Raw genomic sequence first — 50,991 nt, 5'->3', positions numbered from 1 at the left:
GAGGACGCGGCGGATTCGCCGAACCTGAGCAATGTGCATGCGGCCGGAGGGCTCGAAACCGTCGTAGCAGATGGGGACGGGCTTCTTCTGCAGCAGGTTCATGAGCTCGTCCTCCTGGATGCACTCCTCGCCGATCCCCCGCAGCAACTCGAACCGATCCTGGAGGCTCATGGCCGCCATCCCCGCGGCGAGATTCTCCACGGCGGAGGAGGAGGAGGAGGAGGAGGAGGACGCCGAGGCGTCGGCGGAGCTCCCGGACGGCTGCGAGGGGTCCATGGCGGCGGCGATGGCGGCGGCGGGAGAAGGGTTTTGCGGCAGGCGGCGCGAGAGGAGGCGGCTGATAAGTAGGCCCCACCGAGCCGAGCCCCCGCGCGTTTCTCGCCGTCCGATCTCGTTTGTGTGGCTCAGATCGAGACCCCCCGTGCCACACAGATGAGTTGTCCTCTCTGACAAGTGGGCCCAAGGTTAGGACGTGGCCCACATGTCAATCGCCTAACCGTCGGCCCAAGCAAGTTTGGTTCAGCCTGTGGGCCGAGCCCATTTTTGTGCTCGCTAGGAAAGTCTAATACCTACGTGGGCTCTGAAGATCAATTGGGCTAGTTAGGTAGCTTCTTCGTATTCTTCTTTCTCTCTCTTTGCCATCGCCCCCACTACTGGCAGTGAAAACTATAAGAGACCCCACAAAGAACCCACTAAAACTTTTTACCATATGTAGATGGGAGGGAGGACTGTCACTCTATCTAGTTTGCTCAGACCCCACTACTATTTATTTCTGGATCCGCTACATTTCATACTTCATCCATCCTAAATTATTAACATAGGGACTGTTCACTTTAATGCTATTTCAAACCATATCATTTTGTAGTAAAGTTGTTAAAAATGTGCATATGTTTGGTTTCTTACCAAAATTTGGTAAATATACCATAAATTTGACAACTGCACAGTAATAATCAAAATTGGGTAGCATGTATGTTGGCAATAAAGTGAACACGTCCAAAATAGCTATATTGCCAACCTTACCAAAATTTTGGCATTGTTAAAATTTGGTAATGTTTATTTTGGCATCAAAGTAAATAGCCCCATGGTATCAGAATTAACACAATCTAATGCTACGTATCTAAAAGTGAGATTACATCTTTAAATTCATAGTACTTGTGTCAAATTCAGTATTGTGTTGTTGTAATTTGTGAATTGTGACGGATGGAATAATTACATTACTTTATAGATGGGCGAGTTCTCCATATGTTGAATAATGTTTTTTTTTCCTTTTCTTTTTTATATATGGTGTCGTTTGTGATGTTAGACTTGATCCGCGACCGTGTCCGCCACATATTTGGTTGAGTTTACCCGGCACTAGGTTTTTCTACTGATTGACGGCCTTTTCAACTGCTTGGTCTGAAAGTTTACCATTTTTGTCGGGAGAGGAAAAGAAAATTCAAAATTCAAAATTCAAAAGTCAAACTTGTACGTACACGACAGCTAGCTGATACTCCCTCCGTTTTCAATATTTGACGTTATTAATTTTTAAATAAAATACCTGACTATTCGTCTTATTAAGGTCCAGTATAAAAATATAATAAGGCATACTCAATATCTTCTTAATAATAGAACCATTAGAAAAAAATATATGGTTTGTTTATAAAATTCTCCGTGAAAGGGTAATCGTCACGTCCAAAATTCAACTTTAAAAACAAAGTTAGCGCATCGATGAGCGAGGTATATTTACGCCGAAATGGTAGACGCAATCACCGTCAATGCACTGACTCTGGACTGATCGGCCGCGGTGACAAAATTGGAGTCAGTCAAGTACTCAAGTTGCCGTCGGTGTACGTGAAACCGCGCCACGTAGACAGCCGCGTACGGGTTTATTGACTTCTTATTTTGATTTATAAGTGCTATATTTTTTTTCTTCCTTATCTTGACAAACTGAGCGATAGCATGTGTTTAGTTTATGCCGTATATAGACACATATTTGAAGTATTAAACGCAGACTAATAATAAAATAAATTACAGATTCCGCCTATAAACTGCGAGACGAATCCATTAAGTCTAATTAATCTATTATTAACAAATGTTTAATGTAGCACCATATTGTCAAATCATGGTGTAATTAGGCTTAAAAGATTCGTCTCACGATTTACATGCAAGCTGTGCAATTGGTTTTTTTCGTCCATATTTAATACTCCATACATATATCAAAACATTTGATGTGATAGAAAAGTTGGAAGTTTAAAGAAAAAATTTTGAATATAAACACGGTCACAATATGGAGATTGCAGAAAACTGAATAGTTTCAGGACAAAATCAGAGCCAATTTAGTCGACGGAGTGTAATGCGACAACCGGAAGCAATGATGCTAACAAATCAAAGGCACTTGCGAGTCTCGCACGAAATCAGAAGCGATTGGGACAGATAAGATAGATACTGATGAATACTTTCTTGAATTTTCTTCCGTTTCATCGGTCAGCAAGATTCCAACAGAGATGCAGCTATCAGAATGACAGCATCCGGCCGGTCTATATATGATCCCTCATAACTTATGAGATACTTTTATGAGATACTTCCTCCGTCCCGTAAAAAACGAATAGAACAATTACAAATTTATCACTATTTTAAATTATTACTGTAAAAATACCACTAAAATTGTATTCGAGTGGTATCCTTACAATATTGAAAAAACAGTGGCAAATTTGTAAATGCCCCAAAACAAATTTAGGATCAGATGTGACACATTATAGTACTATGAATCTAGACATATATGATATTAAGTTGGTTTTTTATGAGACGGAGGAAGTAAATTGCAAGTTTGCAACCTGCAAAATTAGTCGGTTTAACAGACACACGTGTGTGCGTTTGGTGAGACTGTACTCACAGAGAAAAGACACGACGAGTTGGGTTAAGTTAGCCATCAAACCAAACAACGCTGCCGTCATTAGGATTGACACATGCGATGGTAACTACACGGTTCTTCGGACTTATCAAGCATGCGTGTATTGAGACTCCAGACTCGCTTGATAAACTGCACAAGTTCAAATGATTTCAAACTGTAATATAAATTTGAGAATAGCAATGCTAGGTTTTCTGCTAGGCTATCATCTAAAAATAATAATGTTGAGAATTAAATTATCCCTGATAGTTCTGAGAAAACCAAAACGCTACAGGTTTCATTTTGTACATGAGTATACATCCCAATATCCCATGGTGGTAATTTGCTAGGTTATTATCTAAAAACAATAATTCAGAGAATTAAATTATCCCTGATAATCTGGCTCGTGGAGGTAATAAACTAATAATGGTTGTATTTCGTTTATATATATCAGAACAAGTGCAATCCATACTTTAGCAGCTCATCAACGAGATGAACTGATGGCTCCACGTGCCCAACATCTGGACCGTCCGATACGTCATACAACCCGCGAATCCGCGCGATCACGACCGTTCATTTTACCAACTTCAGACTACGGGCCTAAACTCCATGCACTCGACGACGAGGCCGCGCTTGGGATACCACCCGAGCACCTCGAAGCTCGCCACCACGTCCTCGCCGCCGGCGCCGGCGACCTCGTCGGCGGCCACCCGGCCGAGCTCCATCTCCGACCACCCGTCGCCGCGCCGCGCGGGGCGCCTGACCGGGACGCCGGCGCCGGCGAGGCCGACGCCCCTGAACTTGCGCGCCTCGGCGTCGTCGGGGCGGAGGCACACGGCGTGGCGCGCCACGACGCGCCCCGCCGCGGACACCGTCGTCTCCTGGTCCGGGAAGCTCAGCCCGCGGTGCCCCTCCGCCGCCGCCGCGGTGCCGAACACCAGGTACGCCGCGTACGGCGTCGCCGGTGTCAGCGCCGCCGCCGGCAGCCGCCCGTAGATGTCCAGGCACGTGCAGTCCACCAGCTGCGCCACCTCCTCAAACCTGAACAATTAAACCAAAACAATTGATTCAATTAATTTTCTTTCCTCAATAGCGGAATCAAATCGAACTTGTAAATTAAAATAATCCAAATCATGCAGCTCGTGGCAGCCATGGATGAGATTGCTTAATTAATCAAAACTACTACCTTTTCATATAGGCCTTGTTTAGATCCAAAAAATTTTGGCAAAAACATCACATTAAATATTTCGATTTATGCATAGGGCATTAAATCTAGGGAAAAAAACCAATTGCATAGTTTGTATGTAAATTGCGAGACGAATTTTTTGAGCCTAATTACGCCATGATTTGACAATGTGATGCTACATTAAATATTTGGTAATGACGGATTAATTAGGCTTAATAAATTTGTCTCGCAGATTACAGGCGGAATCTGTAATTTGTTTTGTTATTAGTCTACATTTGATACTTCAAATGTGTGTCCGTATATTTAAAAAACTTTACACCCAAAAAACTAAACACACCCATAATTAATATGCATGATGAACACTGAAATGGAGAAGCTAGCATTAATGAATCGATGTTGATCAGATGCGACTATATATGCCTGCCAAGAAAGGATCAACGGAAACTCCTGCTCAATGCCGTCATGAATGTTGACGAATCAGCTCATCTGGAATCACAGAATTTTATTTATATTGACACGTACTATTAATTTATTTGTGGATGCAACAATACACGCATGTATATATGCATCTTTCAGGAGACAGTGCCGGGGTGACGTCGCTGTCTGGTCGACTGTTCTTGATCAGAAACGTCTTGGAAGTTGATCGATATCGATCTTTGCTCAGCAATCTGATCATCACCTAAGATTTTTGAGTAGTGCTCAGCAACTTTTGTGACTGAATGTTCTGCGGATAATTAATTAATTACTTTCTACTTGACAGTGGCTGTAATTTCTACTGCTTTTCCACGGCTCGGTTGAAAAGGCTTACGACTAGGGAATTGTTGCGGTTAGTGCAGGACAGAGACAGATATGCTAAATAGAATAACACTACGCGGTTTAATCAATATTGTTTATCAAGTCGCCGTAGATAGTGAGATGCCACATGCACAACAAAAGTCTTGAGTTCGCAACTAATTCATGCCCGATCGATCAAGTTTTCAATTGTTTGGGTGTACGAATTCAGGAAATATATCTGACAGGAAGCAACTGCTTTGAACGACTTGTGCAGGCAACTCATTTTCCTACCCGAATTTGGGAGAATTAACTGAACTCAAATGTGTTTGCATATGGAGCGAAGATTCTATGACGATTGATTTTAAAATGAAACGCGAGATTAATCCATGACACAGATATCGAATCGAATTATAGGAAATTAAAGCTAAATATGTAAGGGACAAGAAGAGATGTATTATTATACCTGGAGAGAGGGTGAGGTGTCCATCTCCAGCTGAACTCGCCGTCCTCCCATGGCAAGCTCAGCTTCCTCGCCGGCAGCGCGAAGCACTTGGCCCCGCTCTCCTTCTCCAGCCACACCATCTGCAACCGCCATGAACAATTTGATTCGGTTCAATTCAATTTGGATGTGTATAATTGAATTTGCGATGCAGATCGACGACGAACTTGGCATGAACTAGTTTCTTGATCGATTAGCTAATTAAGCTACGCACCATGCTGCCGTCGTCGACGGGGACGGGCTTGTCGCAGAGCCCGAGGTAGACGCCCTTCTTCATCCTCTTGCCGCCGCTCGCCGCCGCCGTAGCCGGCGGCGGCGGCAGGGGCGCGATGGCGCGGTAGTCCGGCGGGAGGAAGCGGTCCCAGACGGCGTCCGACTCCGCCGCGGCGCGGAACGACGGCGACACGGCGGCCAGCCTGCAGGCGTCCCGCGGCGAGGTGAGCGCGATCACGTCCGCCAGGCACGCCTCCGGCAGGTCGCCCACCCGCGTCGTCGTACCCTCCTCCACCGCCTCGCCGCCGCCGCCGCCGCCGCTCGCCATGGAGAACGAAGCGATCGAAGCAAAGAGAAACAAAAAAAAAATCTATGGAGTTCGTGGCCTACCTGAGAAGCTAGCCGAGCTCGCGAGGCGAGTATATATATAGCTCGACGGCGGCGACACGTCATCGGGACACGTCGTGGTCGAGGGGCGGCGAGCGGTGGGGGGAGGGGTGCATCGGAGGCCGTGCAGATGGAGATCGACGGCCAGGAGGGTGGCCACGTTGACGAGCTCCTTTTGGTCAACGCCGGGGAAGAAAAGTCAACTCCTTGCCGGTTTTTTTCTTGTGCGTAAAAAACGGTCCACCGCCGGCGTGGGCGTGGCATGGGTGTGAGCCATATGGACTGAGCTCTGTCACGGCCCAAAAAATATTGCTTACGTACGAAGATCATCGGTGACGAATCCGGAATAAAAAGATTTAAAAAGTTTTGTATATTTTTATTTTTCTTAAAAATATAGGTAGTATGTAGAGCAAAAATTTATAAAAAAGGCCCTATACATTTTTTATTTATTTTTATTTTTTTAGAGATGGGTATTTTTTTTACCCGGACCATACATCCAATCAGATATATGCAGACTTTTTAAATTAGGAACTTAGCTTATTAAACATAGAACTTAGCCATCAAATAAGACAATCTAAAATTTGATCCTATAGAGATTTGAACTGCAACCACTAAGCTACATGTCCTTTCAATTACATATTTTATTTAATGATATAGTAGTGGGTAATATAAGCCGTTAACAATCTATATGTGTAGGTTTTATGCACAAGCGAAGATGTTGTAGGTAAACACCTATTGATCATGATCATTTCACATGTATTCTTTTTTTCTACGGATGATTAGAGAATTGGATGGTGGGGGTAGTGGTTAACTTTGCTATTGGTGATTTTGGTTTGATTACCTTCACAACATAGTACAATTAATGTAGCTAACATATATAGGACGGTTTCATGTGTGGCACGTGTATGGTAGATTAATATGGCTAACATGTGTTATAGTTAGCATCATGTTCTTGGCTGATGTACCATTTACATATAGTTGCTACGGATGATCTGTTTGTTTTCCGACGTGTTGCCTAGATATATGCATGTATGCCATGTGTGAGTGTCTGGCTGATGTGTAGTGACCGATGATGCACAACAACCAGAGTTGGTGGCCAGTAGTTCACAGTAAATGCACGGTAGTAACTCACAAGACTAGCACACCTAATTGAAGTCATGCCTTGGCGAGCATTAGCAACACGTCACTGTAATTGACTCTAACTTCCTAATAATACATATACGTATCTTTCAAGTTTAAACCAAATTAACCATCGGTATAATTGCTAAAATGCATACTCCTTCCATTAAAATGTGAAGGGATATTGTTGAACAAGTCTAAGGACAGATCGATATATGCTACGATTCATTTGACATCACTTACAAACTATGACCCTATTTCATAAAATCCTCCAAAAAAAAAACACTAATCTCACCACGAAAACGCAAAACTTAAACACACGGACTAACGAGCTACTCCTTTCTTCCCAAATTAAATTAACTAGTACGAAATACGATCATAATACTACGAATTTGAACATATCCAGAATAAGACACGACACGGCACGGTTGGACGAGAAATGTTTTCAAAGGTGTCCATGTCGCTATATACGTTGTCATGGAAGCTGGCTGGGTCGTACGGACGGGGCGCCGTGCAACCGCCGTCGCCGGCCGGCCGTGGTACGATATGATGCTCGTACTCTTTCCTCCTGACACCGATCGGACGAACAGAGGGACAAATCGTGCCGGGGGAGGGAGATGTGTTCGATCCTGTCAGCGTTGGGGTTCCTGTCGTCGTCGGTGTTGCCATCAGCAGACGAACCCCAGAACACCACGGTTTGCGAGCCCTGCAAGAAATCCAGATCGATTGGCTGACGAAGATTCCTCTTCCCTTTACACTTTCACACGCAGCAGCTGCGTGAGATTCCTTCCAGAGATTCATCATTCACTGGGCCAGCAAGCAATATATAAATGGCATCACCTGCATCCATCAATTTGGTCATGCCCTTTTCTTTTCTTTTTCTCTTCTCTTCTAGATTCTTTTAACTTTGATTTGCGCCATTGAATATGACACGCCAAGTTGAGAACAGAATAAGGTGGTGTTTAGATCCAAAGACTTAACTTTAGTATCTGTATTTAGACATTAATTTAAAGTATTAAATATAGACTGCTTACAAAACTAATTACATAAATGAAAACTAATTTGCGAGACAAATTTTTTAAGTCTAATTAATCTATAATTGGAGAATGTTTACTGTAATATCACATAGGCTAATTATGGATTAATTAGACTGAATAGATTCGTCTCGCGAATTAGTCCAAGCCTAATTAATCTATGATTAGCCTATGTGATGCTACAGTAAACATGCGCTAATTATGGATTAATTAGGCTTAAAAAATTATCACGTGAATTAGCTCTCATTTATGTAATTAGTTTTATAAGTAGTCTATATTTAATACTCCAAATTCATCCGATATGACAGGGACTAAAGTTTAGTCTCTGGATCCAAACATCACCAGTACAGATTAATACACCCTTTGTCCTTAAAAAAATCAACTATCTAAATAAATATTTGCTTAGATATTCACTCAGAAATTGATTTTTTTCTTGTCTTGTGAGTAACAGTGCACAGAATTTTAGAATCCGGTACCAACAGGTATAATCCCCTCAGAACTACGTTTTCTTTCAGGCCTTTCAATCAATCAATACGACCTCGTAAAGGTAGATTTTGCTAAACCCGAGCAGTTTCTTAAAAACTTGCTCCAGATATGAAACTGGGTATTTAGGTTCCCAATAAGATTGCTCGATAATAGATTGATTCATCCAAAGCCTGCCCTGCTCGTTTTTTGGAGAGAGAGAGTAGTTTGGAGAGAGCAGGAAGAAGAAGAAGCCTCAGCCTAGCTCGTTTTTTCACATCTCCAAAGCAAGAAATGTTCAGATCTTCAGACAGTTCTTCGGCCCGGTCAGTTCCTGAAACGAATTGTCAGCGTGATAAGTCCATCCGAGGCTGGAAACTGCGGTTGTCACTCGATCATAATCGAGTTGAGTTGGTAGTTTGGTACTGCATGAAATTTTGATATTGGATCATCGATTTTTTTTTTCTAAAAGAAGGGTCAGCATGATGCAACTATGCAAACAAGTGGATGAGCTAGTACTGTTCAATTGTTCCACATGTAACAGTGGGTGGATGGCAATGCTGCGACAAGTCTGGAAGGAACAAAGCCGAAATAATATTAACAAGAGTAATCTGTTGACATGAGGGGATTATTAATCAATTGATGAAAGAAACAACGATTATAAATGACAGGAGTTGGATGGTATACTTTGGTCTTATTTAGTGCAAAGGCATGAGATTGATGTGACTTCCTAATTGAGTTGGGCTATTAATCTGTTGGCTACTCAACAAGTTTGGTGGTGTGTACATCATGCCTTGAGTACTTGTAAATTTTTTAGGAGAATTTTGGCTTGGGTAAACCAAACCAGTAATAAAAACATGCGGGAATCGATAATTCTACATCAAAAAATTTAGAGTAAATTCCACTTGCTTTGGACCCTTCTTTAGCCAATGTTTTCATTCTAGATTGAGTAATCTTACTTTTGGGTCACTTTGAACCACCTTTAATTCTTATACCCATCTACATCCAACTTCTCATATGTGAAACAAGTAGTCTACATATAACTGCAGAAGTTTATTGACAAGTAGTAGTGAGGTCATCGTACTTGTTCATATGCTAGATAGAAGAGTTGGGTGATCCAAAGTGTAACAAGGATAACATTAACTTGTCCAAAGTAAAATCATTGGTTAAAGGTAGTACAGACAAAACATCCGTTATAAATAAACAGTCCAAAGTGAAATTTACTTGCCGGTAGGCCGGAAATGCGGTCCATCTAAATTACTACCTCCGTCCTAAAATAAGTGCAGCTGTGGATATCCGTGTTCAACGTTTGACCGTTCGTCTTATTTAAAAAATTTATGAAAAAAATAAAAATAATTAGTTATACATAAAATACTATTTATATTTTATCATATAATAACAATAAAAATATTAACCATAAAAAATTCAAATAAGACTAATGGTTAAATATTGGACACGAACAGTGCAAAACATCACTTATTTTAGAACGGAGAGAGTAATCCTTAGTTGGGCCGGAAGGAGATTGCAGCGGACGTGCGGCCTACAGCAGTACGGTGTGGCTGGTTTGTTCACTGACATGCGGGCCCGCCTATCGTGTGAGACCCACTTGTCTGTGGCTCATGCTTTGGTGAAAGCGCTTCACCGTCTCGCCGGAGCGCCGCCCGCCGCCGCGGGGAGGTAGACGGAAGTGGCACCAGAGCGCACGCCCCCGGATCCATCTCCATCTGCCGGTTAGGTATTTTCTGTTGCGCCTGTATTCTGTACTGCTTGCTTTGCTGCCTGACTGTGTTTGCATCCCCATGTTTGCAACCCATCTACCTCGTTTTTCACGCGCATACTTTTTAAACTATTAAACGATGTATTTTTTGCAAAAACAAAGTTTCTATATGAAAGTTGCTTAAAAAATCAAATTAATTCATTTTTTTAAAAAAACTAATACTTAATTAATCACGTGCTAATGAATCGTTCCGTTTTCTGTGTGGCGGGAGGGATTAGTTCCGAACACAGCCTCGTCGATCGGTGCTGCCATCAGCAACGAACCCCAGAACACTACGGTCTGCGAGCTGCAAGGAAGCTTGGTCGATTGGCTGACGAAGATTCCTCTTCCCTTTACACTTTCACACGCAGCAGCTGCCGAGAGCCCGAGAGATTCCTTCTAGAGATTCATTCATTCTCATTGGGCCAGCAAGCAATATGTAAATGCATCACCTGCAGCCATCAATTTGGTCATGTCCTTTTCTTTGATTTCCTTTTCTTCTATTCTTCTTATTAGTTTGATTTGTGCGGTTTAATCTGATAGGCCAAGTTGAGAACAGAATCAAGTACAGGTTAATTCGGAGAGAGAGAGAGGAGGAAGAAGAATCCTCACTTGATCAGTCTAGCTCGTTTTTGACATCTCCAAGCAAGAAATGTTCAGATGTACATTTCTTTGGTCCGGTCGTTAGCATAGTGCCGGAAACGAATTGAACTTGTCAGCGTGATCAAGTCAATCCAAGGCTGGCAGTTGAGTTGGTAGTGCATGAAATTTGGAGATTGGTTCGTCGATAGTGCATGAAATTTGGAGATTGGTTCGTCGATTTTTAAAGAAGGTCAGTATCATGCAACTATGCAAACAAGTTGAGCTAGGCTGATCAACTGTTCAACGTGTATATATCAAGTTGAGCTAAACATGAGGCATTGCTGCTACAAGTCTGGACGGAACAAGACGAATAAAATTGACAACAATAATTAATCAATCGAGGAAAGAAAACGAACATATAATTAAGTGACAGAAGTTGGATAGATGGTACTCTGGCATTGTTTAGTGCAAAGGCATGATTGATGTATACCTTATGACTTCCTAATTGAGTTGGGCTATATTTGTTTTCTATTCGAACAATTTGGTATACATCATGATTTGCAGTTCTTTGGCCTGATGAGTAAACCAAACCAGTATAATTTTTTTTTTACTTGCGGATAGGCATGGAAATGCGGCCCATCTAGAGTAACCCTTAGGCCTTGTTCAGTTACACAAGGATTTAATTCGAACCAATAATGATAAGTATAGTAAAAAATTTATGATAGATACAATAAGAGACTGAGATTTATTCCGGGCTGGGAACCAACTTAATCATGATAGGGACGATAAGAGACCGGAAATCAATCCATTAGTCAATAGGTGTGAAACTAATCCGGATATTTTATTGTACCTAATATAAGTAAATTGGTTCTCGACCCGGAATAAATCCCGGTCTCTTGTTATACCTGTTACTCCTGGCCCGAAACGAAACCTTGTGTAACCGAACAACCCTTAGTTGGACCGGAACGGAACTGTAGCAGACATGCGGCCCATTAATTTTAGTCGGTGTGGCTGGTTTGTTCACTGACATGTGGGCCCATCTATCATGTGGGACCCACCTGTCCGTGGTTCATGGCTCTGGTCTCTTGGTCCACTGGTGCCACTGCTGCTTGTGCCGCCGCCGCCACGTGCCGGTAGGGCTCCCCGCGGTTGCTCTCGCCGGAGCGCCGCCCGCCGCCGCGGGGAGGTAGACGGAAGTGGCACCGGAGCGCGCGCACCCTCAGCTCTAACCCTTTTTCTCCCGGGTCCATCTCCATCTGCTGGATAGGTTTTTTCTGTTGCTTCCTGTAGCCTGCACTACTTGCTTTGCTGCCTAGGTCTTGTAGTCTTCGTTAGTTTTTTTTTTCTTGTTTGGGTTGAATCAGGTGAATGAATTTCGCAGTTTCTGGTGGAAATGATTGCGAATTTCTGATGTCAATTTTGCGAGGTCTGGTTATTAGGATCTTTAATTTATTTTTGGGTGGGGGTTTGGGGGAGGTGTTGTAAACGTACCTGGTCCAATTTTTAGGGATCGGGTTAATATGTTCTGGAGTATTATGCTATCTGAATGTATGAGGGTTTTGAAATGAAGAGATGAGGGATGGGGTTTTTTGGAGCATTTTATTCCTTGAGAAAAGAATTGATGTGTGAGGGTTAGCCTGATTCTTACTAGTCTACCCTTCAGGGTGTTAGCCCCAAAGATTAGTACAGACTTGTGAGAAGGAGCGTTGTTCTAATGTCCATCAGAAGTGAAGTTTAGGAACTTGGTGTCTTTCTATGCTAAATATGAACCTTCTTTGTAAATGGTTGTAGAGACTGAGAAGGGTTATGGCATGTGAAAGGTAATGTCGAAAAGAGAAGTGATCATCTTACATTCTTACCTATCAAAATCAAGCACAGACAAGATGGCTCACATTGTTGGTCTGATTCGTGGAAAACCATGCATCTTTACTTTAGGTGCCATTAGTTCCCAAGATGTAATGGACTAAGGAATTAAATGATCCTGGTTTTGTCAAATTGCACATGGAATTCGATGGATTCTTCTACACAAAAAGATGATTACTTCATGGTTTTGTCCATTATGTCTATTATATTTGCTTAGCAAGAATTGCTACATCAGATTGAATAGCTATATTTTCCAAAGTTGTTTACATTTTCACTAACATGTATATTGCTGGTTTTGTGTGCAGGGGTATATCGTTCACCACATATTTGAGTGAATTGTCCATGAGACTGGGAGATAAGAATGTCTAACAAGCGTATGAGACCAACAGTACTAGAGGCCAGCACCTATGACTTTATCAGCAGCCTCCCTGATGAGTCACTGCAACATATCCTCTGTTTTATGACTACACGGGAGGCCATACAGACATGCGTGCTGTCCACTAGGTGGCGTCACATTTGGAAATCTGTACAGTGCCTCGAGATCAAAGCATCTGAATTCACCAGCAAGATGGGATTTGTGAATTTTATGGACAACTTGGTACTGCGCCGTGGTTGCGTGCCTCTAGATAGCCTTCGCATGTATACGCTATATCAACATGGTAGTGTTTCCCTGAACCATCACACCGCTAACATGTGGGTTGGCTATGCTTTGAGGAGAAATGTCCGTGAGCTTCACATCTGTGAGCATTATTCTGAGTATTTTGATCTAGACCATTCTTCCTTCATATTGTCCCATCTGAAAATACTGCGTCTTCGTAATGTTACCATCAGTGACCTCTTTATTTAGAAGCTTTTTTCTGGCTGTCCAGCATTGCAAGATCTTGTGATGATAGATTGTTGCGTGTATGCAACCAGATTTTCTTCCACCTCTTTGAAGAATTTAACCTTTATCTCACATAGCCCTGACAATGGTGATTCTGTTCACGATGATTATAAAGATCTTGTGATAGATACCCCGAGCCTTGTTTCACTCCACCTGGAGTGCCTTCCCTTTTTAGCTCCTTGCCTTGTGAATGTATCATCCGTGGCAAAAGCCTACATTCGCCTTGATGATATGTCCTTCCCATGTTTTGATACGAAATACAACATCCTCAGTGGTTTGTCAAATGTAACAAAATTGAAGTTGCTAAATGAAGAATACGATGTATGATCTGTGCTCTAGCTTTGCCATGATTTTCTTTTGTTTTTCATGATCTATAGCTGATGTCTCTAGTTCTCTATATGCCATTGCAGGATGAGGATGAGGATGAGGATGATTCTTTTCGTTCAAGGCAAAACGAGGTACTAAAAAGGGATCTCCGGAGGTGCCAATCATTCAATAACCTAAAAAAACTGTCTGTCGATGATTGGTATGTGGATGTTGACCTAAGCGCGCTGATTTACTTGCTTCGTTGCTCACCAATCATAGAGAAACTCACTCTGCATCTTGGAATGGTAAAGATATCTTACCTGACTGGAGTTTTTATTTGCTTCCTAATCACCATGCTGATATGTTTTCAGTTCTTGTCACCAGATTGAAGGTTTGGCTTGGGAACAGTGGATGAGTTACCCACAAGAAGAGACGCCAGACCTGTCGTTCAGTTGTGAGCGTCTTAAGAAGGTCAAAATCATCTGTGTGCAGGACGACAAAAGGGTGCCTGCTATAGTTAATGCTATACTTGCCAATGCGAACTCTCTGCCAGAAATTGTTATCAAACCGTACAAGCGTTTCGACTAGGTATGGCTGTTTTCACCTTACAGCACTGGTTTTCTATAGTCGTGAAGGCATTTACAGACACCATTTTAACTTGTAGGTAGGTTCGGCACTTGGGCTCGGGCAGATGTACGAGCATGGTCCTCTGATCAGTGATTAGATCCTCATGATCGGCAACCCATGTTCAGTTTGTAGTTTATATGTTAAAGATGAGAGTTGCTGTGGGTCATACTGCTCTGCCCAGTACCAAATCTTCCTGGAAATCCTTTTTACTACTGCTGTTCTTCCACTTGAAACTTTTATCCATCAGCATCATCATGGTACTTGTTATTTGTTTTGTGTTTGAAGACTGAAGTCTAAGCAAGTCATGTATCTTTTGACATTTTTCACCCCAAAATTAAACTTGGCCGTGGAGAGTGCTCTTTATATGTATATGTCGCAAAAACTGCAGTTAGAGTTAAGTCCAATTCTTTTTACATCATTGTTCAGTTTGATCTTGATTGTCTATAAATATATGTGAATCTAACAGGTCAAAGCATGTTTGGAGAAAGGAAGAAGTCTCGGCCTAGCTCAGCTCTAGCTCGTTCTTGACATCACAAATCCACAACTGTCCAGGACTCCAGGCAACCAAAGTTCTGACGTTCAGAGTTCAGACAGTACGTTCGCGATCGTTTGCACTGTGCCTGAACTGAACTTTGTCAGCATGATTAAGTCGATCATAATCGATCGAGTCGGCAATGCATGCTAATTCTGAGATTATTGGTTCATCGATTTTCAAAAGGGCAACACCATGCAACTATGCAAACAAGTTGAGCTAGACTGTTCACATGCATTAATTCATGGATGGCATTGCTGCTACAAGTCCGGATGGAAGACAAGTAATATTTAACGATAATAATCTGCTTACATCAGGGAAATCAATTAGGGAAAGGAACAAACTTAGAAATGACAGAAGGGGAATGACACTTTGGTCTTTGGCCTTATTTTGTGCAAAAGGCAAGATGTATATATACATTACGACCTCCTAAATCTGTTAGTCTGTTGTCTACTCAGCAAATTTACTGTACATTATTCCTTGATCTTTCCTTTATTTGTAATAACTTTTTAGGAGTAATTTCGCTTGAGTAAACCAGTAAAACCATGCAGCAATAAATAAGCTCGCGCCATTTAAAACCATGCGGGCCCATCTAAGTTGGGCCATAACGGAACTGTGGGCTCTATACGGGCCATATAGGTTGGGCCTGAAAAAAATTACGATTTCCGTACAAGGCCCATGATATGTTGGACTAGGGCGGGTTCGCGATGGACGTGCGGCCCATTCTAGCTGATTCGTTGCTTCATTCACTGACATGCGGGCCGGTTTCTCATGTGGGGTCCACCTGTCAGTGATTCATGCGCGCGTCCTTATCCAGAACTCGGTCAAAGCTTCAGTCTGGTGGTCACACTGCCCGCCTCACCGCTGCAGTTGCGCCGCGCCGCCACGTGGCGGTAGGGTTCCCGGCTGGTCCTCGCCGGAGCGCCGCCGAGGTAGGCGGAAGCGGCCGCCGGAGCGCACGCCTCCAGTCACCCTTGGTGCGTGCTACTTGTGCTTCTCATCCTTCTCATTCCGGCTCCATCGATCTACTGGAAGCTCGAACTCGAGTGGACATTTATTGTATGTCATCTAAGTGGTTATGAAAAATTTTTAAAAAAATTAACAAAATAGATCTATATGTAACATATGACTCCACAAACATGCAAGTTCAAATTCAACTTCTGCAAGTTGTAACAAAAATAACAAATTTAACTGTAAATATACGTATAGTATTTTGAGTTTTGTCAATTTTTTTAAAAAAATTTCATAACCATTTAGATGACATGCAATAAACGGGTGGACGTCCACTCGAGTTATTAGAATCCATCTCCAGGTTTTGTGTAGCAGAGCAGCTTCTTGGCATCCTAAGTTTTCTCCTCGTTAGGGTTGGTTGAGTGAATCAGGTGAAATACGTTTTTTGTATTTACTGGTGGTCACCAGCATCATCTTGGCTGAAAATGGATTAACAATGCTTTACTGCTGCATTCAAGATAGAACTTGTGAGGTCTACTGTTATTGGGGATTCTTTTTGGGTGGGGTGGGGGCAATGTTATGTACTGGAGTAAAATTTTGTTCTTTGTGCGGCGGCTGTATCGTGATATGTGTTCTTGGAAAAAAAAGAGTGAAGTGTACCGGTGGTTCCTAAACTTGTGTGGGTGTATCATCTAGGTCCCTGAACTCTCAAAATGCTTTTTTAGGTCTCCGAACTTGTCTTGCATGTCATATAGGTCTATCCGATGACGTGTCATGTTTTTACGCACGGTGACGCCTACGTGTCAGTGAGGACCCCACATGTCAGTCATATGTATAAAAATAAAATTAAAAACTATATTTCCTCCTCTCTACCTCCGCGTCGAGCTCCACCGCCTCCGCTCACCGGCATGCGCGCGCCGGCCTACGTGTGTAGGCTCCGTCAGCAGCGCCACACTAGCCTCCTCGCTGCGGGCGATGCCGCACCCACCTCGGCCCAGGCAGCCTCAGCCGGCCCTCCGCGTCGAGCTCCGCCGCCTCCGCCTCCGCGCCGCAAGCGACGCCGCTTCTGTTCAATTAGCCCGCATAGTTATACCGTTATGGTTTCATGCACGGCGGCATGCATTGGATTCCCATGCTGCATGCATATGTAGCATGCATGGGCGCACGCTATGTGCATGGCGGCTAGCTCCGCCAAGCACTCCGCTGGCTTCAGCTGAATAACCCGCATGCCGCTCCGCGACCTCCACTCTCACCTCTCGCCACGGCCAAGGCCGGTTAACTGGGACCCTGGTGGCCCTGCGTCCTTCAGCGTGAGGCTGTTCCGCCTCAGCTTGAGCTCCGGCTCGCCGCAAGCGCCGTCGAGGGACCACCTCCGCGTGGACCATGGCGTCACCTCCGCGTCCGCGCGCGGCTCTGTCGCTTCCGTGGCCACGCGTGACTCCTCTGCTGTCGACGTTGCTACCTCGTACGGCTCGCCGCCGCCGCCGCCACGTGCGACTCCGCCGGTCGCGCGCAGCTACGTCGCCTCCCCGCCCAGGTGTGACACGGCAAACCCCTCCACGCGACACGGTGGCCAGACCACCGCAGCTACTTGCTGGCCTCCGCCAACCAATGCAGTGCGGAGCCACCTCCGCGTCGGCCGCAGCCGAGTCCGCTTATGTCCGCCTGCGCGAGCTCCTAGCGGCGCCGCCATGAGCGGCAACCGGCACCCTCCGCTGGCACCACGCGACTCTCCGCAGCCTTCGCTCGGTAGCACGTGTGGATAGATGCATGCAGTGCATGGCCCTATTCACGTGGCAAGGTGTAGGAGCGTGGCAACCTGCAGCCATGCCTGCCTTCGGGGACCTATATGATACGCAAAACAAGTTCGGGAATCTAAAAATGCATTTTGAGAGTTCAGAGATCTAGATGACACATCCGCACAAGTTTAGAGACCGCTGGTGCACTTCACTCAAAAAAAACTTCATGTGAGGTTGAGCCTGATACAGTACTTACTAGTCTACCTTTCAGGGTGTTAGCACAAGAAAAGTAGTGTCTTGTGAAACGGGTCTAGGAAATTGGTGTCTTTCTGTGATAAATTTAATCATGCTTTACTTATCGAAATAAATGGTTGTAGAGTTGGAAATTGGTTGTAGAGATTGAGAAGGGTTACGAGTTGTGACAGGAAAGAAATGTGATCCTATTACTTATCGAAACCAGGCACAGACAAGATGGCTCCCTTGTTGGTCTACCTTGTGGGATTTAGTTGAGGTGCCATAAGTCCCATGATATATCCTAGACTAAGGATACTGGTTTTGTCAAATAGTAACTGGGAATCCAATGGATTCTTCTCTGAAAAAAAAAATGATTACCTCATGGTTTTGTCCATTATGTCTGTTATATTCGCGTAGCAATCATTACTATATTGGATTCAATAGCTACATTTTCCAAAGTCGCTTACACTTTCACTAACATGTATATTTCTGGTTTGTGTAGGGCTATTGTTCACCACGTGTTTGAGTGCATGTCTCTGAGACTGATGAGAATGTCCAACAAGTGTATGAGACCAACAGCACTAGAGGCCAGCACCTATGACTTTATCAGCAGCCTCCCTGATGAGTTGCTCCAACATATCCTCTCTTTCATGACTGCAAGGGAGGCTGTACAGACATGCGTGCTGTCCAGTAGGTGGCGCCATATTTGGAAATCTTTGCAGTGCCTCAACATCAAAGGATCTGAATTCACCAGCGAGGCGGCATATGTGAATTTCATGGACAATTTAGTACTGCGCCGTGGTTGCGTGCCTCTAGATAGCCTTCTCTTGTGTAACTCATATGGTAGAGTTTCCTTGAACCATGACAGAGCTAACCTGTGGTTTGGCTATGCTTTGAGGAGCAATGTCCGTGAGATTAATATCCAAGAGAAGCATTTTGAATATTCTAATCTAGACCATTCTTCCTTCATATCGTCCCATCTAAAAATACTCTGCCTCAATTATGTTTCCATCAGTGACCTCTTCATTGAGAATCTCTTTTCTGGCTGTCCAGCATTACAAGATCTTGTGATGGTAGACTGTTGCGTATATGCAACCAGATTTTCCTCTTCCTCTTTGAAGAATTTAACCTTTACCTCACATAGCCCTGACAATGGTGATCTTGTTCACGACGATTTCAAAGATCTTGTGATAGATACCCCGAGCCTTGTTTCCCTCCACCTGGAGTACCTTCCCTTTTTAGCTCCTTGCCTTTTGAATGCATCGTCCGTGGAAAAAGCTTACTTTCGCCTTGATGATATGTCCTTCCCATGTTTTCATATGAAATACAACATCCTCAGTGCTTTGTCAAATGTTAAAAATCTGAAGTTGCTAATAGGACAATTCAATGTATGATCTGAGCTCTGGCACTGCCATGATTTCATCTCTCTTTTCTTTTTCTATTTTATAGCTGATGTCTCTGTATGCTATTGCAGGATGATGCTTTTCAGTTAATGCAAAATGAGGTACTAAAAAGGGATCTCTGGAGGTGCCGGACATTCAACAGCCTAAAAAAACTGTCTGTCAGTGATTGGTGTGTGGATGGAGAGTTGCACACTTTGATCCACTTGCTTCGATGCTCACCAATCTTGGAGAAACTTACTCTGCATCTTGGAGTGGTATTGAAATGGATTTTTTTTTTTTTTGCTTTGTAATCACCACACTGATACGTTTTCACTTCTTCTCACCAGATTGGAGGTTTGGCTTGGGAACAGTGGATGAGTTACCCACAATCAGAGATGCCAGACATGTCGTTTATTTGTGAGCATCTTAAGAAGGTCAAAATCACCTGTGCGAACGACGACAAAAGGGTGCCCGCTATAGTTAATGCTATACTTGTCAATGCCAACTCTCTGCCAGAAATTGTTATCAAACCATACACGCGTTTGGACTAGGTATGGCAGTTCTCCATATTTCCCTTTTCTATTCACTGTACTTCGCTGGTTATCTATAGTCGCGAAGGCATTTACAGACCACATTTTAACTTCTTTCAGGTAGTTCCCCAGATGTTTGTGACCATGGTCCTCCGATCGTGATTAGAACCTCATTTTCGGCAACTCATGTTTAGTTTGCAATTGATATGGCAACAGGCATTTTGTTGGTGAGAGTTGCTGTGTCCCCACAAAACTCTCCCCTGAAAAGTTACTGTTAATGTTCTTGCACTCGAAACTTTTCTCCACCAGCTTGGTACTTGTAATTCGATGTTGTTCAAGACTGAAGTCTATGCAATTATGTATCCTTATTAACCCCAAATTAAACTTGGTCGTTGAGAGTGCTCTAGAACTTGATTGTGCGTGTTTTTTTTTATTTTTTATCAAACTTTGGTGAAGACTGCGGTAAGATTTAAGTCTATTTTCTTACATGATAGTTCAATTCGATCCTGACTGTCTGTAAAATTCTCTTCAAACTTTCAAAAATTCCATCACATCAAATGTTTAGACACATGTATGGAGTATTAAATGTGGACGAAAAAAAAACAATTGTAAATTGTGAGATGAATCTTTTGAGCCTAATTACACCATGATTTGGCAATGTGGTGCTACAGTAAATATTTGCTAATGACAGATTATAGGCTTAATAGATTTGTCTCACAGTTTACAGGCAGAATCTGCAATTTGTTTTGTTATTAGTCTATGTTTAATATTTTAAATGTGTGTCTATATACTTTTAAAAAATTGAAAATGAACCAAACACGGCCTGTATATGAATCAAGCAGGTTTAGTGAGAGGAGGAAGAAAGGACCCCTCTGCCAAGCAGGAACCAAAGTTCACACGTTCATACAGACATACAGTACGTTCCCGGTTGTTAGCACAGCGCCTGAATTTTGAACTTTTTCAGCACGATTAAGTCAAATTGTTAATCATAATCAGTCGAATTGGTACTGCATGCAAGTTCAGAAATTGGTGTTCATCGATTTGAGCCAGACTACTATTCCACAGTACTCTGGGTAAATGGTGCAATTAATAATCAATTAATAAGAAAACAAACCTTAGAAATGATAGGAGTTGTATGAAACATTATTATGCCTTGACATTTTTTTCCCTTTACATGTATAAAATTCTTACAAGAATTTTGGCATGAGCAATAAACCAGTAAAAACATGCAGAAATCCCCAAGTTTACTCCAAATCTCACTTCATCAACAAATCAGCCGAATTTTTTTTTTAATTTTTTTTTATTAAAAGTTTTACAAAAATAATTTTCCATTTTGAAAATTGACGGAAGTGGTCGCCTACCGCCCTCTGGGAGGGCGATTTTTAAAAATCTCCATCCCAGAGGGCGGCGAAAGTGACGTGGCAGATGGCCGTTCGCTCTTGGGCGACGGCTGTCAACGAAATTTGCAGGCAGCCCCCTTGCCGCCCTCCGCTAGGGCGATTTTGTACTGTGCGGGGGGCCGCCTGCAAATGGGCGGCGAGGGGGCATGGAATTTTGCAGGCGGCCCCCTTGCCGCCCTGGGGGAGGGCGATTTTTGCCTCCCCCCTATAAAGCCCAGTCCCCCTATCTGAAATTTCATTATATTCACTAAAAATCCAAAAAAAAACGAAAGAGAGAGAGGGGAGGGCAGCAGAAGGGGAGCGGCGAAGCCCTGCTGGTTCGCTCACTTCATCACAGGTTTGCTCCCATACATCTTTTGCATTTGTACTAATATGTTATGTTTGAGTATATATGTTGCGTTTTAGTTTTAGTTCCATATATTTTAGCATATCTGTAGCACACAGCACATATGTGTAGATCCAGAGCATAGAATATAATAGTATGAATTGAGACATAGACAGTAGTGTTAATTGTAAGATGTAGTTTAGTTTGATCTGGAGAATGTAACCTACTTTTAGAATTTTGGAGAACAATATTGTAGAGAATGTAACTTAGGGCGTAGTACAGAAATGCGAGGTTAACGCAGTTATTGTTTTCATCAGGCACAATGTCAAATAAGGTCACATTTCAGATAGTTCACGGTGAAGGAAATATTAGATTTGGTCCAGATGGTGTTGATCTGTCAGATTTTGTAATGACATCTAAGGGCATCGATAGGCCTGCGGAGAGAACATTTCAGTCAATTTATAGTTGGTTGTTGAGAGGATTTAGAATAGACCAAGAAGTCTACACAATGTTAGTATCAGTTGTAGTGAGTCGTGCAACAGAAGGTTATTTTTGGGAACTAATGCCGATGGACAGCACTGCTGCTTGGAGACGGTATGTGGAAATGGCTTTTGAACGGTCATGGCCCCTCGTTATATTTGTGTCGGTACAAGAGAAAGATATAAATGTTTCAATGCAAACCGAAGATGTAGAGGGTCCTATCAATGCAGGGGATGTTGTTGGACCATCGATGCAAAATGAGGAAAATCAACCAAGGGAGGAGCAGGCCATGGGCATGGCGGATGAGGGGGAGAGAGTCGGTATAATTGTTGATGAAATGGAGAGGGAAGATTCGGATAATGAGGAAGCGAACGACGACGCATCATCCGATGAGGAAGGTGATGTAATGGCCACTGATTGGGCAAATGAGGACTTCTCTGGACTTGTTATATCAGAGGGTGATCATGTACCCTGGGAGTATAAGGAGAACGAGGTAATTGACGGTGCAAGGTATGCTCATAAGGATGAGATGAAGGAGGCGGTGAAGCATTGGGCAGTTTCCTTGCAGAGAGAGTTTAGGGTGGTCAAGTCAACAAATTATGTGTATGAAGTGAGGTGCATGAAGAAAGATTGTCCGTGGCGTGTCCATGCATATAAGGGTAAATGGAATGATTATTGGAAAGTTAGCATTATGACCGAGCACAAGTGCTACTTACAAGGGGTGGAGAAGTATCACCGAAACATCACTTCAGCTTTTGTGGCAAGTGAGATGTACAGCAGTGTTGTTGGTAACATTGGCTTTGAACCAAAATCAATTATTAGGCACATCGAGAACAAATTCAAGTACACCATAAGCTATGCAAAGGCCTGGAGAGCCAAACAAAAGATTATTGAGATGAGGTATGGCACATTTGAAGCTTCTTATGATAATTTGCCTCGTTTGTTAGCCACCATTGCCCAGAGGAATAATAATACTTACTATGACCTACATACATTTACATCGGTTGATGATCGAACAAAGAGTGTGCTGCAAAGAGCCTTTTTCTCATTGGGTGCTTGCATCAATGCTTTTGTGCATTGTCGACCTGTTCTATGCATAGATGGAACTTTTATGACAGGTAAATACCGAGGTCAGATATTGACAGCAATTGGGTGTGATGGGAACAACCAGGTTCTACCTATGGCTTTTGCATTTGTAGAGAGTGAGAATACTGAAAGCTGGTACTGGTTCCTAGAGAGAGTGCACATTGCAGTGGTGCGTATGAGGCCCAACGTTTGCCTTATACATGATCGTCATGCAGGTATGTTGCGGGCTATTGACTACTTGCAGAACGGTTGGGATGAGAAGGGACTTTCAGCTAAGTGGCCTGATGTTCGGAGTCGGTGGTGCATGCGTCACATGGGTGCAAATTTCTACAAGCAATTCAAGAACAAGCATCTTGTGGAGCTCTTTAAGAGGCTCTGTGCACAGAACCAAGAGAAGAAATTTAATGAGTTGTGGGATAAGTTGGATGAGTTGACAACGAAGCAAACAGATGAGCAATCTCGCAGACCACAAGTTGAAGGTGACGAGCCTCCCATACCTCTTGGTGCATTACATGATGACCCACCAACAATGAGAAGGAGGTCAGGGTCGTCCATCAGAAATTTCACTCAGTGGATTGAGAATGAGCCTAAGGAGAAGTGGTCTCTATTGTTCGACACCGATGGATCTCGGTATGGTATAATGACAACCAATTTGGCAGAGGTGTACAACTGGGTAATGCGAGGAGTTCGGATACTTCCATTGGTTGCTATTGTTGAATTCATCCTTCACGGCACGCAAGCGTACTTTAGGGATCGATACAAGAAAATTGGTCCGTCCATGGCCGATAACAACATAGTGTTTGGCAACGTAGTGACAAAGTACATGGAAGATAAAATCAAAAAGGCACGGAGAAATAGAGTTGTTGCTCAAGGCACACAAGTGCATCGGTATGAAATAATGTGTGTTGATAGGAGCAGGCGTGGTATCTATCGCAAGCAAGCCGTGCAGGAATGTGTCTTGAAGGCGGATGGTGGATGTACCTGCAGTTGTATGAAGCCGAAGCTTCATCACCTTCCTTGCTCACACGTTCTTGCTGCTGCCGGTGATTGTGGCATATCTCCCAATGTGTACGTCTCAAATTATTTCAGGAAAGAAGCAATCTTTCATACATGGAGTGAGGAGATATATGGGTTCGGGATCTCAGGATCTTACACAACGCTGAGTGCCCAAGTTTTTTACATTCCAGATCCATCTAAGTTAAGGGTGAAAAAGGGTCGATGCCAAACTAGACGCATCAGAAATGATATGGATGAGTCAGAAGCAGGTGGGAGGATTTTACGCTGCAGCAAGTGTGATCTGCGCGGCCATACTTACAAGAAATGCCCGAAGAATGCAGAAGTTCCAAGCGGCGCAGATGCTAGTCCATCTGGACAGGCAAGTGATGGTAGGCGACCACCTGATGAAGGAACAACAAGCAGCCGCGCAAGGCCAAGGCGTCGTCGCGCAGCAGGCGATTCCATGGTGTAACAATGCTATCGATTTAGGAAATAAAATGCTGTTGTGATGTGATGAGTGTTCGGACTAAATACTTGTATCGTGTAATTTCAATTGAATGTTGTTGTAATGAGTACCTCCGACTATTGTTGTACTAGTAGTATTGCGAACTATTCGGTGTTGTATCATAATGTTATCGTGATGAGTGTTCGGACTAAGTACTCATATCGTGTAACTGCAGTTATTGTTGTAATCAGAAATATTCCGTATGGTGACACTTTTGTTTGTTTGTACTCTTGTTTAATATGTGTTAGTAATTCGCTTATGAACATTTATTACTTATGTTGAACTAATTATTTATATGTTTCTGATCAATCTATTTGATGCAGGTATGGCGTACGACACACCGGCGCTGTTGAACCGTGGGATTGACAGGAACCACCGCTCGTTCCTGTCAGCAGTCGAGGGTGCACAGCTCGGCACCTTCCGTCCACGCACGTCGCGTGAGTGGTTGCGTGTCGACCCCCGTCACGTTCCTTGGTACGCGTATGTTCACATTTCAACTCAACTTTGCTTTGTGTTGTACTTATGTTTGAAGTTTGCTCTATACAGGTTGCGTGCGGCAGGCCTTCTACCACTTTGTAGGCTTGTTGAGGCGGCGGCGGACGACCGTGACCCAGCGAAGCGGTGGGATGCAGACCGGTCACTCCTTGCCGCTCTGGTAGACCGCTGGAGACCTGAGACGCACACATTCCACCTTCCCTGTGGGGAGATGGCTCCGACACTGCAGGACGTGTCGTACCTGCTCGGGCTACCGCTGGCGGGAGCACCAGTTGGTCCCGTGGACGGTGTTTTTGGGTGGAAGGAGGATATCACTGCGCGCTTCGAGCAGGTGATGCGCCTTCCACACCTAGGACCGGCCAACACCCTTCCTCCGTACTCTACAGTCGGGCCTAGCAAGGCTTGGTTGCTCCAGTTCACTGTAAGTAAATAAGTTGTTATTATCATACATGCTTATTTGCGATCAACAGAGTGTTTTGTACTAACATTTCATTCTTAATTGTAGGCGGACCTTCTGCACCCTGACGCTGATGATAACTCGGTCCGACGCTCCCTTGAGGCGTACCTGTTGTGGTTGTTCGGGTGGGTGATGTTCACTAGCACCCACGGGCACGCTGTGGACTTCCGGCTGGTCCACTACGCACGGTCCATTGCGGATGCTCAGCCACAGGACGTGCCGCAGTGGAGCTGGGGTTATGCCGTGCTAGCAGTCACGTACCGTGCCCTCTGTGAGGCGTGCACGAAGACTGACGCGGGAGCGATCATCGCTGGCTGCCCTATGTTGCTTCAGCTTTGGGCAGCCGAGAGGTTTGCCATAGGTCGACCAGTGGTGGACAGCGCACCCTACGGGGTTGGTCGCAGCGCGCAGTGGCCAGAGGACGGTCCCACGATGGGGACTTACTGGTGTCGACGTGGGGTTAGTGCAACTTCGCTGTGTTATAAGTTTATCAGTCGTCTTCTTTTTTTTCTTCACATAACATGTCTAATTCCGATCATGTTTATTGCAGCGTCGTTACGCTCACGTCCAGGTGAGACGAGGTTACCCGGACTTCGTGTTCGAGTTTGACCGTCTCCAGCCGAGCGACGTCATCTGGGAGCCGTACACAGAAGAGGCCGTCGCTGCGAGAGCACCGCTAGGACTTTCGTCGTTGTGCACACGCGACCAGGCTTACTGGCTCACCATCCTGCCGATGGTGTTCGACATTTTCGTTGAGCCTCACTGCCCGCAGCGTGTGATGAGACAGTTCGGACTTAGGCAGGTGTTTCCGGGCAACGTGCAGCCGACCGTCCTCCCTGCCGACCACTCGTGAGTTCGGATTGTTCATTTCTAAATTTTTATGATAATTACTTCATCGAGCCATATAATTTACCTCTCTTCACAGGTTGACTCGACGGGGACAGCTAGCAGGCGCACTTTGGGCTCCACGTGTACAGCAGTACGTTGACGACTGGGTGTTAGCTACAGAGGAGGTGATCAACGAGCTCTTCCCACACACGGAGGAGAACTACCGTGACTACCTTCGCTGGTACCTTCCTCGCACTCGTGCGCGTGTGACCTTCACTCCAGACGCCCCAGAGCCGCACGTTGCCGCTGTGACGGACGCGTATCCCACGCACCGTGACCGAGACTACTTCGTGGGGGTACGTCGAATTTGTATTAGTTCTTACAATTATTTCATTTATCTTGCATAATATAGGACAACTACTGAATTTTTTATTTCCATCTTGCATAGGCTGATGCTGCACGGGATATCAGTGCCGATATCACCGCAGTCCAAGTGAGGTTGAACAGAGGTTTGCACTTGACTGACGTTGAGCAGAGGGTGACCTTCGACCAGATGCAGGAGAAGATGCGTGCGGTCATGCGCGTCTTCTCCTGTCGCAGCGCCGTGGACGTCGTACCTCCAGCTGGTCCGGTACAACCACGGCCTCGCGCGCCTACCGTCGGAGCAGGACCTCGACCTACGGTACCTGTTTCGCACGGTACTGCTCAGCCCAGAGGTTTCTTAAGTTTTGTTTCTGTTTTTGTACGAAAACATCACCCCGTCGTAACTTGATGTTCCATCCTCGCAGGACCTCGTTTGCCTTCGAGCGCCCCTAGCTTCGGAGCAGTGCGACCTACAGCACCGGTTTTCGCACGGTACAGTTCAGCCCAGAGATTAGTTCATTTTTGTTTCAGCTTTTGCACGAATATGTCACCATGTTTTAACGGCACGTTTCCTCATCGCAGGACCTCGTCTGCCTTCGAGCGCGTTCGCAGGCACGACCGGCGCTTCCGCGAGTTCCGCAGGGGCGTTCGCCACCTCTTCGGGCGCGTTCGCCAGCTCTTCCTCTCACGGAGCGTCTATCCCTCGCCCACACGGTACTTTACTTTTTATTAATACTATTAAATACCTGTATGAAACTGATGGTCCTTGTCCAGCAGGATTTGCAGCCGGGATCTTCGGTACTGGGGCCTCTTCGTCTCACGCCGGTAGGACTGGTCCTACTAGCCAGTTCTACGACGACGACTTGCACGGTGCACACCACCACGACGTACTAGGCTCCTCTCAGCTTGGAGGAGCTCCAGAGGCGCACACTCAGGAGCAGCCAGAGGTCACACCTGTACAGGCAGGACGGGTTGGCCGTGCCGTACCCCCGGACCGACTCACGTACTCCCAGGGGCACATTATGGCGCAGGGTAGGAGGGACAGGGGTAAGAGGCCTCGTCAGTAGTGTTCTACCTCTTCAGTCCTTATGTGACCGTTTCTTTTGGCTTACAAACTTGTAAAGCAGTACTACTTTTGCTATTACTACTGCAGTACTACTTGTGTTTGTCTCGTCTACATAGTTCTTTTCATTCATATGGTGCTAGAACAACTTATGCTCACGACAACACACTTTCGGCGCTTCACGGTAGTGTTAGATCCAGTAGTACGCACAGTCCACAACAGCACACATGAAAAGCGGCAGCTCGAGTTGTCACTATCAACTTTCGGCGCTGCCTGTTGACATAAAGTGAATCACGCCCACGCGTGATCGTCTTGTCACATCTAATGAATAATGTATCTCATTGAGTTCACATATATTGCAGTGAAAACGACGCTATATAATTGACAATCTGAAGGCAACCTCTTCATATCTTCTTTCCCACTAGCACACAACACACGAAAATGGAAGCGCCATTCCTTGAGCGTCTCAACTGGCGAAGCGATCCTTTTGCTAGTTGGTTTCCACCATGGTGTGACCGTCCTTTGTGCGATTGTGGGGATGGATGCATACTCAAGTCTTCCCTCATGATACAAACTCGGGGCAGGAGATTCTTCCAATGCGCGAACTTTGATTAGGTATGCTTCATCTATTCGAAGTTCAAATGGATAAAAAAACTAACTTCTTCGTACACAATTGTAACATCTTACGCAGACATATCGTCCAATGTGCAACTTCATCGAGTGGGTAGACATGGAGAACCCACAAAACGATGGAACCCGTGCTTACCCACGTAGTGAAACAAGATCGGAGTACCTAAGGTGGAAGGATGAGCATGAACGTCGAATTGCTGCTGAGGCTTTAGAATGGCACGTAAATCCCCTAGGACTCCCCACGTGGCGTGAGCGTCCGGAGTGTCGTTGTGGTGACCGTTGTCAGGTCATAAGGTCCGTAAGGCACCGAACTCGAGGACAAAGGTGTTTCGTGTGTCCAAACATTGTCGACGATGATTTCGTGGTAATTACAACTATTCTTTTCATCACTCCTCAGTACTATCATTAACTTAACTATCCCAAAATGGATGTACATAGGAGGATGTAAGGAAATGTCAATTCGTACAATGGATTGACACAGTCAGAGTTACTTCAAGTGGCGGGCCGATAACGCAACCTGAACCGACCATACAGTTCATTCATGCTTGGATGGAGTACGAACGTCGGGTGGAAATTGCAAGCTTAGACTGGAGGAACAATCCATTAGGGTTACCTAAATGGTCCGAGCGTCCAAAGTGTGGGTGCAGAGATCGCTGGCAGGTGGCTACATCCTTTGCTGAACAAACATTTCGAAGGAGATATTTTGTCTGCCCCAATGTAGACAACGATTTCGTTGTATGTCTAACCATTTACAAAATCCGCTATGATTTGCACAAAATTACTACCCAAACTGAATAACATTACTATTTTTACAGGGCAATCCAAGGATGGGTGGATTTACTCGATGGATCGACAATGTCACTCCATCATATCATGGCCAGAAGATAACAGAGTCAGAAACACAAGTAGAGTATCAACGATTGAAGGACCACGAGAATGCAATGCATTCTGACCGACCTAGAAGGTGCCGATAGGTTACCGCATGCTTGATTCGTCGGGATCGACAAATTTGTACCGTGTATCGATGGCACTTCTTATCTATCTTATCATTACAATGTTTAATTATGGTGGTGATTTTTTGTATGCGTAAGACTAAGGGCCTATTTGGATTGCTACCAAAAACATGCCCTACCAATATTTTGGTAATTTGAATAGTACTTGTGTTTGATTTCGATTGAAGCCTATTCATTGGTAATACGTAATCTAGATTTGAGATTATGTAGAACATTCTTCACTACAATTTTACATTTTGGCAGCAAACCAAATATGATCAAATGCAATTTTACCTTACCAAATATTTGGTAGTGCCAAAACTTGCTTATATTTTGGCACTAACAAAATATTTGTACGGTAACATTCCAAATAGGCCCTAAAAATAATAAAATTGTATTTTACCAGTCTTGGAGATTTTAATCTTGTATAGTTTTCAATATAAAAAGATTTGATAACTATTGATATTAATACAAAAATATAAAGCACAGTATAAAATCGCCCTCCCCCAGGGCGGCAAGGGGGCCGCCTGCAAAATTCCAGGCCCCCCGCCGCCCATTTGCAGGCGGCCCCCCGCACAGTACAAAATCGCCCTAGCGGAGGGCGGCAAGGGGGCCGCCTGCAAATTTCGTTGACGGCCGTCGCCCGAGAGCGAACGGCCGTCTGCCACGTCACTTTCGCCGCCCTCTGGGATAGCGATTTTTAAAAATCGCCCTCCCAGAGGACGGTAGGCGACCACTTCTGTCAATTTTCAAAATGAAAAATTATTTTTGTAAAACTTTTAATAAAAAAATTAAAAATAAAAAAAATTCCAAATCAGCCCATGGAATGAGAACGGAAATTCTCGGCCCATAAAAATATTTAGGCTGGAGACGTGCGGCCCACTATAGTTGATGTGGTTGGTTTGCTCACTGACATGCGGGCGCCTTCATCATGTGGGACCCACTTGTCTGTGGCTCATGCTCGCGTCCCCCATCACAACTCGGTCACTGGTGCCACGGCTGCTTCTGCTTGGGTTCCGGGCCATCTCGATCTCGCCGGAGTCGCGCGCCGCCGTGCGGAGGTCGTCGGAAGCGGAAGCGGAGCGCGCTCCTCCGGTCACCTTGGGTGCGTGCTCTCTGTGCTCCTAATCCTCCTTATTCCGGGTTTTTTTTTCCTGTTGCTCCTGTATCCTGTAGCTTCCTCGCTGCCTAGGTCATCTCTTAGTTTTCTTTTTTTTTTTGGGTAGAATCAGGTGAATGACTTTCGCATTTGCTAGTGTTATCTGCATGAATGATCTTGGCTCAAATGGATTAACAGTGGGGTTTACTTCAGCATGCAATGTTAGGGGAGGGTGCTGTAAATTTACCTGATCCATTTTTTTGCCGGGTCGGATTAATCTGTACTGGAGTGCATTTTTCTTGTTTGTGCGGCAGTATTATGCTATGTGCAATGAGGATCTATGAGGGTTTTGAAATGTAGAGGAAAGGGATGACTTGGAGGCTTAGGTCTCCTTTGAAGCAAAAGGATAATAAGGATTTGTGGAGGATTTGATCCTCATATTCGACAAAAAATGGTTTTCCTAGTAGAGGATGTTTGCATTTGATATGACATTATGACAACTACTCCCTCCGTTCTAAAATAAGTGAAGTTTTACACTATTTATTTTCAACGTTTGACCGTTTGTCTTATTTTAAAAAAATATGATTACTATTTTTATTATTATTAGATGATAAAATATGAATAATACTTTATGTATGACTAATTTTTTTAAAATTTTTCATAAATTTTTTAAATAAAACGAATGGTCAAACGTTGTTGGATACGGATTTCCACGGCTGCGCTTCTCTTTTGAGACGGAGGTAGTAGCATTTTGTTGATGAGAGTTGCAGTGTCCTGCGGGTCATACTGCACAATACCAACTCTCCCCAGAAAATTGTTACTACTGATGCTCTTTAACTGGAAAGTCGAAACTTTTGTCCAGCAGCATGGTGCTTGTTATCCGTTGTAGTTGAATGCTGAAGTGTATGCAATGATGTATCTTCAGACATTTTCCCCCCAAATTAAACTTGGTCGTGGACAGTGCTCTAGAATTTGACTCCACTTCTTCTTCTTCTTCTTCTTCTTCTTCTTCTTTTTTGAAAAAGATGGCAAAAACTGCAGTCGGAGTACAACAGCGTCCAAGCAGGTTGAGTAGACTGTTCCACATGCATCAATGCATTGCTTCTACAATGTCTGGATGGAACAATAGGAGTAATACTAATTACAATAATCCGGGTATACGGGGGAATTAATCAATTAATGAAAGGAACATCTCTCGGAAAAATGAGCCCCACTCCGATGTTGTTTATTGTACTTCCTCCGTTTCATAATGTAAGTCATTCTAGAATTTTTCATATTTATATAGATGGTGGTGAATCTAGGCATTATACGAATGTGAGAAATCCTAAAATAACTTAAGTTCTAGAATGACTTCGTAGTAGAAGCAATGGTTGCGATGGCAGCTGCTGCGATGCCACTTCGCTCTTTGCCGATCTGGTTGCCCGAGCTCCTTTCGCCTCGCTTTCTCGCAGACGAGATCACCGCCGTCTAGCTCGCCCGCAACAAGGAGGCCGTCATTGCTGGCCTACACGCCACCCTCGACCACCTCCTCGGCGTTGCCTCGTCCAAGTCGGTGACTCCAACCCCTCACCGTCATGGCCAACGATGTCGAGTTGGAGTAGCGGCTCCATCAGTGGCCGGGTTGGAGGAGCAAAGAAGAGAGGAGAGGAAAGAAGACGGGAGCAAGTAGTAAGAAGATAAAAAAGAAAATGAAAAAGGTGACAACAGTGGCATGATTATAATTTTATAAAATTTTAGTGGTACAACTGCTAATAGATGAATTATGATGACATTTTTTTGAATAGATAAATTTGTAATGACATGGATTCAATTAAAAAAAAAGATTTTGGCGATAGAGGTGACAGCAGATTCAGAATAGTTAATTATGAGACGGAGAGAGTAGTAAAATGCCCCCGGCAGATTCTCCCCTCACCGCCATAACGAGGGCCATCTTTTGTGGAAACGCTGCAGCGCTGCCTGTGGCCGCGCCGTCGTGTGCAGGTTTGGGCTCCTCGCCGGCCGTCGCACGCCGGTGCGCGGCGCGGAGGTAGGCGGAAGCGGCGCCGGAGCGTGCAGTGTTGCTGGTTGGATAGCTGGTGGTGTCACATCGTCCCCCTCTTTCCTCTTTGGCAGGAGGCCTCTCCCTCCGACGGCTGCCGCACGCCGGTGAAGAACGGAGGCCAGCGCGAGCAAGGCCACAGCCCGCCGCCGGTTCCCTTGGGTGAGGCGTTTCGTCTTGCTGACTTCCTGAGGCAATTACTGTGTTCTTCCATCCGCCATTCGCCCGCTAGGGTTTTTCCCCGCCTCCATTTGGGGGCTTGGGTGTTATTTCAATGTTGTGTTTGATTTGGATGAATAAAATGAACCCCCCTATGCCATGTTTCTGTTGACCGTAGCCGTAGTGTCGATTAGCACTTGAGCCAAATAATGAGATCTTTAGTTTTAGCCATTCAGCTTCAAAGTAATGCACATTTTTTTTTTTTTAGCAATAGCTGCAGATGTTGTTTGTGGTGTGAATTGGTGATATCTGGTTCCTATTTCCAGTCCTGCCAACAGGCCGGAACAAAATTGTGTGCGATGGTTTTCATATCTTGGGGTTAAAATTAAAGAAGAAGAGGGAAGCCCCTCCATTTCCATTAATAGAGGGTAAAAAGGAAATGCCACCCAAGTTGTTTAAGAGTACATTTTATTCCTTGTTCGAGTGCCAAGTACTAGTAAGTCTTATGTGGATGTGTCGCTTTTTGCATTGGAGAAAAGGATGCTTCACTGCTGTAGTACACTTCCTGTAATAGGATGCCAGGGTCTCTTCTCTCCAAAATGGAAAAGATTTATTTAGCCATTGCCGCAGCTGTGGTTACTAGCGTTCTCTGTACTGTGATTAGCAATATCTAGTTTCTATATCCAGTCCTACCAACAGGGCGGAACATGATTGCGTTTTTGAGGTTTTCTTTTTCGGGTAGAAGAGAAATGCCCCACAAAATTTGTTTCTTTTCCTCGCACTTCAATCTTATTTTGTTTCCTGCTTACAAGAACAAATTTTTGATTGCAAATTACTAACGTGCTGTATCCAATTTTGCTTGTGTGGATCTATTTCTCCATTCTGTGGATATGGCAGTTGGCACCCTCGCACACCAACTACTCGATTGAATGCCCCTGATAAAGTAAGCTCTTCCAGAGAGAGAGAGATATGTCCCAGTCTAGCAGGCGAACGAGTGTCTGTGACAGGATCAGTGCTCTGCCTGACGAACTTTTGCACCATGTCATGACATTCCTAACAGCGAAGGAGGCTGTGCAGACTTGTGTGCTATCTCGGAGGTGGCAGAACGTCTGGGCATCTGTGGGATACCTCAATGTTGACTCGTGCAACTTCATTACAGTGAAACATTTTAAGAAGTTTGTTGACAATTTGCTCCTGCAGCGCAGCTGTGCCCTGTTGGATATGTTCTGTATCCATACCTCCTATGACAGCTCTGATGATTCCCTTGATTATTCTGACATCCATCCATGGGTCTGCCATGCCCTTAGGTGCAACGTTAAAACTCTCGGCATACTCAATTATTGTGATGGCAAGCTCCTTTCTGTAGATGGATATCCTGTCCCCTTCACTTTCTTGCACTTGAAGAGTGTATACCTTTGCAAATTTTCTATTGATAACCGTTTTGTCGAGAAACTCTTTTCTGGTTGCCCGGAGCTACTGCATCTGGAGTTGAGACATTGTGCCATCAAGGCCACCATGTTTTGCTCTGCTACATTGAAGATTCTGACCATTACAGCTGCAGATAGAACTCAAGATGACCCAGAAGGTTTTCAGCATCTTGTGATAAATATGCCAAACCTTATCTGCCTGCATGTAGAGGAGATTGCAAACAGAAATCTTCGGCTCCTAGACATATCATCAGTGGAATCAGCTTCAGTTTACCCTTAATAGGTTCTCTTTTGGACATTCTGATGTTGACTGCACTATTCTCAGTGCTCTTTCAAACGCTGCAAGATTGCACTTGATGTCTTCATCTATCTACGAAGATGTAAGCTAAATGCTTTAAATTACAATTGCTCTTATTTGTTGTTTATATATTCCTATCTTTAACATCTTTGGAGTTTAAAACTTGTGGGCAGGTGGTCCAAAAGGTATTACTACGTGATCTTCCAAGGTGTGGGATATTCAGCAATCTAACGAGTTTGGCACTTGGTGAGTTGTTTTTTAGTGATGGCTGCTATCCACTACTGTACTTGCTTCGGCACTCACCTAACATAGAGAAACTTTCCCTGCATCTTGTCAAGGTTCGGTATATCTCCCCCTCTCCACATTGCTGTTTCTTTTCTTCTCATGAATTGAGTTTAACTGTTTCCTTGTTCATTTTACCAGCATGGAGCTTATGCCTATGATCACGACACCAATTCTGCAAATGCTACTGCAGATTTAGATCCCACATGCGAAGGAACAGGGACAGCAGTTAACTGTGAAAAGCTTAGGAAAATCAAAATCATTTGCCCACAAGGCGATAGAAGAGTCCACATCATTGTGAAGATCTTATTTTCCATTATTAATCCTCTCCCTCAAATCAAAATCCATCCCCAAAATGGCTGAGAATGTTGAGCATCTTAATTTCAGCATTTGCACACTCAAGTCTGTTGAATTGGAATTCCATGACTCATATTTCAATGTTTTCTTTTACAACCTAGGCCACCAGTTACGTTATTGAAGATGTTGATGGTTATGATCCTAAATCTGTTTTGTAAGTGATGTGGATTTTGATGACTAGGGTGGTCATCTTAAGGTGGATCAGATTTTCTTATTCTTGGGCAAGTTGTTATTTCTCCTTTTGATGACTCTATTTGGGCAAGTTGTTCAAGTAAAATGATTTTTAGTTGTTACTCAGTTGAGATATTATTTGGTGACCTGTTGTTGCATTGTGCCTCTGTAGGTTCACAGTTACGAATCTGTGCACCTTCTGAGATCTGAATCCCATCATGTTATTGTTTTGTACCTGTACTTTGTGTTTGCTCTACTGAATTCATCAACTAAATCTATACATTCCCCCGCAAACTTCACAGTATACTAAATTAGAAAATGTGAAACACATAATCTGAAAAATTAAGCAACATATTCAAGGTCACTCTTGCATTCATGCAACATGAAGGTTTTCACAAACAATTTTACAGCCTGAAGTCTGCTTTCTTTGAATCTTTCGGTGTCCAATGAGGGAATCATGTGGCCATGACTCTGTTGGTGGATTGAAGCTTTCCATTTTTTAGATAATGGAAGATTTTATTGAACGCAGTCAATTACAATGAGGCGATACAACTATGTTGAGCATACTCCCGGCATTTGCATAGCTATGATGCACATAGCCAAAACACACTTATAACCTCTAGTTTGGATATAATATATACATGAAGTTTTTAGGCCTATCAAAGGTAAAATGTCCAACATCCAATCCTTAAGTTTTTCATCCAAGGGTGATCCAAGATTGTCCTTAGAGTAGATCACTCTGAAAGGGAATTAAAGATCAAAACAAGTGCGCAATTTGTCACTTGGATTGAGCATTTTTTCTCCAGCACACATCCAATTACACCTATCATCATTCACAAAAGATTGTACAGCAATAAGATGGCAAGCTGTTGTGCTTACCAACCCATGAGGAGGGTGATCAGGTGCAGAGTCAATTATGCTACAGCACCCATAATATTCTGTTTATCATCACCTTTTTTCAGTTATTTTCTCCGTTGATAATGTGCTGTAACCTCTGCTTGGACCAAATGCAGAGAATCAAACATGCACCAGAACTGCACTCAATTATTAAAGAATTTGGTTACAAATGTGTGGGAATAACAATGGGATGTCACCTTATTACTGTGCCACTTACGAAAGATACATAAATGAGATAAAAGATAAAGTGTCATACTTACAGTAAAAGAGTAGACGACATATGAGGAAATTGATCCGAATATCCTGCATTTTGAAATCGGATTACAGATTAGTCAATGCTATGACAGCTTCCCGTCTAGTCTGGCTCGGATTCATTAATATTGTGCCATCACTGTGCCAATCTTAACCTTCAAATGAACAGCTTGCCACTCAATTATTTTCAGGGACCTAGAAACAGTCAAAAAATAATGCTATGTTAGGATGAACTATAGTTTTAGCAGTCTACCACCATGCATATGTATCTTGTGAAATGACTATGAGCAACTGCAAGTGAAACAAAATATATATAGCACTCTCATGTAGAGTATGCATAAAAACAATTAAAAGGCAAACATGATTCAGAATGTGATGGTTGGTGTTACAAATTAACTGGGTTTCTCTGTAGTACAATATTGGGGACGAGCTCAAGAAGAGAGATATATCTTGCCTGTTGATGTTGGTCAGAAATACTTTCTTCCATTCTATTTATCTCAAGTGTTGGATGGTTGATATGATGGTCGACTACGTTCCTCGCAGCTGCCACAGCTTCATCCACATCCCCAACCATACCATCCTTGGACACATATATGTTGACTATAAGCTTCTCCAGGCGTGGCTTCTTCAACAACCGGAGGTAGCTAAGGTAACGATGATGGTCATTCGACGACGGATAGACATGTATCTCAAAAACTTTTTGATCGGACCAGCTTGTTGGCTGAAAAATATATATAAGCACAAGAAATAATTAAGATCAGATTTTATATATGTAGGCAGAAAACCAGCATAAGGAAAATCGATTGAAATGATCTAAGTACATTACGTACTGTGCATACACGTACCTTATCGTCATCAGGTGAGCGCATCATCCTCTCATATGCCCTATCAGTTCGAAGGACTGGACGGTTGGGATGGCCGTGTGCTGCATTTGCCAATGCCACCTCGGCTTCCTGCACCTCCGCAGCAAGGGCATCCTTACAGTGGATCCTAGCGTCGACACTCTTGAGCGAAGTTCTTCCAAAGTCATTGAAGCCTGCAAGCAGGTTGTTAAGACCAGCATGCAGGTCTGCTGCATCTTTTAGGAACCGAACATCGACACTGAATTCAATGTGTTCAAGTCTTGGCATGAAGCTAGATGCTCCACTGCTGGACTCGCAACCATGAAGATCAAACCGGACAAATGAACGAGGAGTTTTAAAGAATCTCAATTTTTGGAAGTAGCCATCATCAGCAGGCTTCTTAATGCTTATTAGCCTGGTATATTGGGAATCCAATTTGAGGTAACAGAGCATTGGGAGCCTTCCAAGGGTTTCCATGTCCTGCTCTTTCACAACCTGTACTTTCACGTCTAGATGCGAGAGGCAACCAAGAGTTGATGAGTTAATCCACACAGGTAGGCTAAAAAACTTGATGCATGGCAATGACAGCTGCCAGAGCCGAGGACAGGACACAGAACCTGCTGCATCTGGTCTGGTGCATTCCCTTACTTCAATGCTATATATATTCATAGTGTGGACCTTATGTAGACAGCCTAAGGACTGTAGAAAATCTCTCTGCATGCTCTCATCTTTCAGCCCTATATAAATTTTGGCATAGAGCACCCTCAGTTCTCTGAGGTTGCCCAACTCCTGCACAAAGTGCCTTACAGCGACCTCTTCGATAAGACTTATGCATAGCTCTTGCAGCGATGTCAGTTTTCCGATCAAACCAGCTGGCAACATCTCCAATCTGCGAGGAATACGTAGACACAACAAATGTGTCAGGAGACCCAACTCCTCCGGCAGCTCTTCTATTGTACCGCCACAATCACCCAAGTCCAGTATTTTTAGAAACTTGAGATCTCCTAATTCTTTAGGGAGCCTATGAAACTCTGTGTGTGAGGAAAGCTGGAGGCACCTCAGGTGACCCAGCCTTCCAGCATACTGCAAAATACTTTCTATGTAATAATCCTCCATACCATTACATTTGTCCAAGGACAACACACGTAAAACTTGGAACCTTGGTGGTGCCACACTATTATTGCCATTATTGCACTCAGTGGCAACAAATGACCTCACTTTCTTCATATCCATATTAACAAATCGATAGCTCGTGATACTCGTACGGTGCAGGACCAACCTACGAGCATTGGTGCTTTCAGGTTTCCGTTGCTCATCGTTATCCAATACAGTGACAAAGTTTTGTTCACTTGTCAATGAACGAGCTAGATCGAGCACCATATCATGAACACGACAACCTTCTATACACCCAAAAAATTCATTCTCAATTGGCTGGATCATCATGCTTCTATTTATCAGCTCATTGAAGTAACTCTCTCCAAGCTCATATAATCCTAAATTTGTGTTTTGTTTCTCAGGGACAAAACCTTCAGCTATCCATATCCATATCAAATGATTTTTGTCAATTTTATAATCTTCTGGAAACATGCTTAGATAGAGCAAACAATTCTTTAAATGTGAAGGCAGATCGTAGTAGCTAAAAGACAATATCCTTTTAGTATTTGCCATTTCATAGTTGTCTTCTCCAAAATCAATAGCTCTGTACACCTCAGACCAGTCCAGACCTGATCTACTAGCCAACAAGCTAGCTATCGTAATGATAGCTAATGGCACACCAGCACATTTCTTCAAAATCTTGTCACATGCCTCAGTTGATGAACTGTCAAGAGATTTGCCTTCACTACCAGTTCTTGTATACAATAATTCTTTAGAGTTATCATGAGAAAGTGGTTTCATATTGTACACATCGCTGATAATTGTTGCAACCTCAGATTTACGAGTAGTTACAAGTATTTTACTTCCGTAATCATTATCTTGTAAACCACTTTCGAGTATTTGCCATGATGGCTTATCCCATATGTCATCTATAACGATAAAAAACCTAGAATAGTAGAAGAACTGTATAAGCACCCCAATCACTGAAAATTACGAGTCATCAATAAGATGTGGTTTTCTTTTTATATGTGAAGGAGCAATAATTTTTAGTGCCGAAGAAAATCTAGATAAGAGAGATAAACATGCATTAAAAGTGAGATATTGCAATTAATTATTCATTAGCCTATGCATTGGCATGTGCTTTTGGATAATGTGTGGGCACGACGGTCTTGTAGCTAGGAACCAGTGGTGCACTAGAATAGTGACAGGGATAACGCTGACAAGTGGGTAGTGTGCTCCTCCGTCATGAGTTCAAATGTGACATGCTCATGTGACGGCGGTGGCCAACACATCTTTTGGCGTTTTCTGGAATTTTCCGAAAATGGTTTTTGGAATTTCCAAAATGATAAATTTTGTGAAAAAGCTCTCTGGTGATTTCAAATTTTTTCGAAATATTTTCAGAATTTCCGAAATGTTATTTTTCCTTTTTTTTTTGCTAAGTTTGTGCTGTAATTTATACTTTTTGGAATTTCCGAAAGTATTGTAGCAACTTCCGAAAATAATTCCGAAATTTTTTTGGAAATTCGGAAAATGGTTGCTCAAATGAAAGTATTGTAGCAACTTCCGAAAATAATTCCGAAATTTTTTTGGAAATTCGGAAAATGGTTGCTCAAATGAAATTGCTTTCTTGTGTTTTTCAGACTTGTCCGAAAATGGTTTTCAAAATTTTTCAAAAAATTGAATCTTGATTTGCCTCCAACGATCAGATTTGAGGTTGTGGTTATAAATAACCCCCTCCACCCCAAGTCAAGATTGCTCGCTCCATTGCTTTCTTGTGCCCCTTGCTTGTGTTGATTTGAGATTCACTTTGAGCCTTGCCCTCTCACTTCTTACTTTCCACTAGGGATGGCAGTCGGGCACGACGGGCACGGGTAGTGACTACCCATCCCGTGTCCGCGAGGTAATTCATGTCCGCGGGCATGCCCGTTACTACATGATGGGCAAGGAGCACTTCCAATGCCCGTCCCCCGTAGGCGCCATGTGCCCGCAGGCATGCCCGTTTACCCGTCACATCTGGGAACCAGAGGTGGGAGGCGCGTCTGGAGGAAGCGGCGGCGACCGGAGGTGGGAGGCGCGACTGGAGGAAGGTGTGGCGGGCTGGCGGCCGATGGCTGGAGGACATCGACGACTGGTTGGAGAGGAGCTCGGCGCAGACGGGGTAGAAGGCGACGGCGGTCGCAGCTTCCTTGGTTGCCCCCCCTCCCCCGTGGCCGCTATGAAAGTCGTCGGCTGGAGGGTGGGGCCGCCAGCGACGAGCGGAGGTGGGAGGTGGTGGCGAATTGCGCGCCCCTCTCGTCCGGCTGTCCCGTGTCAGCCTGGCGCCTTGGTAGCCTGGAGTGGTGGCTATGGTCTGTGAAGGAAGAGAAGGAGTGGCAGCTGTAGAGGAAAGGGGAAGAGAAGGAGTAGCGGCTGTGGAGGAAAGGAAGAAAACCCTAGAATTAGATGGTGGTTTTTATATTAAGTTGATTGAGGGCCCACATGTCAGTTGTTTTTCGCGGGTAAATGGGCGAAGCGGGCATGGGTACCCATGCCCATGCCCATTTGCCCATTGGGTACAGGTTTTGACCCAATAAGAAACCCATGGATACTAAATGTAGAACAAACCCAACTCTATTAGGGTTTTTACCCATGGGTAAACGGACAATCGGGTCAAATTGCCATCCCTACTCTCCACCGATCTTCCATCTCGGATTTCGTGTATGTGTGAGTGGTTGATTTGAGTTTATTTGAGTGCTTGGTGTTGACTTCGTGAAGATTTGTCGAGCAGTCGATTCATCCCCAAGAAATCTTTGTTGCATTTGTAACTCTTGGTGGTTGAGGATACCTGGACGGCTAGGAGTTGACCTCGAGACATCGATTTGTAGGTGGTGTGCCGAGGGAGTTTGTGAAGGTCAGATCTCACCTCTGAAAGGGAAGAGATACCCTTAATGAAAAGATGAGTGCATTTATGCAACTTCACGAGGATAGGGTTGGAAAAGACTTAGCTCATTGTGAACTCCTCAACGGAGTGTAGATTCAGTAACATATCAGTTTGCAACAATCTCGGTGGTATCTCTCTCTCTCACTCCTCTAGTTTTGCTATTTGGTGCAGCTAGTAGTTTAGTCGTTGTTTGTGCAAACCCATTAACTACTTTTGCCGATATCCCCTTTGCTTGCCTTGTTAGCTTGCTCGAAAACCCGAGATTTTCGGAATATCTGAAAATATCCTAGAATATCCAAAAATATTTTGGAATATCTGAAATGCCTCCACATTTACATAAAAGTTATAAATGCTTATTTACCCCCCTTGTCGGTGAAATGGGAATTAGGCTACCCATTTCCCCCAGCAAAACAATTATAAATAAGATAAATGGCATGCTTAAACCATCCTTAAAAATAGGGTGATGTCACTAGGGACCCACCTTGGTTGGTCCCAGGCCCACCTTTGTCTGCATGTAGGTTACTCGCCTTGATTAAGGGGGAATGATGCATGTCAAAAGTACAACGACTTAAAACTCTGAGTAATAAGGTTGGTCCTAGGCCTAGTTCCGCTTCGGGACCCAGGTCCACTGAAGTACATCTTAAGAATGTAACGTGTGCCTCAGACTCGGTGAGAGGAGCGTAGAGACCTACAAGATCTACATCTTAAAGGGAATAAACTAAGGTATGCCTCAGACTCGGCCTTATCCTGGGTCTCGGGCTCACCTTAGTCCGCACAAGTCACACATTGCTCTGAGAAGAGGAGTGTGGAGACGTATAAAATCTACATCTTAAGAATGTAGCCTAAGGTATGCCTCGGACCCTGTCTTGTCCTGGGTCCCGGGCTCACCTTAGTCCTTGTAAGTCCTACGTAGACGAGCGTAGAGACCTACAAGATATACATCTTAAGAAGAATAAGCTAAGGTTTGCCTCAGACATGGCCTTGACCTGGGTCCTGGGCTTACCTTAATCTTCATAGGTCACACTTTCTACAAGGGGTGGAGGGTGGAGACATATGATTAAGAGATAAACTGAGGTATGCCTATGTCCGGCCTCGTCCTAGGACCCGGGCACACCTTACTCCTTGTGAGTTTTACATTCCTCTACAACGAAGAGTGTCGAAACATTATATATATATGTATGTATACATATATGTATGTATGTATACATATATATATATATACATATATATATATATATATATATATATATATATATATGTATGTATGTATGTATGTATATATATGTATGTATGTATGTATGTATGTAAATATCATTGTGAGCTCCTCAACGGAGAGTAGATTCAGTAACATATCAGTTTGCAAGAATCCCGGTGGTATCTCTCTCTCTCACTCCTCCAGTTTTGCTATTTGGTGCAGCTAGTAGTTTAGTTGTTGTTTGTGAAAACCCATTAACTACTTTTGCCGATATCCCCTTTTGCTTGCCTTGTTAGCTTGCTCACCTTTGTCTGCATGTAGGTTACGTCCCTTGATTAAGGAGGAATGTCTCTGTCGAAACATTAGATATTATCTAAGATATCTTCAAGAAGCTTGTGTAAGAATAGCTAAACTATCTCCATAAATGTGCAAGGGCGCGACCTCAGGACCAGCTGGGGTGTTGGGCGTGCTCCACGGGCTGTTGTGAAGTAGTCCTCTCCGCCATAAATTAAACAGGTTTATGGGGGAGCCCCAGCTAGTCTGGAGCTGAAAGGATGTGGACAAGGCACCATCACTGAGTCATTAGAACCAGTGGCATCTTGGACACGTGTCGCACATGCCCCATGCCGCCTGATTTAGCCAAACGGGTAGAAACGAAACCGTGGTGCTGTTTCAGGCAGGTCGGGTCTCACCAGGCCCACCACTCGCCACATGGTGAACATGCTGGCACGACCCAGCTGTCTCGGACAGAAGCCCGGGTGCTTGGGGGCAATGCAAGCTTCAAATGTCAGTGGGTTACTCGAAGACTGTGTGAGGGAACCAACAGGCATTGACAAGACAGCTGATAGACAAGACAAGGAAGTAGATTTGTAGCATTGTGAGCCCATCCTTGATCTATAAAAGGAAGGGGACAAGCTACGGATGAAGAGTTGGATTTTTTGGATCAGAACTTCTTGTCTGTAGCCCAAAAAGGCATCCCTTGTTCTAAGCTGATATAAGAAAAACAACAAAACCAACACGGGAGTAGGGTGTTACACCTCCGGGTGGCTTGAACCTGTATAAACTCTGGTGACTTTTGCTTGGCGGGGAGATCAGGCCCCACAAATCTTTTCTCTGTTTGGCTTTTTCTATCGTCTTGCACTGCTAACCCCCTGGCTGAATCTTCAAACTCGGGGAGGGGTCTCCACTCCTCGCTGTCCGAGGAGTCGCTCCATGGACACCCCTCTAGGTGACATCAAGGTCATTTTAGGTTTAATATCTTGATCACGATTTTTAGCTTGCTCATGATGTAAGTGGAGCCTAAAGAACGGGTAAACCCGGACTATTACTGTGATCGATTAAAAAGAGGTACATCATTTTTTTTTCAAATAGCATGCGCAAAGGCAAATTAAATAGCTTTAAGACTATGATTGTGTGTAGCGCAAATATTCATTCATAAGCGGGTAAGGTAGCATAGGTTATGGACATATACTCCCTCTGTATTCTAACAGAAGATGTTGACTTTTGATATGACGTTTAACCATTAGTCATATTCAAACAAATTATATAAATGCTATTTATTTTGTTGTGACTTGTTTTATTATTAAAGAAACTTTAAGGTATGACTTATACTTGAGCATATTTACACTAAAATTTTGAAGGTCAAACGTTATTTCAAAAGTCAATGGTGTGATTTATTAAGAAAAAGAGGTAGTATATAAAAACAAATTTGGTGGGTCGTCATATTCATACCTCTTTCCCTTGATGAATTGCTTGAGTTCACCGATGAGCTCCTGTACAGTCAACATCTCCATATTTGGACAATTCAGGTACTTCTCCAGGCCAAATCGATGAAGAATGTTCCACAAGATTGCCTTCATATTAGGATTTTGACCGATTGGAACAAAAGCATTCAAAGGAAAACCCACTTTAATCTTCTCATATACTGCTGTGGCAAGGGTGGTTTTGCCCAGACCACCCATTCCAACGACGTATACTATCTTTGTCTTCCTATTGGACGTATTAAGATTGTTATCACGCTCATGTTGGGACAACATCTTAATAAGCTCATCCCTTGGCTCATCAATGCCAACAAGATTGTTTGCCATTTTCTCAATATTTAGGATGTGAGGATCAATAGGCGTCGGACGTGCAGGGATAACTATGTTATCAACTGGGTATCTGTAATAGATGAGAGTCAAGAGACAACATCAAGAGATGACGAATGTAAGACTACAAGAAATAGAATTCTTGAGATAAATCAGCTGTAACTCGTACTATAGTCAAAGTTCTCATCATTCTATGTATGTACCTCATGACAGATCAATATAATGCAATATAATACAACATATTATTAAGATTTCTTCCATATTACTCCCTTCGTCCTAAAATAACTCAATTTTTGGGTTTCTGTGTTCATCGTTTGACCATCCGTCTTATTTGAAAAAATTATAAAAAAAATAAAAAGATAAATCACGCACGCATAAAGTATTATTTATGTTTTATCATCTAACAACAATAAAAATGCTAATCATAGAAAAATTTCATATAAGACGGACAATCAAATGTTGGACACGGAAACCTAGAAATTGAATTTTCTTTGGGACGGAGAGAGTAAATATTTTCCATACCTGCCATGCCTTGCATCAATCTCCAGGAGCTTCTTTTCCATTTCTTGGATTGCGTCCGCGATGGTGACGCGATGCTTGGTCTTCTTGAACAGTTTCTTCACCTGCTTGCCGAGGCGCCTGAGCACATGTGGGTCGGCTGGCTTGGGGCCATCGTCGTCGACATGAACCAAGAAGGCGTCGATGATATCCTCCATGTCGTAGGACGCCTCCCTGAGGTCGCTCGCCCAGAGCTTCACCAGCTCGTTCTGCTGGTCTTGTGGCACCTCGCTGACCATGCGGAGGACGGCTTGCGCTCGCCGGAGCTCCGCCGAGAGAGACTCGATCTTCCCCCTTATGTTCTTCTGCAGATTGTACTTCTCCTTCAGCAGCTCGCCCAGCTTGGGGATCAGGCTACTCATCGCCCCAGTGACGAACTCCATGCTTGCTAGCTAGCTGTGGTTGACTTGACTTGAGTTGAGTGGATGGTATTGCTGGGTTGGTAGCTGGGTAGGAGCAGAAACAATGCACTCCTGTATATATATGTGCAACTACTAGCCTACTAGCTGACAGGTTAATTAATGGACTTGTCACAATTGGGTTAGAGCAAGTTTAATACTCCCTCCTTCCCAAATTAATCATCATACTCCATATGTTCCACAACCACTTTTTCAAGAAACAATTATTATTATTTTCTAATTTGGATCATCCTAATAAATATAATACATGTATGCATCCAATAAATTTAGAGATCTTGAGAGTGAAGGATTTAAAAAAGTAATAATTTAATGGAGAAGATGTCCTAGTTAATTGTATGCATACATGTATGCCTTATATTATGGAACATAAAAAAAATAGTTGTGCCTTATATTATGGAACGGAGGGAGTATAATTTTATGCACCAAGACCAATGACAATTTAAATCACATCAATCAAGACACCATACACACATTCTCCCATACTCGATTAAAACCTCCTGCCAATTACACCCTAGCATACACATATTCTCCCATACTGTATTAATTGTATTCCGATGAAATCCGTGTCCATGCAGTTATATAATGACCAATTTGAAAAATTTTAAATTCTATTAGAGCAAGTTTACTAGTATAGCCCACTACTAGCTCCAATTCATCTATAGCCGATCTAATAGCCAATTCATACAATAGTTGCTTATTATACTATTAATATATGGTCTCACATGTCATACATCCATTGCGTCTTGGAGTCCGTGTTATAGCTGGCTACAGATCTATAGCCTGCTGCTCTTCTCTCTCATCTTTTATCTCATTAAAATATGTTTATAGCTGGCTAATAATTTGCTGTTGTACCTATTCTTACATGATTAATTTGGGAAGAAGGGAGTAGTATATTCAACTGTTGGCTCCAAATCTTCTAAAGTCAATTCATACAATAGTTATCTATAAAAATGTACTATATAATTAATGTCTGATCTCACCTGTCATACACACATGTATTTTGGAGTCTGTGCTGCAGCTGGCTATAAATTTATAATCCGTTGCTCTTATCTCTCCTCTTTTATCTTCTTAAAATATGTTTATAGCTGGTTTATAATCTTATAGCTACTCTTATCGGAGCTCACGCCATCCATTCTCGAAAAAACATTAAAACGTGTAAATGTTTGAATTGACAAAATGTGAAATAATATTTACTCCATCTCACTCCAAATGCAACGAGTTCTAGACCTATGCAACTAGAATGAATAAATTAAGTTGCTTAAATATCTTCATTTGTAATTGTAAACCCATCATTATAATTGATGAGCCATTTATCTGAGTATAGTACCATTTTGCATACAAAATCCTGCCTCAGGATTGAAGTGTTATATCCGATTTGTTTGTTTCCATTGGAGCATGAACATAACAAGAGGGCGAAAACGCGTGTAATTAAGTTTCAAAACGCGTGGTAGGCAATACTGTGTTTATCACTCAAGTTACTCAACTTGTAAGACGCCGTTGGCTCCACCTCGAACGCGTCACATGAGACCCTCTGGGTGTGTTCGCTACAGCCGGATGGGAAGATGTTCGCTACAGTCGGATGGGAAGGTGCATAGTACGTACGAAAAACGAAACGGTCCAATAGGACGTAATTAATTAAGCATTTGCTATTTTTTTAAAAAAATAATTAATTTAATTTTTTAATTTTTTAAGCAACTTTAGTATATAAATTTTTTTTTAAAAAAAATACACCGTTTAACAATTTGAAAAGTGTGCTTGTGAAAAACGAGAGAGAGGGCTTAGGAAAAGGGGCATCCGAAGACAGCCACACGTTGATTAAGGGGGTGTTTGGTAAGTCCCTCGCTCCTAACCACCCCCTAATTGAAGCCACGTTGGGAAGCTATTTTTCTTCTCAGCAGCCAGCACGCTCACCTTCCGGAACCGGTTGGTGCGGCGAACTGTGAAACCGACCGTGGTCCAGGTGCATTAAAGTGGACAATGGTAAGCTCTTAAAAATCAGCATGTGCATCGTCAAGTCTGTTGAAATTCCACAATACATCTTTTACAATTTAAACGAGCCGTATCCTAAAATTGCTTTGTAGGAGATCTCTGGATTTTGAGGACTAGAGCGGTCATTTTAAAGTGTACCAGAGCTTCTTGCAGGATTTGTTCTATCTCCGTTTGACGACAATATTCGTGACTTGTGCAAATTTCAAGCTACCTGTGCACGACAAATGTATCAGTGTTGTAACAATATAGCGTTCGATTCCAACTGTTACCTTATGTGGTTGTTAGGATTGTTGTATTTGTTAACCATGGTTTAGCTATGTTTGAATAGAAAAAATTTTAGTTGTTATTCGGCTAAGATAGGGTTAGTGAAGATATTGTTAGAGTTTGTATCGAATATATGTACAAAGTCGGTTACAATTTAGAACTTGGACTTACAGTTTAGTGGCTGCACTAGAGGACGTACGGATGCGTGGAGGCTGAGGAGGTCACGATAGGTGGCTGTGTGCACGTTTGCGTGTCGAAGCTAAAGACCACAAATGACTCTGTTTTGGGCTGGAGTTACGCAGCAGATCGACTCGGGCCAGCGGATAGACTCGGATCACGAATCCTACTTGGCTACGCATGGAAGAAGCTGTTGAATAGTCCCACATTGGTTATGAAAGAGTAAGAGACCTAACATATAAGTGGGAGAGCCCCTCACCTCAATGGCTAGCTTTTGGGGTGGGAAAAACCCTTTATGATTCTACAATTGGTACCAGAGCCTAACTAGTTCAATATCTCTGACCCGAGGAACATAGTGTGTGAAGGCCTGATGGACCGTAGGTGCTTACGGGGCACGTTTACCTGAGGGACCGTGTGGGGAAACGGTGAAGGGGCGGTGAAGGATTGAGGGACACCAATATGTGAAGGGGGAGATTGTTGAATAGTCCCATATTAGTTGTGGAAGGGCAAGAGACCTAACATATAAGTGGGGGAGCCACTCACCTCAATGGCTATCTTTTAGGGTGGGAAAGGCCATTTACGATCCTACACAAGCCAAGCCGGTGATCTACTCGTACACGGAAGGGGAACGGAGAGTTTTTACGATTTGGGCAGAGGTGATTTGCTAGTGTCGAGCTCCGGCGGTGTAATAGGTATTAGGACTTGGAGTTGTAATAGGTATTAGGACTAGAGTATGAGTCAGACTCTATCCTAGGATCTCTCTTAAATAGAGGGGTGTGCCTGTTATAACCGCATAGCGATATAGCATAGTGAGAGGGAGCGGCTGTTGGTGGCGACTGGCTGTGATTCGTTCTAACTCTAATATGTTGTATATGTTGGATCGGAGAAGAGCGCCCGTAATCAGTGTCCCGGAGATGTTGGTTACGGCTGAACTCTGTAACGCCCCGACATTTGTTAGCCATAAATGCAGCTAACTAACACCGGGGTGTTATGCATTACATGTGATATAGTACCAGTCCCAGGATACACTAGCTGATACACACAGAATAAATGTGTAATCAAAGTAACTATTTTATTACATCACTGGGTAGTAGTCCTTACATAAGTTACCATCATGGACAGGCCCATAGATGAACAACACAACATTACAGAAAAACCATAAAAGGCGACGTCGCAGAAGCGAACAGCGCGGAGAACTAAGCGACTAAGCAACTACGCACTAGGCAAAGAACCTAGGCAACTAACTTATTCCACGGGCGAGGCTTGGGGCTAGGCACGAAACATCTAGAAGTCTTCATACTCAGCTTGCTCCTGGAGATACTCCTCGGCGGTTGGGTCGACGTCTTCGTCTTCAAACTCTATAGATTATTATAAGGGGCAAGGGTGAGTACTTAACGTACTCAGCAAGTCAGGGGAAAGAATGACATGTTGATTTAAACAAGGAAGCTAGTGTTTTATTTGCGAAAGCTGCCTTTTTGGCAAAGTGATTTATTTCACAAAACTCCTAGTGAGTGAGTCAAATTTTAGTTGTCGGGAGGAGGCTCACGCCTCGACCCATTCCACAAGTTGCTTTGCAACAGCTTGTCATGATTAACGAACAACAATTAATTTGTCTCCTCTATTAGCTTCTTCTCACAACAACACATAGTCCACACAGTTATCTTAGCACAACAACGCCATCATGGTCCTAGCAACACATCGGTGTCGGACGACACCCCAGGTCACACAGACCCGTTCCTAACCACAAAGGTTAGTCGTCTGCCACACAGGCGAACTCTAGAAACGTTACTCTTCTGAACAATCACTTTTCCACAAACATTTGCAAACAAAACTACGCTATGAGAAACACCTTACACTTGCCCATGACTGTGGGCACGACTGTTCGAACAGTTCATTAATCTCTGCAGAGGTTGCACGCTTTACCCACACGACACGAAACTTACACCGTTTACCCGTCGGTAACGGAAGTTCGTGATAAGACCTTTCCAAAGCTAACCCATGAAAATCGCATGCCACCTAGTTGGGCTAAGATCCATAGCCGAATATCGGGCAAAGACAGCCGTCATCCACTCAAGAAATACCGAGGATGTCTCCTACTGATATCACACGCCACAATAGAGGCAAAAAGACACCCATGATGGGCAAAAATGTGTAAAACTTCGTCTGCTCATCCTCGGCATTCCACAACCATTGGCATACCAACTCCCATGTGATAACAATTTACTTAGCAAGAGGCAACCCATAAATATCCATGTGGTCTCACTGTAATGTGTTTGGATGGATTTCCCAAAGGAATCGGTCCTTAACGACAATACGTAGCCAAACCACAAAGGCATGACTCCGCATCATCACCACTTTCACAACACATTTTATTTCACAAACTCCTCGGTACAACGTACTTGATTTTTAAACATGTAATTTGGAATAACCCAAGTTTCCCACACGGCAACAACGTAAGCATGGCTAAGTGAAACTACCTCGGTAATCGTATAACAATACCGGCGCAAATATTTGTGGAGCTATCAAAGGTATGGAAACATCAACCTATGAAATATAAGTGCGACTACTAGGTTGGTCCGTCGGTTGTATAAACAATCCGAGGCCTAAACATGTTAATCGTGTATACTAAGTAATGCACTTTTCAAACAACATATCTTTACAAATATAGGGGCAATTTGATCAAAGAGGCTTGCCTTGCACAGGATGCGGGTCTTCTCCCTCGAAAGCGGCGTCCGGAGCTTCCTCGAACTCGGGCTCTAAACGCGAAAAGCGAAACTAATTAACAAAAGGCAATAAAACAAGCTCAAACCAGAGAAACAATAGTGCCACTGTGTAGATCTCATTTTTAGAAAAATTTAGGAACTTGAACGGGTCAATCGGAGTTACAGTTGATTTTCTACAGATTTTCAAAGAATAAAGG

At 43.5% G+C, this 50,991-nt stretch overlaps 5 protein-coding genes and 2 long non-coding RNA genes across 11 annotated transcripts in view; 4 read left to right on the top strand and 3 right to left on the bottom strand.

Moving 5' to 3' along the window:
* Positions 1-313, bottom strand: part of LOC4344663 (tyrosine--tRNA ligase 1, cytoplasmic) — a 4,266-nt gene extending 3,953 nt beyond the window's left edge. Inside the window, exon 1 of the mRNA XM_015792955.3 lies at positions 25-313. Within this exon, the coding sequence (XP_015648441.1) occupies positions 25-276 (252 nt within the window). The 5' untranslated portion in view covers positions 277-313. The remainder of the gene's footprint in view (positions 1-24) is intronic.
* A 2,966-nt stretch (positions 314-3,279) lies between these two features.
* Positions 3,280-5,930, bottom strand: LOC4344662 (F-box protein PP2-B10). The gene is made up of 3 exons (XM_015793196.3): positions 5,540-5,930; positions 5,290-5,408; positions 3,280-3,907 (listed from the first exon to the last, which is right to left on the bottom strand). The coding sequence occupies exons 1-3, from the start codon at positions 5,864-5,866 to the stop codon at positions 3,454-3,456; spliced, it is 900 nt and encodes a 299-aa protein (XP_015648682.1). The 5' UTR covers positions 5,867-5,930; the 3' UTR covers positions 3,280-3,453.
* A 6,021-nt stretch (positions 5,931-11,951) lies between these two features.
* On the top strand, positions 11,952-14,970 carry LOC4344661 (F-box/FBD/LRR-repeat protein At1g80470). Of its 4 annotated transcripts, none has more exons than XM_066303551.1 (5): positions 11,952-12,145; positions 13,047-13,339; positions 14,035-14,235; positions 14,315-14,518; positions 14,599-14,970. In XM_066303551.1, the coding sequence occupies exons 2-4, from the start codon at positions 13,103-13,105 to the stop codon at positions 14,516-14,518; spliced, it is 642 nt and encodes a 213-aa protein (XP_066159648.1). In that variant the 5' UTR covers positions 11,952-12,145; positions 13,047-13,102; the 3' UTR covers positions 14,599-14,970. The 4 variants fall into 4 exon arrangements, with proteins under 4 accessions (XP_066159648.1, XP_015648695.1, XP_015648696.1 ...); XM_015793209.3 differs by having other exon boundaries at positions 14,595-14,970; XM_015793210.2 differs by having other exon boundaries at positions 13,047-13,481; positions 14,595-14,970.
* A 2,296-nt stretch (positions 14,971-17,266) lies between these two features.
* LOC136351437 (F-box/LRR-repeat protein At5g35995-like) lies at positions 17,267-31,621 on the top strand. The gene is made up of 5 exons (XM_066303550.1): positions 17,267-17,577; positions 18,516-19,401; positions 19,488-19,670; positions 19,743-19,983; positions 31,389-31,621. Exons 1-4 carry the CDS (start codon positions 17,267-17,269, stop codon positions 19,944-19,946), a joined length of 1,584 nt encoding a protein of 527 aa, XP_066159647.1. The 3' UTR covers positions 19,947-19,983; positions 31,389-31,621.
* LOC136351623 (uncharacterized) lies at positions 25,929-26,848 on the top strand. The gene is made up of 3 exons (XR_010734769.1): positions 25,929-26,128; positions 26,220-26,518; positions 26,595-26,848. It is a non-coding gene; the product is annotated as an uncharacterized lncRNA (long non-coding RNA).
* Positions 31,622-32,557: 936 nt separating the features above from the next.
* Positions 32,558-35,514, top strand: LOC4344659 (uncharacterized). Its single transcript, XR_001548045.3, has 5 exons — positions 32,558-32,670; positions 32,757-32,844; positions 33,739-34,648; positions 34,740-34,904; positions 34,990-35,514. It is a non-coding gene; the product is annotated as an uncharacterized lncRNA (long non-coding RNA).
* A 340-nt stretch (positions 35,515-35,854) lies between these two features.
* Positions 35,855-45,674, bottom strand: LOC107277544 (disease resistance protein Pik-2-like). 2 transcript variants are annotated; one of them, XM_015792633.3, is made up of 6 exons: positions 45,187-45,674; positions 44,309-44,737; positions 37,371-39,408; positions 36,980-37,246; positions 36,534-36,720; positions 35,855-36,410 (listed from the first exon to the last, which is right to left on the bottom strand). In XM_015792633.3, exons 1-5 carry the CDS (start codon positions 45,603-45,605, stop codon positions 36,703-36,705), a joined length of 3,171 nt encoding a protein of 1,056 aa, XP_015648119.1. In that variant the 5' UTR covers positions 45,606-45,674; the 3' UTR covers positions 35,855-36,410; positions 36,534-36,702. The 2 variants fall into 2 exon arrangements, with proteins under 2 accessions (XP_015648119.1, XP_066159646.1); XM_066303549.1 differs by having other exon boundaries at positions 37,371-39,186.
* Between the last annotated feature and the right edge of the window lie 5,317 nt (positions 45,675-50,991).

This window comes from Oryza sativa, chromosome 8 (genome assembly GCF_034140825.1).
Source record: "Oryza sativa Japonica Group chromosome 8, ASM3414082v1".
In the NCBI taxonomy this organism is placed as follows: Eukaryota; Viridiplantae; Streptophyta; class Magnoliopsida; order Poales; family Poaceae; genus Oryza; species Oryza sativa.
This window is presented reverse-complemented; position numbering and strand designations above follow the sequence as displayed.

Bases quoted from the DNA above. Each gene is read 5' to 3' on its own strand.
- LOC4344662 (XM_015793196.3), bottom strand. From the start codon at position 5,866: ATGGCGAGCGGCGGCGGCGGCGGCGGCGAGGCGGTGGAGGAGGGTACG. The intron at 5,409-5,539 runs GTGCGTAGCTTA...TGGCGGTTGCAG, and splicing joins CCGTCGACGACGGCAGCATG to ATGGTGTGGCTGGAGAAGGA. The intron at 3,908-5,289 runs GTATAATAATAC...TTAATTGTTCAG, and splicing joins ACACCTCACCCTCTCTCCAG to GTTTGAGGAGGTGGCGCAGC.
- LOC4344661 (XM_066303551.1), top strand. From the start codon at position 13,103: ATGTCTAACAAGCGTATGAGACCAACAGTACTAGAGGCCAGCACCTAT. The intron at 13,340-14,034 runs GTACTGCGCCGT...ATGCCATTGCAG, and splicing joins TGAATTTTATGGACAACTTG to GATGAGGATGAGGATGAGGA. The intron at 14,236-14,314 runs GTAAAGATATCT...TCTTGTCACCAG, and splicing joins TCACTCTGCATCTTGGAATG to ATTGAAGGTTTGGCTTGGGA.
- LOC136351437 (XM_066303550.1), top strand. From the start codon at position 17,267: ATGCCGCTCCGCGACCTCCACTCTCACCTCTCGCCACGGCCAAGGCCG. The intron at 19,402-19,487 runs GTATGATCTGAG...ATGCTATTGCAG, and splicing joins TGCTAATAGGACAATTCAAT to GATGATGCTTTTCAGTTAAT. The intron at 19,671-19,742 runs GTATTGAAATGG...TCTTCTCACCAG, and splicing joins TTACTCTGCATCTTGGAGTG to ATTGGAGGTTTGGCTTGGGA.
- LOC107277544 (XM_015792633.3), bottom strand. From the start codon at position 45,605: ATGGAGTTCGTCACTGGGGCGATGAGTAGCCTGATCCCCAAGCTGGGC. The intron at 44,738-45,186 runs GTATGGAAAATA...CATCTATTACAG, and splicing joins ATTGATGCAAGGCATGGCAG to ATACCCAGTTGATAACATAG. The intron at 37,247-37,370 runs GTACGTGTATGC...TATATTTTTCAG, and splicing joins GCTCACCTGATGACGATAAG to CCAACAAGCTGGTCCGATCA.